Source organism: Struthio camelus, chromosome 1 (assembly GCF_040807025.1).
Source record: "Struthio camelus isolate bStrCam1 chromosome 1, bStrCam1.hap1, whole genome shotgun sequence".
In the NCBI taxonomy this organism is placed as follows: Eukaryota; Metazoa; Chordata; class Aves; order Struthioniformes; family Struthionidae; genus Struthio; species Struthio camelus.
The window spans coordinates 192,875,174-192,926,714 of NC_090942.1; the positions used below are offsets into that span (position 1 = coordinate 192,875,174).

General features: G+C 41.2%; 3 protein-coding genes and 1 long non-coding RNA gene across 9 annotated transcripts; 2 read left to right on the forward strand and 2 right to left on the reverse strand.

Moving 5' to 3' along the window:
• Nucleotides 1-433: 433 nt before the first annotated feature.
• On the reverse strand, nucleotides 434-10,921 carry SPRYD7 (SPRY domain containing 7). The gene is made up of 5 exons (XM_068929891.1): nucleotides 10,716-10,921; nucleotides 8,651-8,767; nucleotides 6,056-6,222; nucleotides 4,294-4,396; nucleotides 434-1,476 (listed from the first exon to the last, which is right to left on the reverse strand). Exons 1-5 carry the CDS (start codon nucleotides 10,819-10,821, stop codon nucleotides 1,379-1,381), a joined length of 591 nt encoding a protein of 196 aa, XP_068785992.1. The 5' UTR covers nucleotides 10,822-10,921; the 3' UTR covers nucleotides 434-1,378.
• A 3,268-nt stretch (nucleotides 10,922-14,189) lies between these two features.
• On the forward strand, nucleotides 14,190-29,410 carry TRIM13 (tripartite motif containing 13). Of its 4 annotated transcripts, none has more exons than XM_068929894.1 (3): nucleotides 14,190-14,524; nucleotides 18,048-18,118; nucleotides 24,523-29,410. In XM_068929894.1, exons 2-3 carry the CDS (start codon nucleotides 18,086-18,088, stop codon nucleotides 25,753-25,755), a joined length of 1,266 nt encoding a protein of 421 aa, XP_068785995.1. In that variant the 5' UTR covers nucleotides 14,190-14,524; nucleotides 18,048-18,085; the 3' UTR covers nucleotides 25,756-29,410. The 4 variants fall into 4 exon arrangements, with proteins under 4 accessions (XP_068785995.1, XP_068785996.1, XP_068785994.1 ...); XM_068929893.1 differs by lacking the exons at nucleotides 14,190-14,524; nucleotides 18,048-18,118 and adding exons at nucleotides 20,263-20,354; nucleotides 21,064-21,204; XM_068929892.1 differs by lacking the exons at nucleotides 14,190-14,524; nucleotides 18,048-18,118 and adding exons at nucleotides 20,276-20,354; nucleotides 21,064-22,357.
• KCNRG (potassium channel regulator) lies at nucleotides 25,118-30,225 on the forward strand. Its single transcript, XM_009678595.2, has 2 exons — nucleotides 25,118-27,904; nucleotides 29,851-30,225. The coding sequence occupies exons 1-2, from the start codon at nucleotides 27,327-27,329 to the stop codon at nucleotides 30,101-30,103; spliced, it is 831 nt and encodes a 276-aa protein (XP_009676890.2). The 5' UTR covers nucleotides 25,118-27,326; the 3' UTR covers nucleotides 30,104-30,225.
• A 1,536-nt stretch (nucleotides 30,226-31,761) lies between these two features.
• On the reverse strand, nucleotides 31,762-50,832 carry LOC138065582 (uncharacterized). Of its 3 annotated transcripts, none has more exons than XR_011138624.1 (4): nucleotides 46,359-50,832; nucleotides 43,475-43,535; nucleotides 34,510-34,797; nucleotides 31,762-32,264 (listed from the first exon to the last, which is right to left on the reverse strand). It is a non-coding gene; the product is annotated as an uncharacterized lncRNA (long non-coding RNA). The 3 variants fall into 3 exon arrangements; XR_011138621.1 differs by lacking the exon at nucleotides 31,762-32,264 and adding an exon at nucleotides 32,271-33,568; XR_011138623.1 differs by lacking the exons at nucleotides 31,762-32,264; nucleotides 43,475-43,535 and adding an exon at nucleotides 32,271-33,568.
• Between the last annotated feature and the right edge of the window lie 709 nt (nucleotides 50,833-51,541).

Below are 51,541 nucleotides of genomic sequence, written 5' to 3' on the forward strand. Positions count from 1 at the left end.
TCAAAGATGAATCTTTCCTATAATGTAGGTGATGTCTCTGACCACAGCAGGCAGAACACATTTCAAGGGAAGACTACAGAACTGCACTCCAAATTCCCCTATCTTTGTATCATAATGCTGAAGAGGGAATCATTCCTTTTGGGTTAAAAAGTTCTACTTCATGTTGCTGTGTGAAAGCAAGGCTAAAAGGTAAGAAAATTTGGGCCTCTGAGAATGAAAAGACTCTTAAAACAGATGTAGAAAATCATAAGGTGCAAGGCTTAGAGAAAGTTGTTTATATTTGAAAATTTCAGATTCAGATAATTGCTAAAAATATTTAAATAAAGTTATTCATTCATGTAAACGCACTAACCCAGGAACAGCCAAAACGCAAACAAACATCCAGTATGAAGATTTTCTTTACAATAAAAATTCTTCTAGGAAGTATATTAAATACACGACAAGAGGAGAATAATTTATATTTATGGGCATCACATTTTAGAACAATGTCTTAGCCATTAATCATTTATAAATGATTCATAAAGAAATTAAATAAGATATTTCATAAAAGAATAATCTGATTTACAGTTTATATGTAAGGCTTCACATAACATCTCATACCCTTCACTTTGTCTCTTGGCATACCCAAGTTGAGCAATCTGTACTTACTCTGCTACCAGAGTAACACAGCATGATGGTCCTCAAAAATATAGCTAGCGCTCAGGTTTACTTTTTAAGGTTCAGCAAAATAACATTTGAACAATTACTAAACAGCGTCATATTATTTGTCACAGTCAAAGCAAATGAAAAGCTAGGAGAAATGCTAAGTTATATTTGCCATGTTAAGATCGAGGAAATGGATAAATTACACCTTGCAAAAGAAAAAAAAAAATCTAGCTGCCAGTTATGCCATCGTATTACTAGTCATTGAGCACAACCAGGACACCGCAATTCCAAATCACAGACTAGAAACACAGTGCTTCCTTTTAACAAGGTACATAACTTCTGTGTGGAAAAATCAGGAAAAATCCTAAGAAATATCAATCTCCATAGCTATCATGTGCATAAGAACTATTTGCTTTACAGGGCTCAAATTGATTCAAAATACCGAATTTAATACTGATGTCAACAATATCCCTTGGTTTCCTTATGCACCAAGTACAAATCAGAAAAAAAAAAACAAACCCTGCCCTGAATAAATGATTTTCATCCACAAAACACTGTCAGAAACCTAGCCTTTTACAACACAGTCATCTGGTGTTGCAGTTAATGCATTCGTTCTGCAGACAACAGTACTTACTAAAAATACAGGTATGTTTCCTAAAGGTAACGTGAAGCTTTATTTAAGACGACAAAGCTCTGTAACAGTGCAGGGTGCAATTTTTCAGTATGAAGATCTTCAGAAGATCTGCTGCTCAAAGAGGATCTTTTCAAACCCTGGTGGAGGTGTATGATAAAATTCGCTGAACTGGCAATCCAGAATGGCACTGTCATCAACTGCAGAAGACAACCAAACAGAAGGAATTAGAGACGGAACACTTACACTTTGATCCTCTATGACACTACCTTACTAGATTATATACGTCAAAATACTATGCTCAAATCATGAAGAATGTTCTCTAATACATCAATTACATTTACACAATAAAAAAAAAAAAATCTCTTTAGGAAACTAGCTAAATCCCTACACACATACCCAAGAAGAGCAGATCACTCTTTTCCGCTATTTACTTTTGTCTATAATGGTCCCCGATGAAGTCGTTGAGAATGTTTACTCTGATTTCACTGAGTGTGCGAGCATGGCTTCAGACAATTCTTCCTAAATTTTCTACTCTATTTCTCTCGAAATCGACAAATCAAGGACGCTACTAGATAAACATTGCAGGGTTGTACCTCCTCAGCTGCATATTTTTGTCTATTTCCTAATTTTGCTGCAGGCTTACAGGGTTTTAGCTGTCTGCAATAGCTACAGATGTCAGGTCATCTGTTTTAGACTGTGATACCAAGAGAGTTCTCTTCACTGCTTTTTAAAGTGTTTTTAAAAGTGTTTTAAAAACAGCACCTCTCCCATTTTTGGACCCTCTGCATCAGCTGAAACAAAAGTGTTATAGCCTTCAATGTAGAAGATTAAAATAAAACTGCTGAGGATTTTCACAGCAATGCTTTCAAGCGTTGCCTTAGCAAACTGAAATACCTAACCAGTCAAAAAATAACAATCTCTTTCAAAGACATTGCCTTCTAAGATCTTCCAAGACCTAAACTGATACGATAGGAACATTAGATCAAAATAGAAAAGCTTCATCTCCACATTTTGGTTTGGAATTTAGATATCTCAGAGCCAAGATAGGAATTTTTCCTTCCCAGGCTCAGTTAAAACTCCTGGTAGTGCACTTGCACAGTTCTGCACCACTTCTGTGGTGGTGTTAACCTTGCATCTCACTTATGCACAAGCAACCTGCAAATTCACTTTTCCGTTCCACATTTTCAGGCTCGATACCTTGTTCGTTTACTCATTCGTGTTTCTTCTAAAAGATACCTATAGCTCTGGTCTGAATTATGGATTGAACTGATGCTTGGGAAACTCTCTTCTCCATGTTCAAATACTTTCACATGACTAGAAGCAGCAACATTAAAGTAAGGACATTTATATTTAAAATTCGTACCAAGTAAGTGCCATGCAAATGCAGGCTTCAATTGTTACAGTAATACATAGGAAATATGAAAATTATTATGAAATTATGCCCACTTGTGAAAGAAGATGATAAGAGTGGCAATAAAAGGTCACTGCATTCTCCAGGCACATGACTCCTATAGTCTGAGCAAACAAGGATTTGCAATAGGCTAAAATGCCACCAAATATTTTCTGAGAGCAACCTGCATTCTCTACACCATGTGACACCATTTCCAAAATAAAGGGAAGATGCAAAGATCAACTACCACACAGCATCTGTTCTCCCCCAGCTCGCTGAATTTTTGACACAAGGAGAAACAACAGTGCTGCAGGCCTGCCACTATTTGCCACTGCATTTTAGCAGCGCCATCATGCGGTACAAGAACAGATCACAAAACGACAATACAGAACAGATCATAGAATTACAATATGGAACAATTTTCACTCTTAATAGCTTGGGAGGAGGCAAGCTGTCAGAGGAATTTATACACTTCAGAGGCACCACAGCACATCTAGAGTATTTGCTTCCTGTTCATGAACTGTAACATTAAAAATGTGTCAAGACATAAACGGGAACATGCCAACAGTTCATTAGCAATCATGAAATGAAATAATCATCCACGACATGTAGCGCAACGACATCTCAAGAGCTAAGCAAGTCTCGAAGAGGACAGTCCTTACACAAAGCCAAGGAAGGAATAAAGATAATCTGGAGATGGCTGTAGGTGTAATACAGGGAATTCAACGAGCAGTTATCATTTTCCATAAGTCACAAGCCAACCCAGAGTTTAGTGTGATTACGCACAAAGCAAGGGGAAGTACTGTCTTTCAGATGAGATGTTAAACAGTATTCAGACTACTTGGGAACTACAAAAACACCGCCAAGCTAAAGAAGAGTAAATTGTTAACATATGTCTTGGCCAAATTCCAACTTCCATAATTCATAAATTCTTTCTTAAACTGCCTATGCTGAGATTAATTGCATATGGTATTTGTTTCTTGTTCAAAACTCTTGTGTCATACTGACGATTGCTGGCATAACAGCTACCGCAATTCACTCACCGATTGCTGGATTTCAGAACTGGCTATCAATGTGTAATAGGAGCAATAAGTTGCACTACTATACAGCAAGCAGCTGTACTACTACTACATGAAAGTTATTACATTCAAAAGAAAATTCAAACAGCAATTCACAATCTACCAATATCTGACATCAAAGTTGTTTATAAAGTATGTGAAATTAACAGACATAAATATCGAGCTTCAGAGAGAAGCTGGATTAGCCCACTTGTCTACACCAGGGTGGATTTCTGTTCTTTCTTTTTTTCCCACTTCATGAATTTTTGGACTCTAGGAAGTTCGGCAGCTTGTTGGATGTAGTTATTTTGTAACCAGTCAGTAAGCAGTGCCCTTGTTTCTAACTATTAAGCATCATTAAAAATGACGTGAAAACATACTACTGTGTTTTCCTAATTCCATATATCCACACAATTAATAGTTGCAGATGCATAAATTAGTGATTGATCGTAACTGGAAAAATGTGTGTTTCATGTAAGTAAGAAGAAGAATACATAGCTCAGGAGACAGACTTAGTACAAAGATGCTGTGTATACTGTGAAAGGGTTTGCAAATCTTTGACTTACCATATACCACTGGATAGACAGTCCCTCTGATTCCTGAAGCTGGACAATGCATGTTCTTCCCATTTAAATACACATTTAATTCTACATGATCATATGTAATGCCCTACAAAGTTGAGAACATTAACAGAAAAAAAAAAAAATCAACATGTTTATACAATGAAAACTGCTACGTATTCCAGCTTTCTTACCCACAGGCAGGTTAATTTAACACTATTATGCAAACCACAGCATGACAGAAAAACTGTCTTAAAATATTCTTGCAAAGAGCTAGACGTTAATCAATGATAACATTTTTATTTTCAAATACTCAGGATTCCTTAATGCTCATTCAGCTGGGACGCAGTACAGTATTGCATATCGTATCCAAGGACAGTTTACAAAGCAAATTCCCAGATTATTTTTCACCATGTTAAAGAATCACAAAATTTCCAATGATTTTGAATATTAAGCAGCTTTGCAGTCTGTCTGTTTATATTTTCCTATGGAAACAATTTTAATGATGTTATGAATTCAGTTTATCTGTTCATCCCTCCCTACGAAAACCTCCCTGAGCTCATTTTCTCTGCCAGCAGTAACAGACCACAGTTTGATACACGGAACTATAAACATGCGGATTACAGAGCAGAAAGCAAACACTAGCAAGGTAATAAATTATTTGTTAGCTAAATGATTTTTCTGACTGCTGCTGGTATGGCTGAGTGTGACAATTTGTGTTGCTATTCACTACTTCAGAAATCTATTTCCATGAGAGAACACAATAAAAGGAAATTCAAGAAAACTGCAGAGTTCGCAAAGTAAGACAGCTGCTACTTTTTTTGTTCAATTTAAGCTATTCAGACTAAATGGGCTGACCAAATCCTAAAAGAGCCTGCAACCCTCCAGGAAAACAATTTCAGAAGGGGATTAAAAGAATAATGCAGTGTCTGACGGTAAAGGGTGGAGGAGTCAACGTTAGCTGTCTGGGGCTCTGTAATCCAGAAATTAAATTTTTAAACATTGCTATATGGAGGCAAGATTATCTAACAAGAAAAACTGGTGGTGAGAAATGATTTAAATTTCATTGCTCCAATGTATTGTTAAAAATTAATCTCTAACATTGAGAAAATGGCAGCAATTAAACAAGACACTTTGAACACAGAGTCATTTTAAAACATTTTGAGAAACTACAAACAGCAAGGCACAAAACACTTCTCTTTTTGCTCTCATTCTTCGAGCATCTACTGAGTAAGAATCATCCTCCCCATCCCTGTTTAATCTTGCTCTCCTTCCCTATAAGGCCTTGGCCAAAAATACAATTCATCTGTCACCTAGGAACTCTCTCTGCTCAGCTCTGTCCTTCTAACTATTAATCAGTTAGCTATAGGATATTAAGTTCAGCTGGGCATGTTACATAGCTATTAACACATTCTAACATATTATTTATTCAGGAAAGTCCCACCTCAAACAATGTGGGCTCCTTGTGATGGGAGTTATCGGTTGGGTAGACACAGCAATCAGACTGCAACAGAGCATTAGAAGCTACTTTTCCAACACTGGTAAAGTCTGTCCCCTTTAGAAACATATCAATGCTGAGAAGAAAGCCCACTGAAAACCAGACTGCTGATCCATTCAAACGTAACCAGAGTTTATATCACCACTTCCCAAACTGAGCAATGCAAGCCAAACAATAACTCAACTGAAATGATCGATCTGACCACATAGCTGCAAATCACAAAAGTTCGAGGAACAGCTGCTGAAGATAAAGAATCCTTAAGCAACTCACCACCACATCGCCCTCCTGAGGAAGGTTGTTTGCTGGCAGTCTATTTTTCTCCTCGTTGTTATAGTAGAGAGCTCCATCATTCCTCATCACCAGACTATGGACATCTCGACCAAGAGGAATTTGATTCAAGTTTGCTTTTTGAGTTGCAACTCCAATACCCCAAATCCCTAAAACAGAACGTCAACATGATGAGAAAAAAAAAGTTATTCTTTTGAAGATCATTTGCAGCAGGACAGCATAAAGAACGTGTTTTTAAACAAGTGCCGTGCAGATCTTACCAGTTAAGTTCTATTGGAAATACCATGAGTCACAAAAGACTGAAGAGACAGTGCGTGTCTTGAAAAAGGAAGGATCCAGAGAATTCTAAACCACTTAGTTTAACTTTTCTTCCCAGAAAAATACTGGAAACAAACTCTCTGTGTTAAACTAAAAGGAGGTAAAAATTAAATCCAGCTAGCATGGATTTGTCAACAACAAATCAAGTCAAAACAACATAATTTCCCTTTTCAGCTAGCTAGACTAACTCTAGGGATAAAGGAGAAATGGTAAATATGACGTATCTTGATGTGGTAATGTTTTTGAACCTCATGCGACATTCAAATGCTCAAATTAGGAAAATATGGTCTAGATGAAGCTACCGCAATGTGAATGCGCAATTGGGTAGAAAACTGCATTTCAAGACTACTTATCAATAGCACTTTGTCACATCAAAAGGATGACTCAAGTGGGGTTTGAGGCTTTGTATTACATGTCCAAGGTCAGATACTGTGCCGTCTTTAGATTAATGACTTGGACAACGTGACAGTGTGCTTATTAAACATGTTGCCAATACCAACCTGACGGGACCGCAAACTCTTCAAAGGTTATTCAGGTTTTATATGATGCTGACGAATTGATTTTAAGGTCTGAAATAAGGAGTATGCAGTTGCTTTCACTCAATTGCAAAGAACTGCAGGTAAGCGGGAATAATAAACAGCACAAATACAACACCGGCTTGGTAACCAGTTCACAGAATATAATCTGGAGTTTATTGCAGACCACAAGCTGAAAGGAGCCACAAGTCTATGTTCTACTGTTGTGAAAGAATCCTGGATGTATGGCATGTATAGATCAGATACACTGAATGTGCAGTAGATGAAGGACTTGTATTCTACTGCTGCTGCAGTTGGAGCAGAGCATCCATGTTAAGCATCGCACCTCAAGTCAAATTAGATCAATTAGAAAAACTGTGGAAGAAACAGCAAAAACGATTAAAAGTCTAGAAAACATGATCTATGAGGAGGTAATGAAAGAACCGGGACTGTTTAATCTGCAGAAGACTAAAAAAAGAGGCAAAAATATACGGAAATGAGTTTCAGAAGACAGAATCACACAACAATTTATTCTAATGCTTACATGTCCACAGTGAAGAGGATCAGAGCGTGAAAAAAGATTTAGATGTGACTTAGAAAAAACTCTCTAATTGTCAGGCTAGATGAGCCCAAGCAGATTGCCCAGGGACACTTCTATGAGTCAAACTTAATGCTAAGCGGTCTACAATTTTCCTGCCTTGGGGCACAGGAATGGACAGGACAGGGCTCATAAGGACCACAGAGTTTACTTCCTGTGTTTCTAAACTAAAGTATAAGAACATGGATACTGTATTTGTGTGAGTAACGACCATGGGTGAAAAACAGCTGCAGCAGATTCTGCCCTAATAGAAAGGATATTAAAATTGCCAAGACTGTGTTGGGGTTTACATGTAGTCTAAAACTTAGTAACAGTCAGTCAAACCGACTGCAAGGTGTTTTGGACAGATTTGTCCTCATGCTGCCTGCACTCCCATCCAACTGAATGTAGACAACCGTCACCCAAAAAGCACGATGTTAGCTCCAGCTAATATTCTAATGCCCAACGAGACATCTTTAGACTAACACTCCCTTCTTCTTCTGTCCCCTGATAGGCTTAGAGGAAGAACAGTTTCATTTTTATAGGTGTTTGCTGTTTATAAAAATACATGCTTAATATTAGAATACAGACAAGTCTGGAGTGCACTCTGTAGTAGTGAAGATGGCTGTATTAGTAAAAGCATGACGTTTCCAAATCTCTTTCACTTCCTGCTGCCTTCCATCACAAACCTGCACAAACCGAACAAATAAACAGTGTGCTGAAAGGCTCCTTCTTGATAAGGCAGCATCTGAGTAAGCGCTGCGCCCTCAGTTGAAGAGCAAAACATGGCACAAGTGTTTGCCCACAGTGCATGTTAAAAGCAAATAAAGGTAGACAAAGAACTACAGATATTGCTGGATAAACTGCACTAGTTAAAAAAAGACTAAAATATATTAACTGAAAAGCATAACGATAACAGCACACAAAATAGTATGGTGTTTTAGTACTTGCACCTCTTCAGTAAATAGACTTACCATCCTTTTTAACAAGTCAGAGCCAGTTTCAAAAACCTGAAATTTCCTTTTACGCAATGACAACAGTGACAAACTCTCTGATGATCACAAAGTTCAAGGATGCAATAAGAACGACGCATGTGCTCAGTATTTGAGATACAACTACCAGCAGACAATCTTTCCAACTTAAAATCATACATTTTTGCTGACTAACCTGTGGACTGGATTTTAAACTCAAAATAGCTCTTGTTCTGATGCAAAGGTGCATTGGCTAAGCAGCCTCCCGTGCCACATATTCTTCTGCCATTTTTGACAATGACGACATCTGTTCCTGCAAAGAGAAAAAAGCCCACAAAACTTCAAAACATTTTTAGACTTCTAGAGGCAGCCCTTAAAAGCCCTAAACACTGAGAACATTTTTGCTCTTTCAACTCCAACTGAGCGATTCATTAGTCTGTGAGAATTACGATGATGGGTCATGCTTTGAAGTAAGAAAAGGAAAGCTGTTTATAGGCTAGTTCATCTTTCAACTAAGGTTTATTTATTTAAAATCTATACTCGGTTCTAATTTCGCCTCTTGGGTTTTAAGGCACCATGCTGATTACAACCTTTGCTCAGCCACATCAGAAGCATAACTTAAAATATAGCCAGAAAGGGTTTACCGTGAGAAGGACCTAACCCCTGCACCCTGTCTCTATATGCTAGAGAAAAAAAAATCCTGCAACCAGAAGGACAGGCGCATTTGGTAGAAACGCTGAAGGAGTTGCAAGCCATTTAATTATTCTCTGAGCTATTCCTCTTATTAGAAACGTGTCTGCCAATGCAGAGGGGAAAAAAAACTGTCATACTGGACACTGATAAGTTCCCTTTCTTCAGTGGAAAACTGAAGCTTTAGGCATTGTTGTCATGGTCAAGAACATGGTAGACAATCAATGTTCACCTACACAATTAAATAAAAATAGGCCCAGAATTGTGCTTGAGGACTGGACTCCTGGCTGTCCACGCTGCTTTCCTCCTAGCTCATTCCCTTGCTCTGTTGCGGATGACTCTGAATAGCTCTCTCCACGACAAAGCCCTTGGGCCCACAGTTTTCTGGATAGGGATCATTCTCAACAAGCAGTATGGACAAGACTCCACCTGGTTTTGCTCCTTCCACTGCTATTTGTCTTCCCTACAGTAACTTGTCCCCCGCTTTGTCCCAAGTTCTAGGCCATCGTCCCTTGCCTAACTTGACCAGGATCTTCAATCTTCATCAGGTAGCCTTCCTTTCTAAAAATACACTCTCTGGAAGTGAGAAGCACAGCCACGTACTTTAGTTACCAGCTTAAACTGAACTTAATCCAAATTCTGATTTCCTCTAGAAACTCACTATTTCCACGAATAAAACAACAAATCTAAAACAGCCTCACATTTTCTTGGTTCCTTGACAACCTGTGATATATATCTTTCAGATATTGCATCCAGGAACACCGGTACCTGGATGGTGAAAACAGCCATAACCTTCTAATGCAGGTAGTTACAAAAGTGCGCTTGTCAGACCAATTAACAGCAGTACAGGAGAGAGAACACGCTTTAAAGCTACGCGCCCGTCCCCACTCATCCTGGCACGATTAACCCAGACTAAAACAAAACTACGTCGCTATCAACGCAGCGTTCAGACTCTTTGTAGACGGGGCCCGGGTACCCCAGCTAGCAGGGACAGATGCTGCTGCGGGCTTATTTAGCAACACCACAGCTCAGGGATCACCGTACCTCCGGTGACGGGGAATCCCGAAGAGCTCCCGTGCTCAGGCTCAGGCTCAGGCTTAGGCCCAGGCCCAGGCTCAGGCCCAGGCCCAGGCTCAGGCTCAGGCCCAGGCCCAGGCCCAGGCCCAGGCCCAGGCCCAGACGATGTCTCCCCTCAGGACGGCCCAGGCCCCTTGGACCCCAGCAGGCCTCGCTGACCCTTCGGAGCTTAAACCACGCACCTGCTTGTGGGCTGGGGGAGGGGGGGGCGACTTGGGTGGTTTTTTGTTGTTTTATTTTAAGTTTTAACGGGATAACTCGAGAAGGGCTCCCCGCGAGCCCGCAGGGGCAGGCAGGGCGCCCGCCGCCACCACCAGGCGCCAGGCCGCGAGGGCGGGGCCGGGGGCGGGGCGAGCAGGGCTGGGGGCGGGGCAGGCCTGGCGCCCCGCCCCCCCCGCCGGCCGCCGCCGCCGCGCCTGGCGCCCCCTCCCCCTCCCGCCGCGCGTCGCGGGCGGCTGGCGGGCCAGAGGCGGGCCTGCCCCCCCCTCCCTTACCCATGTGCTGCGTATCCAGCTGCACCGCCGGCATCTCCTTCAGCGGGATGTGGCCGCCGCCGCCGTCCCCGCACCAGCGCAGGCAGCACAACACGGAGGCGGCCATGACGGGCCAGGCCGGACCGAGCCGGGCCGAGCCGAGCCGAGCCGAGCCGAGCCGGCGCGCAGACGCCGACGAGCGGCGGCGAGCGCGGCGCCGAGGGCGGGCGGGCGGGGCGGGGCGGCGCCGCAGCGCCCCCTGCCGGAGGGGAGGTAGCGGCGCGGCGGCCGCCGCGGCGCCCCGCCCCGCCCCTCCCCCCTCCCAACGGCCGGCGGGGCCTGGCGCCCCCGCCCTGCCCCCAAGAAATGGGGCCGTTGGGGGTTATTACTACAAGAAACGGGGCCCGGGGGCAAAAACAGGCGTGAAACCCACCCGCAGTAACCGTGCCGCTGCTGCTGCCGGCCCCGCGGTGCCTCAGCTTTCCTTTCTGAGGCGGACGGCGCCTTGCTTTCAGGCTGGCTTGGGCACCCTGAGGGTTTTTTGTCTCTAGGCTCTCGTGAAATCAAACGCTCCCTAAAAAAAAATCCCATTAAAAAGGTTGTCTTTCTGTGGGCAGCGAGAGTTTGAAAACACGTGAATGGGCAGCCAGGAATGTACTCTTTTTTTTTTTTTTTTTTTTTACCCCCCCCCCCTTTACAATCGAGGAATAAGGCCTGAATTTCTTGTTCGCTTGATGCAACGAAGTGGAACGTAATCACAGTAAATGGCTACTTCGAATAAATAAATAAATAAAAAGGCACGTCTAACAACTGCAGCGAGACACGCCAGGAGCCTGCGAGCTGATAGCACGACAACGGGCTGCGTGCGCTTCACGTTTCGAAACCACGCTCACCGTCCTCTGCTACAGATATATTTATATACGTATACACACACACACACACACACACACACACACACACACTTGGCACATGGTAGATACCATGTCAACGAACTTTTAACACTACTGTGCCGGGCCATGTGAAAACGGCATCCTTCTTGGAAATTCGCTGGTCAGTGATTTGTGGCTCCAAGTAATGAGAACCACATTTATCTTCTTTCCGTTTTCCTTTTTTTCTTTCTTTCTTTCTTGGAAATATTAAAAAATAAAAAAGACAGGCTCCTTGAAGCAAAAGTTTCACACAATGTCGCCCGGCGGACGCCGTGTCCTCGGGCCCTGGCGGGGGGGGTCTCTAGACCTGCCCGCGGCCCGTGCCTGGCCCGCGCGGCAGCGGCTATCGCGGCAGCCCGCCAGAGAAGGACGCGACGCCGGTCCGCTTCGTGGTGGGGCAGGACGGGCCCACGCGACGCCCCTATCCTCCGTCTTGCTGGGGCTTTGAGAGCCCAACGGAAAAGGCTCCTTTCCGGATGCTTAGATGTGCAAACCTTAACAGGGCGGCCTGACACAGCGCTCCTGCTGACAGCCCGGCGCCGGGGCAGCGGGGACAGAGACGGCCGTAACTTGTGTTAAGACCCAGCGGCCAAGGCCAGGCATCTGCCTGTCTCTGCGACACGCGTCCCCTTGCGAGGCGGTTACGGGACGGGATCAGCCGTATGCGTGTCCCGACGGCGGCCAAAGGACAGGGCGGACGCTCAGATGATGACGCAAGCGTTGAGGAGACGACATGTAGCTCCTGTTTGGCACCTCTGCGCTTCTCACGGGCTGCCCTAAAAAGCGGCAAAGCCCCTACAGCCTTTCCCCAGCCTGTTCTGGCTGTCTTTCAACACCTTTACGGGCTGTAAGAAGGCAACTTAGGAGCGTGCACCTTCACTTGCATCGCTCTAGCGCAGGAAATATTCTCTTTCACTATGTGTGGTATCCTTATTCCAGAGCGCTACAAAAAGACTGCAAAAGTTCATAGAACTTGTCACCTCTCTCGGTTCGTTTTACCTGCGCAAACAGGTTTTCTTTTTCCAAAGTGAAAGGGCGACTATCATTCTAAATCAGATAAAACAGGTGCCTCTTTCAATGGATATAGCTTTTAATTGTAGCTGTGTATGAACGCATCTTCCAAACCTGTCTTGGCTAGTCAGTCTTACCTCTCAACTTTTTAAGTCTTGTTTGCTTCTGGACAGCTTTCTTGTTAGTACAATTGTATTCAAAAAAGCTTCCGTGGAGTCTTTTTCCTGGTTTAGTCAGGACTAGCTGAACTGAGCAGTGAAGACTGCCACGTGTCCTCAACGAAAAGCCAGTACGCTATTACTGCGCTTCTTGTTTTATTGCAAAGTACACGGTCCCATTTTGGAACCAGCTGTGTGTCCCTTTCCCAGTGGCAGAATGTCCCTTAATTTAAATAGGTTTAGCTTGATTTGTGGCCTTTGGGTTACCCAAGTGTTCCCCAAGTGATTTAGCAAAAGCCCTAGAGCTCTAGGACACACAGTATCCAGAAACAGGTCTCTGATACGCTACTCCAACGAATATATCGTAAAGAGCGATAACATGGCTATAGCGGCCCACGTGTACCTACTTCAGGTTCTTATTTATCTACAGTAAATATCGTGCTGAGAACTGCTGATCTACAATGTTTGGCAGACAGCAGCACATCGTTTAAATATATATATTTAAAGCCGTATTTATCTCCAAACCAATTTGAGATTAATTTGTTGTTTCTCATGATTTTTAGCTGGTGTCTCATTTTGTGGCATTTCACCCAGAAAGCTCCCTTAACATTTTATTGCTCTATATAATATGATGCAACTAATGTAACCCATGTGGTACAACGTTACGTATCTTAGGGGTTTTTTAAGCGGATATTCAAAAACCCTTGTTAAAAGAAATTTTCATAGCAAGAAATACCTTATTGGCCTGGATGGGCTGTATCCGTCACACTTACCCTTTTACTTGAAACATGAGGTGAAACGCTGTCTTTCTGAAAATTGTGCCTAAAACCAATCTGATTTTAAGAGCAGCTTTAAAATATGCTTCCTTTCTTTTATTGGACTTACTGTTACAGCCCATAAACATTTGGGGTCAAGAGCTCACTTCCTTAAAATATGCCAAATGGGATTATTCTTGAACTTCTAAGAAGCAAATATTAGCTGGAAACGGATGTTTATTTATTTCGTATGTAGGGCATCATCGTTCTGACTGGTAACTTGTTGTTCACATAATTGGTCCCATTTGAGTCGCAGTGGGATTTTTATTGTCTGTCACACACTGCGGGTTTGTTACAGTAAATGTTAAATGACAAATGCTAATATATTCAAAAAAAAAAAAATCTTAACAAAAAAGACTCAACCTCCAAATGACCTCCCGTCCCATTCTTTCTCTGTGGCCCAGTTAAGTCCTTTCCTCCCTCAAACGACCACGGGGAAAACGAACGTGCCTTGCCACACACGCTCAGCGTCGCCAAATCTGTTGCGCAAAGGGGGACGGCGCTCTTTGGAGCAATCTCTGGCGGCGGTGCCTTGCCACCGGCTTCCTGCTCCACTAGTCTCTTAACTGGAGCGTCTGGTTTTACAGGCGGCTGTGGGGTAAAGCGCGTGCTGCGGCCTGGACAGGCTGTCGGGGCTGCTTGGGGGAACAGGCGTTCCCGCGCGTATGTGCGTGGTGGGGGGAGAAAGCCCCAGGGCACTGCCCCGGGCCAGGGTGCCTGGCAGAGGCGGCGCGGAGCCTGGCGCAGCCGCGGGCCTGGCCGCCGAGCGTTATGACCGCCCGTCACGTCCTGGTGTCACAATGAGGCGCGCAGGTAAAGCCGAAGAGATGACCGCGGGCCCCGAGTGATGGCGCCGGCACCTGGCAGAATCCGCTAGGTATGATGCTGGGCAAGCGGCAGGAAGGTGAAAGCAGCCGGTAAGGAAATACGGCTTATTCATATGCCTTTCTTAGAGGCCGAGGTCTGAAACGCCAGCAAGAGAGCAACATACTCACAGATGCTTTTGTCAGCCTGTTTAGAGGACATATTTGGACATTGAGGTTGCTCAAAGTTTTTACAATGCGCAAAGAACTGCCCCAAGGAAATGAAGAGCTGGCCTCCAGGATTTAGAAGTGTAACTGTGCTTGGTAGCGAAGGGTTAAAGCAGCTTCTGCCTTTCTTGAGGAGTGTGCATTTCTTTTCATTGGGGAGGCCAAGTATTTAGGGCCCTCCCACACTGGAAGCAAAATTATGCACAGCCGTGTCTAAACATGTTTGTTGCTCACAGGGTTTCAACTTTATTTCCTTGAACAGTAGCAGCAGAGACATTTTGTCTGGGAACCATGTTAGAAGAGCAGGAAAAAACACCGGTCCCATCCATTTCACAAATGCAGGCATATCTGAGGGTCCTGCTGAGCTGAAACCATGGTCATTGACTTGTTTTGCCCTCTAGCTCAGAGCTCCATCCACAAAACCTAACTGTCTCTCGTTAACCCTCGCTTCTCCATTGCCATGGGCTTTGTGACGGCGTTTACACCTGGGAACAGCCAATGAAAAAATAGATATAAAATATGCTGGTGTGGCTTCAGTAACATCTTCATGCAACTTGCAGAGAGGTAAATGATTTTCCAGTGCAGGCCCGGAAAATCAAGGTTTGTTTATTGAAAGCAGTCCTTCCACTCACAGGGTCAGGCCTGTGGTTTGGAAGATGATATAGACAAGGTCTCAGATGAAAAACAGGTTGTGCTTGTACTTTTGAAATCCTCATTATATGGTGTTCTTGTGAGGATTAGCATTCTGTACGATGTCTTCTGCTTTATATAGTTAATCTGCATTCGCCAAGTCATAGATGAAATTGTATATGAAAATTAATTTTGTTCCTAGTTGTTCTGTTTACTTTGGAGGTCACTTTGCCTTTCCTCTTTATGCAATATAAGCAAAACCCACCGGAGCAGAGCTTTGATCTACAGGCAATCACAAACCTCGTTAAAACTGACAGGCACGCTGGCCACACTTCATTCAGTAATTAAGTTCTTTTATGGTGTAAGATAGCTAAAAACTAGAACCACTGCCCAAGGCACAGGGCTACATGGCCAAGCACTAAGTCGAGCTAACTCATATGAGCAAGCACTAATTTGGGGAAAGTCAGAGAGTTTTCTCCGGGGACCGTTTGCAGACGCAGCAGCGAGAGCGCAGATTGGTTGCAGCTGTGTTTGCCTGTGTGCATGTCAGGGACCGGAAACACCAAGCAAGAGCCAGCAGACAGTGGGAGAAGCAGTGGTGCATGGCCCTGAGAAAAAGCCAAGGGACAGCTTCTTCTGGGCAAGCGTTCTGGCGAGAGCAGCAAACTTGGACTGCCGCGCCGCGCTCCCTCCCATTTGCTTCCTCTGCGTGCAAGGAAATGGGACGTGGCTGTACATTCTTTGTAAATAAATAGGATTACACTAAGGAGATAACTGAATTCATCATCAATTTTTTCCTCCTCGCAGAAAAATCTGGCAAAGCCCTGAATATTAGTTAACCGTGTGGGTCAAAGTTCTGCGCGTAAAACTACAAAGCTATTCAATACTGCTGAAATAGTTGTCAGAGACCCTGCAGATATCAAGGCAGGCTCTGAAACTCAGACCTCAAAACTGCAGCTGATCATTTCAATTGCTGATGATCCTTCATGGCTTTTTAATGCCTGGTATTTCTACAATGCATATTAAAAGTAGCTTTTATGGAACAGTAACAAGAAACCGCTTTCTCTGATCTCTCTTTTGGAGTGTTTAATATGGTCCAGATGTATCTATTGAAAAGAAGTATAGTCAAATACAATGTAGTTGTGAAACATTTATACATGTTTAAGGTGTTTGATACATGGAGCTGTTTTCGAATAGTTCCCTTATTCGTGTTATCTTGCAGTGTCTTGTTACAGAGCTGCTATCGCATCAAATCTGTTGCAGATTTATTTCCATGTTTAGGTCCCTACAGTACATAGTATATCTCAGACTGTCGCTCTGCTTTTGGGGGTATGTTCACACAAACACAGCTGCATAAAGCAGTGTTTTTTAAGAAGTCGTTATCCCGAAGGCTGGAGTTTACTGCCTGTGTGCCCTGACACCTCTGCAACGGGAGGTGAAGCCTGAACCTCCATCAGTGAGAAGTAAAAGCGGACGTGGAGCCAGGGCCTAAAACTGGAAAATTCCAGGGCAGATAACAGAGCCCTCAACGATTCTCTTTTCTTTGGTGTTAATCCTAGGAGACAGCTCCAATCTGCCGAGTCTTTGGTAGCGTGGCTTCAGAGAAGCCTTAATGATGGCAAACACGAACCCGGGGGGGAAAAAAAAAACTTCTAACTCCAGCTCCTTTTATCCAGCAGTTTTGTGGTAGATACCTTCCAGCACAAGACAGAGGGTGGCTGGGCCTGGAACGAGCAGCTGGTGAGGCCAGAGGGCAAGACCAGGTTACTTCTGGCAGCAGCATCGGCAATGGCTGGCTGGAAGCATTTGCCAAATTAACGGCCGGTGGGGGCAGTTCTATTTTACGTGGCCGTGTGTGCAGGCTGCCACCAAAAAGGCACTTTCTCCGGCTGCCTTACGCTGGCGTCAGCATTTGTGTGGCAGCAGGATCAGCTGGAGCAGGAAACTGATCCTGCTGAAAACTTTTTTTTTTAAACTGGATTAGCTTTCAGCTCCGTTGGCAAGTGGATGTAACATAACATGTGACTGGGTGACTGTCAGAGCCAACAGAGAGGAGGCATCAGGAAAGCATGACTAAGGGAGGGGAAAAGGATGATACTACTCTTTTGGTGGTAGCCCACACATAGTCTCAGGTTGGCTTAAGCCTACAGTGAATCTACCTCTCTGGGTAAAATTACCTGTCATGGCTTGAGTCAGTCTAATGACTTCTTTCCATAGAAAGGGGAAAATCTTGTTCCTCTTTTCCATGTTAGCTCTGGAGACTGTCCCTTCTTGTACTGACCTGGTTTAGCTCATTAAACCAGCAGAAAACTAACCCAGGCAAGGAAAAGGGAATAGCGTTCTGCTGGCGTAGCGAGTTGAACCAGTGCAGTAAAGCATCCGACGAGTGGCAGAGCTGGTACAAGGGCGGAGAGTAGCCCCAGGGAGCCATGAGGTTGACTGAACCGCAAGATATAGCTTCAGCGTTGGAAGTCCCTTGTCCTAACACTTAATAGAAGAACCACAATCTAGGCTCTCTCAGTAGTTTAACCACGACAATAGGCCTTATCGCTGTATCTTAACACAAATACAGATGTGTTTGCCTTATAAAATTGTAGTTGTCACTTTTTTATAATTCTTCCCAACTCTATGTATTTTGGACCCTCCCAAGGGTGACATTTAACCTAACGCTTCATTTCCACCTGGGACTCTCTGTTGAGCCTGTATTTCCCTTGTTTTGGTTTCTTTATTAGATAGGGAAATATTGCCACAGATCTTCTGATGCTCTCTTTTTCATCAGCCAGAACCTTTCTCCGAAACGTCAACGTATGGTCTCTGATGATGCTTCAGGAAGACACTCCGCACTTTCAGGTGGGTTAGTACAAGCTCATAAGCAAACTGCTATTGAAAAAACTGTATAAACAACAAAAAGTTTATATGCAGAAAGACAGACTATGCTTGTGCAAAAAAGTTGGTTTTGTACAGCTTCTAGGCTCTATTACATATTTTAAATGTGTTTTAGAAATAATCACTCAGACAGGGGAAGTAAATTGCCCGAGTTATATTTGATCATGCTCAGGGTAGCTATGGCACAGTCAACTAGCAGAGCACTGTCTCTCTATGCATCAAACACAGAAATCCTGTGGTTGCACAGGGGATGATATGGTAGCTGCTGTGTTTGTTCTGAGATTTCAGCTTTCAGTTTTGACAGAAGAAAGCCCAGGCAAGGACAGGACAAGAAAATTTGCAGAGGGTCCCAGTGTAGAGAAGATATCCCAGGCAGCCAGTTCTCCACTCCTACGCCCACACAGCTCCCTCTTTCTTTATAAGGTGGCGGTCCAGAGCAGGATAAGGGAAATACGCTAATGTCAGCCAAAAGGATTACTGGAGGATAAAATGCACTCTAAAAATATATCAGGAAAAAAAGTGACACAAGAAATACATCAACTTAGACCATGTAAAATGCCAGGTTGTTGTTAAAATCTTTAACCACAAAATTACAGGGAAAAGATTAGTAAAACTAGGAAAATTGTCATATAAAAATGGCTGTTGGGAAAGCGTACACCAGGGACACTTGGAAACTGTAAACGTGCAAGCATGGGGATATCACTTCAACACAATTGTGGTAGCAGAGGAATGGGTTAAACTTCCACTTTCAGAAACTACCTGCAATTATTTGTTCTAAAAACTGCAAAGACACCGAACAATCAACAAGAAACAAACGTGCCGCTAAAGGGCACCGGGAAAAGGAGAGTGATCTTGGTTGCTGTTGCGTAGCAATTCAAACTTCTGCAACCATCCTGCAAAAAATAAGGGATCAAATGCACAAGCGCGTGAGCACTCTGAACAGGGGTTTGAAGCATACTTGTTACTGGTGAAACTGTTCCTCTCGAATCCGCCTGAGAGGACAGCTCAGGTGACAGCGGTGGGAGGGAAGGAGGGGAAGGCGAGGAAGAGGTAGGGGGAAGGTGGAAGGATCTGCCTCTTTTGGCAGCAGTATACAGGGAACAGCAGCCTCAGGGTGTTGTGGAATGACTGAAAAAAATCCGAATTCCTAAACAACTGGAAGAAAGCTGCCAGACGATCTCATCTGACAGAGGCGCAGCCTAGCCTGCAAACTGGACTTGTGTGAGTAGTCCTCGACAGGCGTAATCCCATGTGCCCGATGAACGCTGTGACTGCAGCGGATGAATGAAGTGTGAGTGAAGAGTAAGGGAATGAAAAGAATGCAGGAAGCAGAAGTACATCGGTTTTGGAGCAGCTTTTGATGCAGCGTTTCACCAATTCCGACTCGTAAATAAGTTCATTTTGGCTTGGATGCGAGAGCTGTTATGTTGACTGCAAACTCGCAGAAGGGCTGCAAAGGGATAAAATTCGCACAGCTCCTCTACAGTCTCCCCGCATCCCGGCTCCAGTTTCGCAGATCCTCCCCGACAGGTGCGGGACCCCCTCCTGCCGCCACCCCGGCGTTTCATCGCCGGGACATCGGAGCCGTTTAACAGGCCACCTTTACCCGTCCTTAGCCGAGCCCTCTCTTAACAAGATTCACCAGCAGAAAATAATACAGACGGTATGTTAAAGCAAACAGGAAGGGGTCTCCATCGTCTTAAACGGCGCACGCCAGAGAATTTCAGGGCAAGGTTTTTTTTGTTCCCTCTCCTCCCCCCCTATTTTTTAATCAGTGCCCCCAGGAAAAGGAGGACGCTTCGGGCCGACTCGCCCCCGAGCAGGTCTCCCGAGCCAGGCCGCGCGGCTGGCCAGCCCCCTGCACGTTAAGCGGCGGTCGGCGCCCAACGCGGCGGGAAGGAGGGGACGACAGAGACCCTGAGGCGAGGCGAGGCGAGGCGAGGTGAGGGGTGGGCAGCGGCGGTTGGCCGTTGCCGCCCCCCCCCCCCCCCCCCGCCCCGCGCGCGCGCCCGCCCGCCCCACTCCGCGCTCGCTGGCTGGCGGTTGGGCGCGGGGCGTTGGCGGGCGCCGGCGGCCGGCGCGGGGCGCGGCACCATTTTCTCGCGCCGCCCCTGCCATTTCGCGCGCGCCGCCCGCCGCAGAGCCGGGAGGCGGCCGGGCCCCGCCAGCCCCAGCAGCGCCGGCCGCGGCCCCAGCGATGGTGAGTAACGGCCGCCGCGGCGGCCAGGCCCCGGGCCGGCGTGACCCCAGCCCGTGCGCCCGGCGGCGGAGCAGGAGGAGGAGGAGGAGGCAGGCAGGCGCGGAAGGCTCCCGCTGGGTGAAGGGCGCTCTGTGGCCCTTTTGTCTGCGTGCGCGCCGTGGCTTGGCTGGAGGCAGCGGTTACATCCGCCGCTTTGTGAAGCGGCTGAATAGCGCGTTTCTCTCCGAGCGAAGAAGGCAGGGGACGTGTAGGGGAAGGGACGATTATTATTAGTTTTTTTCTTTTTTTTTTTTTTTCCCCACTGCCCTCTCCCCCCCGCCCCACCAACCTCATTGTCAGTGTAGTCTTTGAGCGGCTCAGAGTGACTCTGAGCGCTGTTATCCCCTCGAACAAGGGTTCCCCCACTGGGGGTTATGACCCCAGGGGAGGCCGCGGCCGTTGGGGAGCAGGGTCACGGGCCCGACAGAAACGGCCTTGTTTACCCCAGCGTTTGGGGTCGGGAGCCTGACAGAAGTGGGGGATTGTAAGCAGAACCAGTTTGGGAATTCCTGCCTATAGAGACGGATAAAGAGGCTGCTGATGAGTTAAGGCAGAAGTATGCGGTGGTGCTGCCCTGACATCATGTGTTTGGTGGGCTGTCAAACTCTGTTAATGAAACAATGTTCTTAGAGCTGTAAATGCACTTAACTGTAATTGCTTGTTTTTTCAGGCCTTTCTAGCTCTCTAAAAGCTGGACGTGTTGCATCTGCGTGGCACTTTTGGAAAAAGTTTGGCCATGAAATAATCGATTTAAAGCATGGCCACTCTCTTCAGCTCTCTTTGGCTGTGTGAATGCCACATACACCTGGAGGTCAATTGCTCCATGTTAAAACGTCTCCGGTGAAGCCCAGTTAGATGGCAATTCCTGTGTACGGGGTCTGCAGAATCAAAACGTTGTTGCTGCCAAAAGGAGGAGTTCCCATCTTCCTCTTGCCCTTATCTTGTGGGACCCTTTTTGAGCTGATTGAACTCACTAATCTGAAAGTCTAGTGAAGTAGCTCGTAGGAGGTCCTGACAAGGACCAGGGCCCTTGCAAAGGAAGGGGGAGAAGACCTCTCCTGACCAGCTCAACTGCTTGTGGAAATGCAGCCTGGCTCTGTCAAGTTTTATGTAGAATACTTACTTGTCATTGCAGGAAATTTGTTATTCAGTGCGAGCTGTCCTTTTGTTTTGTTTGAAGGAATTTGTATGCGGCGATCAGCTTGGTGAAGTCTTGATTTGCCTTCTGCCTGCTGCTAGCTGATAAGCCCAACTTCTGTCTTGAGAAACATCCTAGATGAATTTTTCCCTCGTACAGCGTTTGGAGTATGGAATTGAGCTACGGAGCTTGTTTTTGCATTTATGGGTTGACTTGTTTATCTCATCTTCTAAATGTTTGTAGTCACAGAAGTCATGTGGCTCAGGTGAAGGAAGACAGCCACTGTGCCTTTTTGGCTGGGTGAGAGGTCCTAGAGCCATCCACACCCGTGTCAGAAGCTGTGCAGCTCAGTAGAGAAGCTGAGATGTTGCTGGATTTTGTGCTGTAGTCACTCACACAATTGTCAAGTTTCTAATAAAACGGATGTTCTAATCCACAGGAACTGTATTCTTTGAAATTAATGTTGTAAGGAAGAGGGAAGCTGAAAAATAAAATTGAGTTGCCAAGCTGATCCGGCTGTCCCAACCAGCCATACAAGTTTTTAGTATTCTTGGTTTGGTGTTACTGGCATTGTTGCAAGAGGAAAAGAAAATATGCTCATAGGCTTCCCCATTTATTTTTTTACATTCTAAGTTTTTAATGAGGTCATATAATGTTCTTGACATTCAATTCCATTTATAAAGCATAATTATTTAATTGGATAAATAGGATTGGAATGCACCAGGAAAGTTTTATTTGGATCATGAAACTTTTTCATGCATGTTTTCGTGCTTTTAACAGCATGGAAGTTTTCACTGTTTGTCCTGCATTTTCAGTAAAACCTGTAGTAAGTATTTGCTGTAGTGGTTTGCAGTACTCATTCTCAGATATGCAAAGCCTGTATTCCTGCTCCCTAATTAAAAAGTAAAATCCTCCGTGGTAAAGGAGGTGCACCAGAGCAAATAATTTGTGTACTGTAAATTTCCAAATACTGAAAGATGGAGAACTGCCGTTTTAGTTTTGCAGTTCTTCCTCTTTCTCGCGTATTAGCACAACTGTGAGTTGTGTCGTCTTTGTGCTGCTACCCATGGCTAAAAGTCATGGGTAAACTTAGAGAGAGAGAGATCTGTTCGTAAAGAGGAAGACTCAAGACTATAGGGGCAAAATCATCCCCTTCCCTTCATTCCATTCTTTTCGTATTAGGGAAAGGATGGAAGAGAGAAACCTTGCGTGTTTCAGCAGTGAGAGTTGCTTCAAAATGACTTACTAGTGAGGATGTTGCCATTAGAAAATGAGGTTTCTGAATAGTATCTGTGGTCTTGTAGGAATCCTTAGGCTGCAAGTGGAGTAATGGACCATTCTTTGGGGCTTTGTCCCGAGCTTTAATGGTGGCTTTCTTCTGCCTGATGACCTTAGTCCTGAGGCTGAGTAGAAAAGTTGGCAACTTTTTCAAACTCTGCTTATCCAAACAAACATATGTTCTCCTACTTCTTGTCACTGGCAAAGTGTGGGAGATTTGCTTACACCTCTCAAGAATAGCTTTTACTGTGAAGTCTTGCTGCAGCTGTATCTGTTCTCTTGTGACAGAAACTCAGAATTGATGTTCTCTTTCTTTCCTATGGTTATCTTTACTTTCCTTGGATCAGTGGTATTGATTTTATTGCTGCTCTTGTCCTGTGCAGCCTATGCTGCAGTTCCCTTGCAGCTCTTCTCTTGGCTCCCTTTGTTTGCCAGTTTACATCTCCTTGAGGGGGCTGGAACCTTAGTAATAATATCAAAACTCTTTAGAAGAGCTCACTCCTATGCTTTGTTGTTACAGGGCTGCTTGGATGCAATTTTTTTGTGATACATCTTTTAATTTATAAAAGGCATTTTACTGTTATATGTATGTAATATGAAAGGATTGAATACAAAGGAAGCACCTTTTAACGTATCAAAACTGTCAGAACTGTTTGAGAGGTTTGACTAATACTCACTGTCACCAATTGTGGTCTCTGTTAGCTGTTTGTTTTCTTAGGGCATGCTGTAGTTATAAGGTGTCTGCATCTGACAGCTCGACTTTGGTTAAAGCCAGTGGGAGTGCAGTGGTCTGGGTCCGTTCACTGAGGCTTCAGAGGGCTACTCCAATACAAAGATATATGATAAATCCTCTTCCTGTAGGTCCTGTCCAGGAATAGGAGTTGCTGAAGCACTGATAATGTGCAGATGGAATTGGAAATAAAGATTGCATAGGAGTAAAAATGGTTAACAATTTTTTTCCACTATGAATTTTTAGGATTAAGTGCAGCTTATTCTTTGAAGTGTTTTAACTTTGTGCTGAATTGCTCAGTAATAATTCATTTTCTTGTTTATTTACAAATACTGTGGGAGCAAGAGAAAAAAATAAGTTTTTAAGTAAATGGTGACTCATCTTTGTCTTTGCAGATGGAAAAAAGCTACATCACATGTTTTGTAGCTGAAGAAATTCTGACACTTTGCTTTTTCAGCCACCTTTTAATATTGCTTTCTTAAAGCAGTGGTGCTTGATGTTTAAAACATTAAGCTCTGCAGGAGTTGAACAAGTAGAGAGTGATCAAATCTGAGCAGGGCATATCAGCTTGGTATCCTTGGTGAAAATCCAGTTTCTGAGTCTTGCATCAGTGAAGAAAGATTCAAGTTTTGAATCATTAGTACACGAGTTATTTTTGTTTGATACAGAAAGTCCTTGCTGGATTTGGCTAGCCTTCTTTTCCAGCATTTCTATTGAGAGTCAGAAAATGGTTCTGCCTGGACACTGAGTCGTTCTTGTGCCTGCCATCTGGTGGCCAGATACCACAACTAATTTAATCCATTCGTGAAGTTTCCAGTTCTGGGGTGGGACTGGTTGTATGAGCTCAGCTGAGGCTTTGTCTTAAGGTTGTTTGAGGAAAAAAGATAGATCCTTTTCTCAGATGGCGATGAATTTTTGCATAGCTTTCCTGGAGGAGAAATGCATTTTTAAAGTTCAGTTATTATCTTTATTCTCCTTCCTAGGATATGATGGAGCTCCTGGAGGAAGATCTCACCTGTCCCATTTGCTGTAGCCTGTTTGATGATCCTCGTGTCCTGCCCTGTTCACACAATTTCTGCAGGAAGTGTTTGGAAGGAATACTCGAGGGAAATGTGCGGAATGTGCTTTGGAGACCGTCCCCTTTCAAGTGCCCCACATGCAGGAAGGAAACTCCTGTTACTGGAGTCAACAGCCTACAAGTCAATTATTCTCTGAAAGGAATTGTGGAGAAGTATAACAAAATCAAAGTAACTCCTAAAATGCCTGTGTGCAAAGTGCACAGTGGGCAACCCCTTAACATTTTTTGCCGGACAGACATGCAGCTGATCTGTGGGGTCTGCGCCACCCGTGGTGACCATACGAAGCATGTGTTTTGTTCTATTGAGGAAGCCTACTCCCAGGAGAAGCGTGCGTTTGAAACCCTGTTCCAGGGCTTTGAAACATGGCGTTGCGGAGATGCGCTCTCCCGGTTGGATACCTTAGAAACTAGTAAGAGGAAAGCTCTGCAGATGCTCACCAAAGATTCTGACAAGGTGAAAGAGTTCTTTGAGAAGCTGCAGCACACACTGGAGCAGAAACGGAATGAGATTCTCTCTGACTTTGAGACTATGAAACTTGCAGTGATGCAAGCCTATGACCCGGAAATCAATAAACTGAACACAATCCTGCAAGAGCAACGAATGGCTTTTAACATTGCAGAGGCCTTCAAAGATGTGTCTGAACCCATTATATTTCTGCAACAGATGCAGGAATTCAGGGAAAAAATCAAGGTGCTCAAAGAAACCCCTTTACCTTGTTCCAATGTAGACATCAGCCCTACGATGAAGAACTTTGATACCAGCCAGTGGAATGGAATAAAACTAGTTGATGTGGACAAGCTTTCCTTGCCTCAGGAAAACAACACTCTTAAACTCAAGATTCCCTCAGTCTTTTCTTCCAGATTTGTAGTGACCTCTCTTATTTGCTTGCTTATCCTTGCTGTCACCAGAATGTCCTTTGTGGAGTCTGTGGTTGACAATCTCCAGTGCTGGAAATCTCAATTCTTTACAATTAGCTTGTCCTATTTGGCAGATACAGTGGAGATAGCAGATCATGCAATCTTTTACTGGGAACAGATGACAGATGGAGCTTCACTTTTAAGAGAAAAGTGTAAAAACTATACGTTAGTGGTACTGGATAATGTTGCACAGTTTGTGTGCAAATATAAATTGTTGTGAAGTCCCTACTGAAATGTAAGAAATAACACAGATCTGGTGAAGAAAACATAAAACTCTGTAAAATTATTATTATTTTTTAAAAGACTTCCACTGAAATCATTTTAGAGAGATTCAGAGTACTCCACAATACTTCTACTGTTCACATAGTTTGAACACCGATAAATTGGGAGGTGAAATTGAGCTTTGAAAAAAATATTATTTCTGAATTTTTATTTCAGTGGTGATTACGGGAACATTATTCATTGTAAATCATTTTACTTACCAAAATACAGGGCAAAACTGTGTACTTAGTTTAATGTTAATGTAATTGTAGAATAAGATATTGTACACCTTTCGATAAAAAGTGTTGCGTCCTAAAAAACGTAGTTAATTTTTTTTTTCTAACTGGGAGGTAGTTTGGAAAGAGGAAGAACACTTATGATTGAGAAGAGTGGTATACAGAGAGACTTGTTAAGACTATCCATCCATTGCAAAGTACTGAGTGCATTAATTCATATTTTGGAAACTCTTTCTTACTGAGGATGTTACTTTTCACTGAAACGGATTTTTTTAGGTCTAACCAAATGTTTTAAGTATCTTGTTGTGTATTCACAGTACTGTAGATATTGGTTATTGTTTACACATGCTATCCAAAAACATTTTCAGGGCAAGCATTTTGAATAAATTGTAGGGGTAAAGAGAAATTAGTAAAGGTTGATAAGAACAAGCAGCAAGATAGTACATATTTTGCGGTTTACTTTTCCAGCATGAAAATATTAGGGTGTCTGAGCTGTGCTGTTAGATCCAACTTGTGTTCTAGCCCTGCCAAGGTGGCCGATAGGGCAGTGTCTCTCCTTTCCCTCTCTGTATCTCCAGGTCGTAATTCCAAGAGCTGGGAAAAAAAGGTTGGGTGTTTTCTTGGAACAGAGGGCATAACGTCACAGGAATATGAATGCTGTTGGTGTTTGGAAGTGCTTTAGCCTTGGAACATATGTAGTCTCTTTTGGTGTTCTGTTTGATTTAAGGTACCTTATTTCAGGAACGATCTGAATTTTCTGAGTTTATTGACTTGGCCATAGGATAACAGAATGATTTAAAATGAAATGTAAGCTTCAGTTATTTGAAGAGTATATAATACTGGAATATATTACTCAAATTTCATTCAACCTCTTTTTGCAGTGGTCCTATGAGCAGCAATCTATAGAATGAAAACATCTTCTTATATCTCCAGGAAGCAAATGAAATGGGTGCCATACTTTGGGGATATTCCTTGGTCTCTATGAAGGTTTAAAAAGGTATGATGATCAATTAACTGTCTTCCAGTAGAACTGGAAGCTGTTCATTTCAAAAATAAAGCATTAAATTCCAAGAATCAAAGTTTCCAAGCAACCAAACCCTGCAAACAAAACTATTGTACGTGGTATTTACATCTTTGTTGCCTGGGAATCTTATTGCTGCTCTACACCTCACCTCAAACACTTGCTAAAAGCACTGAACAACTTTTGCAGCTGCAGATGGCTTGCAGTTTAGGAAGGATAAAGTCACAAACGCACAGGGCAAGATGTTACAATTCTTGACCGGTTGAGATAACAATGAGTAATCGAGAGGTGGTTGTTCTCAGTGTGGGAGGGATGAGATTTGTAACCCGGGCTTCTACCTTGCAGCAGTTCCCTGAGTCCAGGTTAGCACGGATGTTGAACGATGAAGACCGTGAATTTAAACAGGTGAATGGGGAGTTTTTTGTGGACAGAGATGGAAATTTGTTTAGTTACATCATGGACTTCTTGAGGACTCTTCAGGTCTCTTTACCCACTGATTTTTCAGACTATCAGAGGCTACAGAGAGAAGCAGAATTCTATGAGCTCTACTCTCTGGCTGACCTCCTGAGCCAGGAACACTTGCTGAAGCCGAAGCTGGAGATCTTGGAAGTGCGTTTTTTTCTCCAGGAAGGGCAAGCCTTTTTCCGGATCTTTGGTTCCTGCAGTAGCACTGTGGAGGCTCTTGCTGAACAGATTACTGTGTTTACAGGGCAGCAGTCAGGACAGAGCTGGAATAGCCCTTTTTCTTCTCAGAAGCCACTCATTCCACTTCCTTTGGAAAGACCTTCTCATCACGATGTGGTTTTTCAGTGTGGTACTGACTACTCTGCTGGTGACCAGTTTGTGGCCAGGTATTCTCCCTAGTGTGACTTCTCATTATGGAGATGGCTTCGTGAGTTCTAGTTCATGAAGTACCTTCTGCTTGCTAGTAGGACTCATTCGAAAGAAACTATTGAACAATTGTCTGAGAGAAAAGAAATAGGTTTCCTTCTTTCTGCCTGTTTAATGTTACATTTTTCCAGTGCTGAAATACCCGATTTGTTATACTGATTTGCCTATTCTCAAAAATATTTCTGACTTTCTAAAATACTGTTCTTGATACTTGTTTTCTTTCGGGTCGTTATCTCTCGTTTCCTCCTTGCTCTCTCTGTTACACTTCAGAGTTTCACAGCATCACTGACCTTCTAGAAAACTTGACAAACACAGAGTAAAATGAAGCAAAGCAAACAAAATGAATAAGGAGTGAGCTACTGGAGAAAGACAAGTGAAGTGGCCACTAGCTCATGGACCCGTAGGCTTTCATACAGAAAAGTGGGGAAAAAAAAATTGCTAAACGAGTGGAGAACATGAGCCATTCAGACAACTGGAAGGTTTGTAAGGCCTTTTATGGGGGAAGGGCGGGGACAGAGAGAAAGGGTAGAAAATTAACTATATGCCACAAAGCAGGTTTTCTTTAAGATCAGAGCCAGGTTCTGTTTTTATTAAAATCGCTGTAAACCAGTGATATTTGAGATAGTAGCATTATATTTTAATGCCACAGCTTGCTTTTTTTTTTTTTTTTTTTTTTAATAAACTCTTACTGGGTTTCTCTTGTATGGACATGCATTCTAAGTGTACAAGAAAATTTAACCTAGTTTGTCTTGTGTGGCTCTCAGAACATCTGGAATTTTATGGAAATTTCATTGGAATAGTTCCAGCAGGGTTATTCTCTCTGCTGAATATAGGAATTAACAGCAGTTCTTTGATTATTTAAAAAAAAATCAGTAAAGTTTCTTTCTTTTAACTTCCTTTAGTTAAATAAGTAGAGGAAGCACTAAACTAGTTTGCATTTGTGTAGCATCCTATATTTATGTGCCAAACCTTAATTTTATAATTTATTTTTAGTTTTAATGGACTAACAGTTGCTTTAGTAGGTTATGGCAACTTAAATACTGCAAGAAGTATTCATAATTCTCACCTTTTCCTCTTCAGACGCAGTAAAATTTCTCCTTTGCAGATCAATAGAAAAGTATAGCTTGATTAATGAAACGAGTCAACTTTGATTATGTTGCCTACTAAATTTCTATTTAATTAGACTTTGTGGGTGACATGGACTCTATGCCTTTTTTTGTGCTTTTCATGAATGTTTGGTGTACTTTTCTGTGAACTGTGGAACAGTTTCACCCCTGTCAACTTATGTATTTTGTAATAGTATTTTTACATGACTTCTGTTCCTTGAAATGTCTGGATAAATTCTTAAATCTACTTTATATCAAGTATAATCCTTTGAGGTAATGTGAAAATGATTTTCATACTTGTTACCATAAGATTTGCTGTACAGGGTAACTTTGCAATAAATGTTACTGTTTGTAGAGAGAGATCCTGTGTAATGAGGAGTGATGCTATTGAGATGAACCTGGGTTCATTGCCCCTTCTGTCATTTGACTATACATACTTGAAAACCTGTTGCAATGATACAGAACATGCTAGTTGGTTTCCCACCATTAAATGAAATTAAATGGAAATTGTCACAACTATTTCTTAAGGAAGTAAGCTTTGTTGTGAGGCTGAAAGAGAAGTGCTTATTCTGTAACATGTAACTGGACAAGCTGAAGAGTGCTGTTCTTATAAGGAGGGAAAGACCTAAATCATCCTCAAGGGAAGAAAAAAATTCAGAATCTTGGTGCAAATCAGTGCAACTGTGCTGATGTGCACCATGTGAGGACTTGATGTGTTTAAAAAAAAAAAAAAAAGCCATCCTTCAGGACCTTCAGGAAGTAATTGAATTGTATTCTAACTACTTTTTTTCTTATTTTAGGTATGTTTCCATAAAGCCTGATAATAGAAAGCTGATTAATGGTACTAATGTGCTAGGCCTGCTGGTTGACACTTTACTAAAAGATGGATTTCGCCTCATAAGCACCAGGACAGTCTCCAGTGAAGAAAAAGTTGAATGCTACAGTTTTGAAAGGATGAGGAGGCCGGCAGGCCTTACCATCACTGTGAACCAAAGCCCAAGGAGCTCTGGGATAGCACAGGCAAAGAGGAGTCAAATGCAGAAAGGGAAATAAAGCTTCTTCCTTTAACCTTGTAACCTTTTGAAGGGGAAGAGGGGTATGTCAACACTACTAACTTTTTTGTTTGTTTGTTTGAAACTGCGATTAAGGAGAGAAATAAAATATTTTTTATGTATTCATAAAAAAACCCTGCTTTCCTGCCCTTTGCTGCTCCGCCCTCTTCAATTCTAAATGGAAGACCCACAGGTTCAATATTGCGTTCATGGATCAGATGCTGGTGTTTTGAAGGCTTGCTTATATTTTTCTCTGGCTAAAATTTATATTAAGACTCAAAAAACCAACCACGTTAGAGTAATGACGTTCCTCCTAGAAAATCATTTTTGTTTCCTCTGCTTCTCTGTAAGTAGACTTTAAATATGATAACACCAGAAGAAATAACTTCACACAACTCTCTCATCCTGACGGTTTGGAGAAGTGATTGGAGGAGGAATGTAAATCTAAATGATTGCATATTGTTTCAACTTGTGAAAGAATACATACACAGATGATTGTCTTGCAATTAGTTGAAAGGAATATAACAGAAACATCACAAGTTGTGTTGCTGTGTGACTTGTGACAGGAGAAAGTGGTTTTGTGAAGCCACCATTAGTGTTCATGAAATAGTATAGTATGATCTCTTGCAGAATACTCTCTTCCCCTCCAAAGGCATTAAGCTACTCTTCAGCACTGAGAATTCAATGATAAAAGGGTATTAAAAAATGCCTGCTAGCAAACGCGCCGTTAATTTTTAGAACCTTAACTATAAAAAGAATGAAAACATGATAAACAGTCCTTCGGTTGGAAGACTAAGTACAAAGAATTCTTTAATGCTTGTAAAGTGAAAAGCATATTTAGGAGGAAGCTTTGGCAGAAGTGGCTTTGAAGGCCTTAGGAATGTTAACCCTGTATAATGCTGTTTAAAGATACCAAAATAGCTGGGGTACCAGAAAAGGTAAGTTAATGAAGCTTTATCAATTAGGAATCTTTCTTCCTCCCTTCTGGGCAAGGAAGGAAGATAATGATAACCTCAAGGATTTATTATTTGATTTTTTTTTTTTTTTTATAAACACTGTCTTTCTCAAGTTACAAACAGATGAATACAGCTTCTTTGGAGTTTCTTGTCCAACGAATCAGATCTAGTGTTTAGTTAGCTTTAAAGTGTGGATTTATTACTTTGTTTGCAGCACTTAAAAATGGATGAGGGTGGTGAGAATCACTCTTCTGTTTCTTGCCCTTAGAATTTCCAGTGATCTCTTGCGGACCAGACTGTTTGTGCCACTATCAGACATCTATTTTCTTTTGCTACCAGTAGTAATGCAATTTACCTTGACACAAGTTCAACAGCAACAACTGGGTTCTCTTGCTTGTTCTAAAGCTTTCTGGGTTGAGAATAACATGATTATGGGACCACATCTCATAAGGTACTTAAACGTTATATAGTGTAGTAAATGCTGTGGAATGTAAGCTTCGATGCTCTCAGTTCAAACAGGATTATTTTGTCAATAATATCAATAAGTTAATGATGTGTTGAGCGTGGGCCCTTTGTTAGACCTTGGCTTATTTTCTTTAATTTGTCTTAACAACAGTTTTATTAATGCACTAGTTGGTCTGGACTAAACACAGCTCTCTTATTTCCAGGCTGCAAGATAGCTTTGGTATCTGCACAGCATTACATTCCACATAAAGCGTTCAGTGTAGCTTTCCCTACCCAGAAGAGCAAGGAATCCAAACTAGTCTCTTCCAAAAATTAGGGCAGCTGTAGGGCTGTTTTCACATTACACCGACTTGTCCTGAAATCCCAAGCCTGCTATAGGTGCTGACTCTGGACCGTCCCACCCTGTGATGAATGTTTGTCTGTAACAGAAAGAATACAGGTGGACTTTGTGCTTGAGGCTGCTGATGGCAGCTTTAGGGTGACGCAGCAGACCAGCTGTGTGAGACAACTGTCCTGACACATTGCTCTGTTACAAAGACAACGCTACCTGTTTGCTAAGCAATCAGCTCCTTTTGAAGTAGGTTTACTGACTTGCCAGAAAAGTTCCCATCCCTCAAATTGAAATAAAACTGAAACCAATAATTGTGAGTATTGAATGACTCAGCGGCATTGGGTAGTTTTAGGAAAGGGACTTACCAACAACAATGGCAAGAAACACAAGATGAAAGTGAAACCTTTTTACTGGGAAAGAAAAAAGAAAATGGACATGAACTTGTATTCAAATGTTTATGATTTAAAAGATCAATGATAACAGCAGCATAAGCCAACTGAGACTAGCTTCATAACCCTTTGCAATAACACACTCTGTTTTTCACCCACTGCACAATTAGTGAGTTTATTTTCATTGCTGTAGCAGTCTGAGATTTTTTTTTAATAAGGCGGATGAAAAAATCAAATATTTGTAGCCCTCCCCCCCCCCCCCCCCGGGAATTTTAACATATGTCTTAACTCATGTTTCATAATGCAAAATGAATATTTAGTACAACTGTTCTACTAGCACAGCTTATCATGAGCTAATGATGAACTGTTTCTGATCCCCCTCATGGGTTAACTTTTATTCATCATAAACATAATTCTATGAACTTAATATTTTGCGTATGGGACAATATAGCAATATAAGTTCGTGTCCTGTACGTGCTCAGCCTTGATGTTGTGTGAGAGTGCACTGTGAGACTGCATATTCTTAAAATGAATTACATGATTGTCATTAAGTCTGGATTCCCAAGTCCTTCTATCATTTACTCTTGCTTAGTGAAGAACTGCAGCTTTCACCTTCTATCACTTAGGCACCTGCAGGAATCGTGACTAAAATGTTATACAGTGCTTTGGTTTTCCAACTGACAGTTGCTAAAGTAAGTTTGAAAGCCTGTATATCAATAACCTGATAGTTTCTGTCCTGCAGAAACTTCTCAATAGGATAACCATGACTTTTAAATGAAGACAATTTCGTGTTAAGCTGATTCCTCAAAGGAATGTGCCTTCCTGAATTGCTCTGTACAAACAGTGAAAGCAGCAATAGCAGAGCTACAGGTGTTTTAGCACAGGAATAGCTTCAAGCTGTAAGTTAACGGCAGTAATAACCGAGGCAGAGGTGAAAGTGCATTTGTTTGCTTACAAATGAATATAAAAATAGCATCAGCTTACTAAGAGGATCTGCAATTAGGCTGGTTAGCTATGGCCCTCCACCTTGCAAGATTTTTTTCATCAGTGTAAAGTGTTGCTGCATCGGGGTAACAATGTTTCTGTGCCCTCTTTGGAGTGGTATGCAGCATCTGCAGGCATTGAGCCAGTTATTTAGAAGTAGTTGCCAGTGTAATGCCTGTGTCTTCCCTTCTGAGGTCCCAAACAGGCAATGACGCAGCAGAGAGCAGGTCTTGTCATGTATCACCAACAGAGCAGTTCACACCAGTGCAGTCCCACAGCCGATACGGCTGTACAAGTAGAAGTGAATTTGGCCAATGGAAGCCAATTATGAATAGTGCTGCCTATAAAAGGAGGAAACCAGATTAGCTCTGAGCCTGGGTGATTTTAAAAGCCTTCTGCTCAGAAACAGATTATGTATTAAGCTGAGCGCTTCCTCTCAGAAGTCTTGGCAAGTGAGTAAACCACTATCTCACAGTACGATCTCTACTAGAGTAGAAGTGTATTGCAGGTGACTTGGTGATGCTTTTGCATAGGAGAGAACTAGGAACTCTGATCTCTCACCCCTTTTTCTGTATTTTTGGCTAAATGGGAATGGGCTTTTGTAACAGTTGGACTATTTTCTCCAACTAAATTGAAACTTATGACAGCTGACTTAATAATTTGCTTCTTCCAGTCATTGCCAAGTTTCTTGAGAGAATTCCTCTTTCCTTGGAAGGTTCAAGATTTTGCTGAATTTGTCAGGGACAGCAGTAGACTTATTGCTCTATTTGCCTTTTTTTTTTCTTCCTTTGATTTAGTAAAAGTTTCCAACCCTTCCACTGCCTGATATGCTGCAAATTGACTGCTATAGTGCAGAGGCAGGCATGAGACAGCCCTCCAGGACACTTTTGAATGTATCATGAACAGTGAAGTTTCTTCTGCTTGTTAACACCCAAGTAAACTCCCAGAACAGTAAGATCACGAGAGGGGAAGGAAACTAAATGGTGAGATAATGCAGTCATTCTGTCCTACATCTACTAAAGTGTACGTGAGACAAGTAGATCTTCTAAAAAGTGGTGACAGCTTGCTGCTAGATTTGCAGATGATGCAGGAAGGCATCACCTCATTTCTCTTATGTCTCCATTTTTATTTTAACCACTTTTCTTTATAGTTGAATTTCATCTTTTATTTCTTTATTCAAGGCTATGAAGGGCTTTATCGATAAAGTCTTATGATGCCTCTGCCCAACAGGATAGTATTTTCATTTTTTCCACCCCCTTGCTCTTGCACTGTATTGACTTACCTTTGGCAGTGATTGATTACATTTTTGTGGTTTTAAATAGCTTTTTGTCTGCTTCTTCCCAAACTGTGTCACCTCTTCCCAGGACGCATGGTTTATCTCCCACCTGAATTTTTCAATAGTCTGCTGATGGCAGGAAGGAGAGAGTCCAACATGAACCACTTTCCTTTTCTTTGTCCATTCTCCCCACAGTGGAAAATCTTTGGGTACTGATTTCGAAATGATTATTCTTCAGAGTTTTCAGTATTTTTGGAAACTCTTGTATGTTCAGCAGTTGATGCTCCTAAGATTCTATAATTAATTAAGAATAGATGTTTAAATAAACCTATTTTGATTGATATAGTGATTAGACTAAAAAAGACTATCCTTTAGCTCTGGTCTTTGTACTGGACAGTTTTCTCCTTTACTATACAATTCCAAAATATTTTTCATTTCCTTGCATAGTTGAATCTCATAAAAATAGTAGAGAACTCCAACCTAAGATGCAGTATATGAGGAATTAATAGGTATGGGCAAAATAATTATGCTGGGGTAATTGCATCCTGTCTTGCTTCTACGTGCTAGCAAATAGGGGTTCTAACTTTGTAGAAACTTTTCTCCATGTTAGGCTGTCACCCCCCCCCCCCCCCCTTTTTAAACCTATTTTGATTAGTTTCCTATTTGGTTAGTTTTTTTGAGCATTGTTGCAATGTTCAAAAATAACTCATTTAATCTGAGCTGAGCAAGGTTAACGATGTGCTTTTGCCTGTCTCTGAAGGGGATAAGTTGGATAAGTATATCCAACACACAGGCTGGGTGATAGTCAGTCTTGATCCATAGCTGAGTCCAGTACCTGAAAGCAGCCAGAGTGGATTAGAAGTCCCATTTGAGATCACAACAAAGTGTTCATAACTTTGAATAATTCAGAAAAAAATTTGTTCCCAGATTGCTGGAAAGTGTTATTGAATATTCATTGGGAAACAAGCTGGGAACTATCCAAGAGGGGGGAGGGAGACTCATTGCCTCTTATTCTTTCCCTATGATTTGTGCTGAACCATTGCCAGGTTTTAACTTTACAAGGTTTATTTTTATTGATTTTCAACAATAAGCAGGGGAGTTTCTACAATAAAAGATTTACAGTGTATCATGAGGAAATACAACTCCCTACCAAATATTATATTGATCTATTCCCAGATGCTACTGAAACAGCATATAAAAGACCAAATCAAGTCCAGTGATGGAGAACTTCCTCTCTCTAGTGACAGATGCGTATGACTGTTTTGTCTTCAGAAAACAATAAAAGGGAAGGGAGTGACTCCACTTCTTTGACCATATCTTCAACAGCCCAGTTAAATCTGTCAACTCAATGTAATCCACATAAATAAAGAAGTGGGAACCAAGGGAACTGCTAGAGCATCTGAAGATTCTCATTCTTTGAAGCTGCATCTCCTGCTGCAGTCAGGCCATAATTAGTCACAGAATGCCTTGTTGTGACTAGCGAAGAGATGGACCAACAATGATTTGAATAGTCTGGAACTGGCTGGAGATATGCCTGGAGCCCTGAATATTCTCACATGGGTGGGTGGGATGTAAATCACTAGTCATCGCATAAAATACAAATAAATCTATTAAAAACATAAAGGCATGTCAATCTCCTAGACTGCAGTGTAGTTTCTGCTAAAATAACCCCCTGAAGTTTTATCTGTAAGTGTGATCTGATGTGTAAAATTCTTACTCCATTTCTACACATCTATAATGCAATGGTTCAATAATTGGTGGCTTCTTTCTGTTTGGAAGGATGATAAATGTAGCCCTAAAGACTGGAAACAGCAATGTGTACACATTCGCTTCAGAGAATGAATTTAGTGCTTTGCTTTCTAAGCAAGTTTCTGCTACAACAGTCAGTTGAGCGCTTGCTGAAACTGTTAAGAATTAAACATTGCAACACTGTTCCATCCTGATTCTACACTGGAAAAAAAAAAGACTACAGATTGGAAACATCAACTCTAGGATTTTCAAATGACTTTGGAGTCAGAAACTGAATTTTCTTTAAATTTCAAAAGGAGATTGTAGCTTTTATTCAGGTCCATTTGAAATGGTTGCTCTATGCTTTTTATTTATTTATTTATTTTGGTGATAGCAAATCGATAATAAAATAATTATTGACATTTCATTTCTTTCACAGTGCTGTATTGTACAATAACTAGCGCTCATGCTGATCCTTCTCTCCATTAATGTTTATGCCTTTTTACTACTTCTTTGGCTTGCTCCTAGGCCTGGTCACTGGTGGCGTGTAGGAAAAGGCTACGCTTTAAGGAAGTGCAGGGATCCACAGATGAAAGCAAATTCCCTTTTTTCCCCATTAGGGAAAGAGAGAGGGAGTCAAGGGATGGAACTCAGCTGGAGTCACTGCCTTTGTGGAACCAAACAGAGACAATTTATTATACTGAAGGGAGGACAGTTAACAGTTCTGTCAGAAATTTCAACACCATCAGATAAAGAAAACCAGAAGATCTTATATGGGTGAATGAATTAGTGGGTGATAGCTGCTAAAGGAACTCGGAAAAGGCACAAAACAACTTAGATGGAAGATTTAGATATTCTTGAAGCCATAGGGACATTTATTTTTTCCAGTTTGCCTAGGTAAGTAAATATGTAGAACATCTTATATTGCATTTTTTGTGCATATCTGAAGAACCAAATTTCCCTCTCAGAAGTCAATCTTACATCTGTGCTAGGAAGTGAAACACTGCAGCATCCAGATGTTCGATGGGTTGATCATTTTGATACATGACACCTGTAAACAGAAGCCAACATTTTGGTGGCTGAACAGACAAACTTTAACAATCCAAAGGCCAGCATTACTTTGGCAGTGCTTAGGTTACATGCCTCTGTTAAACTGGATACTTCCTGTTGGTGGCCTTTGTTTTGTTTTAACTCAAGTTACAGTACTGACGGCAGTAAACCTAGGCTTCAAAAATGAGAAATCCATCTTCTTCTAGTGCAGAACGTTTTAGATTATCTGTTTTCCGTGTTTGCAAACAGGTTCTTAAGCCATATAATTTTCTTTTGGTACCTATGATTGTTCAAAACATTATCTTCTAAAGATGGTCCAGTATAACGTGGATCCTTGGAACACATTAATGGCTTAATGACTATTATGGCAACGTTGTCACAAGCCTAAATGAAAAATTGTAACGGCATGGCCCTTGGCATAACTGAGATCCTTCTCCTGCCTTTGTTTAGGCAAAGCAGAGCCTTCATCCCTAACGATGTTGTCTGTCATTATTCAAGAAGAGCTTTCTTTGACCAGTGAAGTATGATGGTGCAATCCAGAGTTCACTAGTGTTCAAATGGAGTCCCCAAATCCTTATGGATGCATGTGGAAAAGGATGGGCAAAAGATAAGCTTTTTGCTAGACTCATCTACTGTTTCAGCAATTCTATGGAGAACCTTTTCTGGAAGATGCACTAACAGGCACAGGGACGGTTGTGTAACTGCTCTTTTGGCTATAGCTTGCCTAAGAAGCTGTGCTGTAGCAGTCTGTAGTGCTTAGCTACTCAAAGTCTGATGCATGCTCTCCTCAACTTCTTAGGTAAGCTTGAGTTTGAATAGAAAAACTGAACATCCATGAAGTCATGCAAGATAAGCTATTGCAGCAGCAGTCTGCTACGGTTTCGATACTCTTTTCTGTGGAGGGATCAATACTGACTTCTTGTTTACTCACAGCACCAAGATATAACCATGAATGAAGGCTCTGATGACAGGTCACAGGAGTTCAGGATATGAAGAGCATTCAGGATATGAAGACGTGGGCTTCCGTTTTCCTGAAGCAAGTGATGACAGGCGAGCAGATCTTCTACTGGAGGCAATGACTCCCACTACAAAGATCACCTCATAACTCCTTTGGGCTGGGTGGATAACAAAGGAGAACGCCCATTTTGAAAATTCGGAGCATGGCATTTTAATTTGGTGATGAAAAACTGCTAGCTGGAAATATTACTTTATATGTGATCTTTCAGAGGTGTGTATTCCCATCTCTGAGATCTGGGACAGGGCAAAGCAAACACTGTGTGGGAACTGAGGCATTAACTCAATCCTTTTTTCCTCCTTTCTTGAAAGAGTAAGGGGGATCTCTTTTCCCTAAGCAAAGAACGTCCCTAATGACCTAACGCGCTCCCATTAAAATGCCTGGAAGAGAATGGAGTCAATGAGTGACTAAAATAGGATATGCAAGTCTGTCTCTGTGATGTCTGATGCTGCCATGCTAATGAAAGAAGCAGGCGGAGTGCTGCACACAAGTAAGGATTTTTTTTCTCTTTAAGTATTTAGTTGCTTTGCTGGCGGGCCTATAGGTCTGTACAGTTGAAAAGCCTGTGCTTGGGAATGGGTCTTTACTCTCTCAGAGACCTAACAAGAGTATTGCAGAATCATATCTATACTAAGCAGATCACAAAGTATTTACTAGCTACTTGTACTTTAGGAAACCTAAAAGATGTTGTCTTCATAGAGATGTTGTCTCCAGGAATGTTATTATTGCTATACATGGATTGCTACTGCATCATAGCTAAATTCCTCCCTAGATGTCTGTGCCAATCTTATCACTTTAAATCAATATTTACAAATATTAACTACAAACACCCTATTTAGATCGTATAGTTTGTAGGCAGTCTGGGATCTTCATTTACAGAGGGACAGCTTCTGTAGTAGCACCTTCTGTAGTACAGATCAAACTTTTTTTTTTTTGCTCTAGGTGTCAGTTTTTGCTGTTGGAGATAACTTCCCTGCCAGAGAACCCTGTCGTGAGACTATAGTCTAATCTGATTGCATTTAATGTTTTTGGTATTTGGTAAAACTGTTCTGCCAATTAGATCTTATAAGGCTTTGCACTCATCAGATGAAGGTGATAATAAATTAGGAAGTACCATCTGGTGACAGAAAGAGGATGAAATGTGCACATAGACTGTACTGTGACATCTGGTGCTACAGCAACAACAAGCTTTCTCTTTGATGGGCTGAAGTCGGAGATCTGGATCGCACCTGGTTAGAAAACATCTCAAGGATCCCTGTCATTTAAGAAATGTGAATAAGAATATAGAGAGAAATGCAGTAAGTCCCTAGCTCTATAAATTACAATAGTATGAACAACACCTGAACTCTCTACCTAGTGTAGGAAGTCCAGCCAGAGAAAATCTTACGGAAGAACCTCTCTGTCCTCTTCTGAGTTTGACAGAGCAGAGGAATATTCTTTATGCAACTAGTCCTGCAGGATGTTGGAAACTTATAGAAAATGATATCTGATAGAAACTACAGAAAATGACCAGCAAAGTAGAGAAATGTTGAAGCGGTACTGAAGGCTGGACCTTCATGGAGGCTTATAAAGCGTGGGTTTGATCATGATTTGATAATGGAGTGCTGGATTACTCTGTTTGCTTTCAGCTGAAGGATCCAAAGGTCCTGTGATTCAGTCTCGTCAAAATTAATTCCCACTGTCATTGTCACTGATGATTTCTGCTCTAGCAACACGGCTATTGAACGCATGAAATATACAAAGTAATTCCAAGTCTGCCTCAGAACAGCCTAGTGTTGCTAGATGTGAGCTGTGCTTTACTTCAGGAGAATTTATGTACAAGTAGAAAATTGGGATCTGTTTTGCAAATGTTCTGCTCCTTGTCACCTGCTAATCAGATTCTATCCTTGTTAGGAGGCTTGCTGACAGTCTAAGCCAAGAAGTGGGAACAGCAAGAGAGTTCTGGTCTTTCTCAGTGTTTCTGCTCAGGCAGACTGGAACTGGAGGCCAGGTGCCTGCAGCACTTGTGACATCTTGAGGCAAGATGTTTTGCTTGCTCAGTCTTCTTGGAAAAAATAATTCATCTTTCATGTACTGCTCATCAAATTAAGTTAAATGTATCTTATGTGAACAGTCTTTAATGGCACCACTGCGTTACACAATGAACAGTTTTTGAAGGCTAGGGAGGTTCGTGGGCTCATTCATGGGCCCCCATGATGCGGAATTCCTCCTAGCTGAAAGCAGTTTCTCCAACAGGAAAATAACAGAAATGCTAGAATTTCCAAAACTAAATCCAATCTTAACAGCTATTTAAGACTTAATTTAAGTATAAATTAGTGAATAATAGAAGGCTAGCTAGTATACAACAGGCTAATGAAAAACTCCATTCATAGCCACCAGCAGTCTGAAGACCTAGGGGATGGAGGGATTAACACTGCCCTTGGATGGAGATAAACAGTTATTGCTTTCACAGGTGCTGCTGAAACACACTCTTCAGTACACGGCTATCACATACACAGGTACTGATGGCTGAATGCTGTGCATATGTACAACTGCACAAACACACGTAGAGAAGAACCACAAGTATTTCTGAAGACATTAGATTCCAGGCTTTTTTTTGTTTATCTTTCTCTATGGAGTACCAAGAAGAGGATGAAAGAAACTGACAAAATTAGAGAAGTTAGAGAAAAATAATTTGTTTTTAATATAGAGGGTGACAGAGAAATTCCTCTCCCAAGGGCATGCTTTGTGGGAAATCAGAGTAGTTTAACCAGCCCTAGAAGTCTCAAAGGAAGAGATTATGGGCAGCTTGAGAAACTCAAACACTGTAAATCACCAGGACCAGATGCTATTTTTACAAGAACTCTGAAATAAATGTGAATAAGTGGAGATACAGATCAGAATTTGTCAATTGCCACTAAAAATACCAACTGCTCTAGACCGGACAACTGCTCATAGCTAAACATTCAGAGAAAACAGTGCAGATCAAACAGCTGGGCTAGTTTTAGAGGAAACTGATTAAGGATATTTTCATAGAGTAAGGTAGTGCCTTACTCAGGCTACTTTACGCCTGAATAAGCATAAAATAACGGGGTCACAATATCACAGCTTTGCAAGTAACTTGCATGTCCTGAGCTACTAGAATTACTTGAAGGAAACTCAAATTACACAGATACTCCAAGAGCGTTGAGGGAGTCTTAAAGTCTAACCATAATTTGCAAATGGAGTAAGTAGCCACTCCTTAAAGGAGAAAAAGTTGGAACTGTTCTGTGACCCGATTCACAAATATTTAGCTATCTCATTGTTCATCTGCTGGCAACATAAGGTATTTCTTTAGCTTGTTTTAAAGGCTACTTATTATATTTACTGTATGCTTTTCTTGCTGTTACTTCAGCAAATATCTTATGAAAAGAACATCACACTTGCATGGAATTAAAGAGTCCAATAAAAACAAACTCCAATAGCCTTTGAAATCCTAACTGCAGTTTTTGTTCATCTGGTAAAGTAACTAGTTATCACTGCCACCAACCTTTAAACAAAACCATTTTCTGACTTTTCTATTCTTTTTTAAAATCAAGATGAGGAGCTTTTGTGGGCTGCTCCCACTAGGCACTTTCCTAGGGAGCAGATGTGAACTCAAATCCTCTCAGGCTTCTTCTGAAGGACCTCAAGCCCAGGTTTTCTGTTTCTTAGGTGAATCCCCCGGGCTTGAGAGTGCTTCAGCCACTTTCTTAAACTCTTCTGATGAATTTCATTTTTATTAGTGATCTCTGGTCTCTCCTCGTCTTTCCCACTCCCCCTTTCTAATCACAGTATGCGTCCTTACTATCTACTGCTTTTGCCAAGTGTGATAAGATACTGGATTACAATTAATCTTTTAATGGTTTACTGAAGGGGAAGGAGAGAAAGAAACAGAGGCCTTAAGCACTTTGGCTTTCCTAGCATCATGCTAATCTTCCATCCTGTATTGTAGTTGAAGACTAACTCTCATGTCAGTCTTGCTAATACTATTACAGCCAGATACGAACATAGAATTGATTTGTAGCCACAAGTCCAATTTTTCAAATGAAGATGAGTTTTTTAAAACCCAGACCCTATCTGATGCAGCAAGAAAACATCTCTGTATCATTTATCTCTGAGCAGAAGACTCTGTGCCTCTGCGAAAATACAGAAAAAAGACTTTCCTTGGGTCAGAGATTTCCCACATAAACAGTGCCTGTTAAGCCTGGATACATTGTCAGCTTACAGACAAAAACTGCTTGCACACATTCATACAGTACCTATTACCCCATTGCCACCTGGATATACAGTGGCTGTTACAAGGCAGATTTCTGGTCTCCTTTATAAACACTTGAAAAATAAAATACTTATTACATATCTCTCGGTTTTCCAATATTTTAGATAGCTATTCCTTTTGAAGAACAAGGCGTACACACTGGAAAAGACAATCTGGAAGTAACCAGCTTCGGATAAAAGCTAGCTGTGCTAGTAGTAACTTAACCTGCATACGTAAGAAGAGGCTGAAGCGAGGAACAAAAAACAAGCCTCTTGGTAAAAGCACACCTTGTTAAATGGCAGAAGCTCTAGTAGACATGCTTGAAAGAGAGTTTCTCTTTTTAAATAGGGCTGGAGCCTATATATGGCTAGCTCACAAACTGCTGTTTCAAAATCTTTCACCTGCATTTTTGCCAGAAGTTCATCTAAATGCTTTGCATTAGCCAGGCTGTAAGTATGATATTAAGCTATGTTAGTCTTAAGTTTTAATCACAAGGACACAGTACCGTTCTGTATCTTCACTACAGCTCTCTAAAAATAGGCTTCTGTAAGGACATTAAGAAACTCAGGGTTGATTCTCTATTAATGAAGCTTTGACATTTACTTTGTCCACAAAAGGGACAACGTTTGATTCAAAGGTAACTTTCACAAATGCACATAAACTTTTTTTTTTTTTTTTGAGATAGGGGAATAAACCCCCCCAATCTCCTCCCCCAACTACACTTGTTGAGCCCAACGAAATGTTGAAGTACAATTCATTCCTGAAACCTCCACAACAATGCAACCAACAGGGGGCTGTCTGGCTACACGATGTTAATGAATCTTTAGCAAAATCCTTTTTCTGATTGTGTAACCTACCACTCAGGCAAGCACACTCCCTATCTAAAACTTGTAGTTGCACAGGTTATTATATAGCTTTCATACCTCCAAAACGGCAGCTCTTTTTTGTCTTCATCTGATACCACTACAAATGCATTAAATATATCTGAAAACAGCAGAAATTGCTCGTTAGAAAAATGGGAGACATTCACATCATTTGCCTTGATATGAAAGGTGTGTCACAGCTGTTTTGGTACGCTAAGAAGTTATTTCTGTACTAGCATTTTTGTGTTCATTTTGTATGTATGTATTAATCTTCTGTTGAAGGCAAGAAGTAGACTAGGAAACAGTTAGTCTGTTTGTTCCTGCTTTTGAGACTTACTTTTAGTTTTTCCTTCTCTTAAGCTTTTTCCCCTTCCAAGTGAACTGATGATGGATCTAGGAAAAATCTAATTTAACAGAAGTTGCGTTGCATCACCTTGCAGGTCAATACATGAACAACAACTGGCAGTTCTGCAAGTCTCCTTGCAAATTTACAGAATACAGCTTGGGAACATAAGACAAAGCTGAGCAGAAAATATCTCTGTTTTTAATCAAAGTTTCACGTAGGAAATCAAAAAATAATTCAAAAGGGAACTTCTATCTTTGTGATAATTGCAGAGAGTATCATTAAATAGTGTGATGGGAACTCCATTCAGCTCAGTTTGCAGAAGTGAGGCTTTAAAAATTAGAATTTCCACTGAATACAATAAGAGGAGCAGACCTGCAAGTGCAAAACTTCTAGAAGACTGAGGACAGTAAGTCAAACAGAAGCACACAAGGAACAAATACTTCATTATCTTTTTGTAGCTGCAGTCAAGTACTGTACTGGTCAGTGTCCATATTGTGAAAAGTGAACAGCAATGTATGCTTACAGATGATACAGACAATAATAAGGGGTAAACTTTGATATATTGTGTGTATTAACTTCCTTAAGGTGATGTATATGCAAAAGGAACTCTGCAGTCATAGTATGAAACAAAAACACTTTGTTATAACATAGCCTGTTGCTTTAGGTTCAGATTTAGAAATGTGAATATTTTTAGTTCTGCAAATTAAATTCAGATGTGGAAGAAGTATTCAAGACTTATCAGCTAGTAATTCACAAATCATTTTGTAGTACCACACAGGCATGGTTTAAAGTAGTGAACCAGGGACTATGTTTTTAATTCAGGTGTTTCTAGATTAACAAGAGTACAAGACAATAAGGTGACCCACAGCAAATTAGGGATTCCAGTTGCACGTCCTAAACTATCCTCTCCCCTAAAAGTAACAACTATGTCAGAGTTACTGGAATACCACGCTTGGAACTACCTTTCTCAAAAAGGCTAATAAATTTGATTTGGCTCTACTTTTCATACAGTTTCTTTGAAACAGCTCTCCATTTCTTATCACTGTGCGTAAGGTGATATCTCTACTACAAACAGATGACTCAAAGACTCCTGTGGCTCTCTCACAGGGTCTACTCCCGGCACTTCTGTTATGGTATGGGGTTCTTAAAAGAAGTGAAGTTCTGCACAGCTATACATTCATTATTGATAGGCCTACAAAAGAATGAAGTCTCTGAAAAGCTCTCCTTAGGGAGAGCTTAGGGGATTTTCTTTAGGAATTCCGCAAACTAACCTTGTGCCATCTGAGGCAGTGTGGGAGGAAAAAAACTCATTCTGAGGTTGTATCGCTTTTTCAATGGATCATATGAATATCTGTTATTTCTTTTCTGTCTCCTCCCAGCTATGGTTAGAGCACATGTAGAACATGGACACTTACAGAGACAAAATACAAATTGAACCTTTCCGAAGCCTACAAGCTCCTGTCCTAGCACACACACTATGCAAGCAGTTAATCTTGTAGATTTTACACTGCACATAAAAGACATGGGCCAGATGTTGTCACCTCCTTTGTAGAATTTTAAGAACAGATAAGCAAAAATATGTCTGTAGGAGGGTTAAGAAAGGAGAGTAAGGCTCTGAACGTTCCTTACATGGATTTAAGCTATGTGGAAATGCACCTTGAGTCTGGACTGCCTTTCTCAGAGTGGCGGGAACTTTTCCCTGCTGCCAGCACTGCAGCTCACACAGCAAGCACATTCAGATAGTTGAGCTCACCAAAAAACCTAACCCAAAGTCATTTGGTGAAACCACCATGAAAACATAAGAGCTAGGATAATACTGAAGGGAATAGGAAGACCCTGTCAGCTCCAAACTGGTCTGGTTTAAGAACCACAGAACTATTAAATCATAGAATGGTCAACAATAATATAGGTTAGCTGGTCCAATAAAATAATCTCTGATGCTTTTTCTTTGTCTTTATTTCAATGAAATATTAAAAACTGGCATATTTTAGAAAAGCTTTATACTCTGTAACTTATGCCTTATGTAGTTCAGATTTTAACACTTAAAAGTTTTTGGAGTGTTTTACAAAAGGTTTCAAAATGTTGTATTTTTAAACCCAGAAATTTAACAGCATAGAAGTTGCTGATAGAAGATTCCTTTATGGCTAATAAAGCCATAAACTTGTCCTGCAAAAACTCTTAGGGAGATCTGCAACTTTTTATCTACGACTGTCTCCTATGGTTATAAATAGTAGAAGAAAATATTAACGGATATAATATTATTCCCGATTCTTAAAAGACGATAAGTAAAGAAGAGTTTAGACTCAGTCAGCATCTAGCTAGTCACCACTGTAGACTTAAGACTGAACACTCACATTGGATAAATGCTACTATAATTCATTTGTTCTTTTCAAAAATGTTCAATATAGGGTTCAAATTTTACATTAAGAGACAGAGGCAACATTAGATAAACTTAATTTGTTTTTATTAACACAGAACTATTCCAAAAAAGTCAAATATGGAAAATATTGAGTTGTTACATCTGAAAACCATAAAAAGACTTCTACCAGAAACAAACTGGTTAAGTTAGGATGAAAGTGATACGAAAGTGATACCAACCTCGACTCAGAAAGAGATGAACAATGTCACTTGTGCTATTGCATCTTCCCCATTACAGTTCAAACATTTTCTTCTGATATGCACGTACAACTGCCAGCTTAGAAAGGAGATTTAGATATATGCCAGACATTGAAGTTTTCCTTCAAATACATTTCAAACTTTTTTTTTTAAACAAAGAATTTCTGCTTTTCTTTGAGTTAAACTGGTAAAATAGCAGCTCACCACTTCAGATATATTACTATCAATCATTCCCTGTGACTTCTGTGATAGGAGGTGGTGACAGAGAACACGAATGGAGTCTAAACATTTCAAATTTCATGGAATACTGCTACTATTGCTACCTGATTAGGAAAGACTTCCCCCAATATTTAACAAGACATCATGATTAAGGGAAAAGGTGAAAAATTCAGATTTCGATATCATGAATATTAAGGCCAGAACCATTGTCAGTGCAATATGTAGTACTACGAAATTTGAAGAACAAGGACTTGTACAAATGATAAAGACATGGGTTTAACTCATTTTACATTGTTAAAGCAGCACCGCTTAATATTGTACATGTCAGAATTTATGTGACAGAACGAAAGAACTAGTTAGATCTCTGTATAAATTTGGCATATTTTACAGTGTATTTACCTAAGAAGTCCAAACATGAACATTACTTTTAATATATAAAAGATGTTGCAAAATATCGAAGGCAATACTCACGAAATACCATTCCAAAAATGGATTTAACTAATCTTTAATTATAATAGCTATATAAACAAAATGCATCTGTGACAAGATAGAACAGAGATCAGAGTATCTTGGGGTGCACACAAAGGGACAAACAGACCATGAACCAACAACTTGGAAACTCTGATTTTCTCGGCTTGAGTAGGTAACAAGGAAAATTGACTGCTGATCTGTCCTTTAAAAGGTGCACAATACTTACCTCTTACTCTGAGATCCGAATTAATAAATGCCATAGAAAAATCCATAAGGAAATTCATCACTATAGCACAGCTACTAAACAAAACCGGTTTTTTATTTGTTTTACAACAGCCCTTCAAGATAAGTGCTTATTATCCCTATTTTAAATGCAAGATGGAAGTGCAGAAATTAAAGTAAAAAGCATGGAAGAGTTTGAGGCAAGATTTAGGAGATCATCGTCAACAGACATAACATTACATAGTGTTTTAACCCAAATTACAACTTCCAAGAAGCTCAGCTGCAAATACCAACAGTCAGTGCTTCTGTCAGACCAGAAGTTCTTAAGCTAAACATCTTTCAAATGAGGAATATAAATACACACTATGCAAAAATGGGCTAGGAATTTGTTTAGCATCATACAGGAACACAGGCAGAAAAGTAAGTATCACAACCAATTCTTGTTAAGGTTTTTTTTCCTCACTTGACATTACCATGAGGTCATGGTTTTCTCTACCTGCACTCTTTGGTCCCATTTCATAAGTAATTTCTTTTACAAATTTCTGCAGCACCTGCAGATGAGTGAGACTTTTTACTTGCACAACCCACAAACATCTCTCCTAACTCGGCAGTCAATCCTATTCATTAGGTTATTAAATATTCTGTATGATCATGAAGATTTCATAACAGCACACTAACATAAGGGGGCAAATTTAAGATTGCACAATCTTAACTTCTCAGTGTTTCATTTTGCAATCTTAATGTCCTTTAATTCCTACAGTTTAACTACCAGGGTTCCCCCCCACCAAAACATTCTCTCCCTTAAATTCCAAAACCCTGGATTTGCCAGTCGATTTCACATATGATAGCGAAAGCTAAGACTTAATAGCCTTCACGCTCCCTTCTGGCTCTGCAGTACAGAGCACTCTAGTGAAGGCAAGGGGCGATCTGAGGTGGGCGAGCCTGGCTTGTGTTTTCTTTGCCTCAGGCCAGATTCCATTCGCAAGGTTACTGCTTCTTTCAATTTCAAGAAAAGAAACAAACAAGTAACTTGTCCTGTTCTTTTGATCTTCCCAGTTTATCAGCTCTGTCCTTCCCCTATCAGTTCCCAACTTCAGTCTTTCAATATCGGAGCCTCAGACATGCTGCTCTCATTGGTTGCCTTCACTCCTATAGAGCTAGTACTCTCACATTTATTTCCAAGCAGGCCTGCCGTTTGTTTCCCTCTTATATGAATTAAGGAACTTCTTCCTCTACAATTCCTAAGCCTAGCAGAAAATAAGCACCTAAACTGAAAATAGGGAGCCTCCTTTTCTCAACCCATGCAAAATCCAGAGGAATCCAGAGCTGCAATTGCAGGAAGAGTTCCATTTGGCTACAGGCTTACCCGAGCAGGCAGTCCCTGGGAAATATAGTTGCATAGTTCATCATTGCCTTAAACATTAGCAAGGAATATGATTTTTTTCAAAGGTTTAGAAATTGAATAATATGGAGCAGGACTTCACAAAAATTTGAAGTCATATTCTTGACAAGAAATTCAGCCTGGGACTTTGTTTCCTCAGTTGAGCTCTACTTCTGCAAATTCTCAAATTGTAGTTCTGTCATCTCACCAAATGGTCACAAGCTGTCACAGCCACCAAACAAACCAGTCCAACCTTCTCCCTCTTCCTTCCCCGCTCTTTCCCCCACTCCCTGCCAGCCCCTGCCTTGGGACGGCATGGAGTTTGTGTTAACCAGACTGAGGGAGCACTCTCTCTCACCTTGCACGTGAATGCTTGCGCTGGCACAAGCAAGCGGTCAGGAATAAATAGCTGGGCCACTGGATTTTGACCAAGTGATGCAGATAGGCCTACTTGTTGCATATGCTCAGAACACTCTCACTAGCTTTTTAGATTAACATCTGCTCTCAACCAGTCTCTGAGAGAAAGCCTAGACACATGAAAACACTGGCTCTACCAGAGTAACAGGGTGGATGATCTGCTCCAAATACCAGTGTCTGCAGTGCACTAGCAAAAAAAACAGTGATCTTGAAAGAGAGAAGAATAGTGGAAGAGTAATGCCTTTTTCTTTTAGAATTCAGAGTCTGGCACTTCCACTCATTTCTAAGTTCTCAAAGAGCTGAAATGCTTTTGAAGGTCCTTAGTAGCAAATGATTATAGAACATACTGCAACTCAAAGAAGCCTCCATGAGAAAGCTATCCAACTTTCAGCCAGATAGCTTTTTTTTTTTTTTTTTTTTGAGTAGTCAGCCTCATTTTGGCCAGGTATCTTAAGTGACCTGTCCTAGGTAAATGGACACACAGAAGCTTGGTTACTTTATGAAAAACTGTGGACTAATACTGGATAGCTTTACTCTTGAGAAGTGCTTAGGTTTGAACTGACTTGGAAATTCTAGCCATTATAATTTTACAAATTCAAATCCATAGCAGGGGCAGATGGAAATTTTTATATTTACTAGTGTGGACATCAGCTGAAATGCTACATGGTAAAATAATGCAAATTTATGAACTACAAAAAAACCACTTAGATTCATATTCACCTACATCATGTTTTTGTACCTGTGCAATTACATCAGTAGCAGTCCACGGAAGCCTCAAGTCAAAACAAATCCCCAATGCAGATAAGCTTTTTGCTTTACTTCTAAAACATATATATGATGCATAAACTTAAGGTTGTAAGAAACTTATTTAAGATGGGCATATATTTTAATGGTAAGATGTAATAGCGCTAATAAAACTAGATTAGCAAGTGATACTGAGTCATGGTAGTGAAGAAAATAAAATCTTAAAAGGAAACACACTTTCTTTCAGATCTTGACTGTATCTAAAATTAGAGACATTTACATAACCATTAGTCTACATTTGACTCACCACACAGTTCTTGCATGCTGCTTTTAAAAGAAAAGGAGCCTATGAAATTTCCATTCTTTTTGCAGCAGTTTCAATCATCTCAATGAAAGATTCTCCTACAAAAGAAACATATTCATGGAAAATGAGAAAAAAGTTAGTGCATTCACAATCAGTTATATAGTTTAAATTTATAAACCTAAAATAGTTACCCCTCTGTAACCACTGTAGTTTAAGAAATGAAATTAACATTTCATTATATTTTGCTAATAATAATTTTGGAAGACATTTTTGCTTTTTGTGCACAATTTGCTGAAAATACGATGAAACGCTTTCCAGTTTCCATCCATTAAGAAAGTGCTGTAAAAATGAACATAATTTTAATTAGGAGAGTTTTAACAAAGCTCTACCAATACTTAAAGTAATTCAGTTTTTATAATGATTTTATATACTTACCACAGCACTAATTGTTAGTCAGGGGTAGGCAGATAGGTCCTCAATTAATTCAGCATTCATGCAAACCAAAGTATTTAAAACAACACAAGCACCAATTCTAGATGTACCATCAAGTCCTAAAAAATGGATACAGAACAGATGAAAATAAAAACAAAAGCCCCGAAAATGTTCATGAACAATCAACAGATAGATAATAGCAAGAAAAAAGCTTCAGGAAGTATCTCAAATGTCCTTTCCTATGACTCACAGGCAGAAGTGACTTGCCTTACTTCAGCAGCACAGTTAATACTGGAGATATTTACAGTCTTAACACCAATATTTACGTGCTGCTAAAGTATGACAGACATCAGGATCACACAATTGACTAATTTGTGATATTTCTCTTCAGGGTGATGAAATCCTTGTATTTTTGAGGCAGCACAATATGGCCTGCACCTTTTCAAAACCCACAAACCATTATGTGCTGCTACGTTATGCCAAGGTGTCTCCCATACTTCAAGGAAATGGAAACGTATGCCGAAAGCTGGATGTAGAATTTTCTTGTAGAGCATTAGTTTTTGTGGAATGACATTAGCTGTATTAATAAACTGTGAAATGTTCATAAAGCATTTGTCCATTGCCAAGCTGACTGCTTATTTACAGTGAAGCTCTAGGCTTGATTATCAGTAGTGCATAAAATAACTTGAGGAGACATGGACCAGAAATGGGACAGTTAGGTGTCTGGTTAGAGAGACTAAAGGTATGCAGATGTTTATTTCAAAACTATTTTGTAATCTGACTTTTGCTCAGCTGAAAACCTCTGACATGAAACACAACATTTGTTTTTAAAATAATAGGGGCTAATTTCAAAACCTGCTTCTGTCAACTGCTGTGGCCTTTGCACAGTAGTTTGTTACTTGTGCAGAAGGTTACTGATCTCAGAGTCTCTGGGCAGAGAGGTTTACAAGCGCTTCTTAATCCACTTCAGGAAAA

Excerpts from the sequence above, each read along its gene's own strand:
- SPRYD7 (XM_068929891.1), bottom strand. The coding sequence starts at position 10,821 with ATGGCCGCCTCCGTGTTGTGCTGCCTGCGCTGGTGCGGGGACGGCGGC. Across the intron at positions 4,397-6,055 it reads CTCAGGAGGGCGATGTGGTG|GGCATTACATATGATCATGT; the intron begins GTGAGTTGCTTA and ends TCAACTTTGTAG. Across the intron at positions 1,477-4,293 it reads TGTCTATCCAGTGGTATATG|TTGATGACAGTGCCATTCTG; the intron begins GTAAGTCAAAGA and ends TGTCTTCTGCAG.
- TRIM13 (XM_068929892.1), top strand. The coding sequence starts at position 22,247 with ATGCACCAGGAAAGTTTTATTTGGATCATGAAACTTTTTCATGCATGT. Across the intron at positions 22,358-24,522 it reads CATTTTCAGTAAAACCTGTA|GATATGATGGAGCTCCTGGA; the intron begins GTAAGTATTTGC and ends TCTCCTTCCTAG.
- KCNRG (XM_009678595.2), top strand. The coding sequence starts at position 27,327 with ATGAGTAATCGAGAGGTGGTTGTTCTCAGTGTGGGAGGGATGAGATTT. Across the intron at positions 27,905-29,850 it reads GGTGACCAGTTTGTGGCCAG|GTATGTTTCCATAAAGCCTG; the intron begins GTATTCTCCCTA and ends TTCTTATTTTAG.